The sequence below is a fragment of the Pygocentrus nattereri genome, chromosome 16 (genome assembly GCF_015220715.1).
Source record: "Pygocentrus nattereri isolate fPygNat1 chromosome 16, fPygNat1.pri, whole genome shotgun sequence".
In the NCBI taxonomy this organism is placed as follows: Eukaryota; Metazoa; Chordata; class Actinopteri; order Characiformes; family Serrasalmidae; genus Pygocentrus; species Pygocentrus nattereri.
In genome coordinates, this window is record NC_051226.1 from 33,198,358 (window position 1) to 33,259,305 (window position 60,948).

Sequence of the window (60,948 nt, forward strand, 5' to 3'; positions counted from 1 at the left end):
ATTGATGCATCACTAGTGACTGTTCTGTTGATTCTGTGATTCTGTTTGATTCAATGTAAACATGATATTTTAATGTACTTTATACTCTACATGATTTTGTAATATGTGCTTATTTCAAATTTGATTCCAGTAATACATTTAAAAAAAGTTGGGACAGATGCATGATTATCTCTGAGTTACATCATCATTCCTTTTAACAGCACTTAATAAATGTATGGGGACTGAAGATATAAACTGATCCGGGTTTGAAAGCATGTTTGTTTTTGTTTGTTTGTTTTTTTTATTTGTCCATCTTTAATTATATGAGTCTTCAGCTGTGTGATGATGTAGGCGTGAAGTTAGCACCATACGCAAACTGTCCCATTAAAATTAGTCCCTCCTTACAGAGTTGAGAATAGTCAGTGCCTTTCATGTTTAACCCAGATTTGTGGTTGGACTTGAGCCTTACTCTTTCCCTGTTACTCTTTAAACTTGACCTCAGGGCCCTGGCGCTGAACTGTGACGCCCCTCTGAACGATAAGGACGGGGCAGAGTCTCGGAATTGGCGTGCGGGAAAGCCAGTCAGAGTGATCCGGAGCTCGAAGGGCCGGCGAATCAGCAAGTATGCTCCAGAGGAGGGAAACCGCTACGACGGGATTTATAAGGTAACAGAACACACCATAGGGACGTCCCGATTGGGAGTGCGTTTCCCAAAAGCATCGTTGAACAGCTACCGTACTTAAACGAACTTAGAGGGACTATCATATTGAGCACTGTCTCGCCTGATATTAAAGGTTGGTATTAGAGCTGAGGAATAATAAGTCCTATATTAAGTCCTTTCCAGTACCGATCCTTTTTACTTCAGCTTTTTATTCACGCCACTGTCATAGAGGTGACATAAACAGACTGTCACGCATCCGGAGAACCCCCAATCAGACTCCATGGAGTCTGTGCAAGACCATGTGAGTTTGGTCTCTCGCTCACACACCTATCAGCGTTCACGGTCTCCCGAATTTTAATGTGATTCACCTGTGTATTTATGTCATGTGATAGGTTTAGTGTAGTATTTAAGCCCTGGCTTAGCTCAGGTATAGCGCAAAGTATTGTATCCATGAGATCATACCAAGCAATTGTCTTGACTGCCTTGTTTCCTCGTTCGACCTCTGCCTGGATTAACCGTTTTTTCGCTTCTTGGTCTTTTCCCCTCTGTACTGTTGCCGGTGTTGCTGGATCTGTGTATCGACTCTTGAACTCCTTTTCGACCACGTTTTTGCCTTTTTCCTGTTTTTATATTAAAACCCTCTGTTTAGGATCTGCATGCATCTGTGTTCTGCGGCCACGTCACACAGACATTATCCACAGCAGGATAGGTGTGTTTACAGAAGATTTAAATGTCTGCAGTGTGGACCTGTTTTAATGTGGAAAATAAAAAAACATTCCTGGTATTATATTGGTTAAAGCCAAATATAATAAAATTCTACAGATTTTCCAAATGTTGTGCATAATTGAGTGGTTAAGATGTAAACAGAGTGATTAAGAGTGGTTTGGTGTGAAACGGTTGAGATCTAGATGCAGACAGTGGTGGTGATGGGAACCAGGGGTCACCATGAGTACAACACAAATATAACCGTTTTTATTTACTATCCAAAACCACCAGTGAACCTACACATGTCTTCTGAGTTTATATGGAATGTTGATGGTGGAAAAATAGTGGAAAATCTGAAATAATATGTCGCCTTTGGGGACTATTTTGTCTCAGCATGTATCCCTCCACCATGAATGGACATTTAAGTTAAATTACCGTAAAACAGTGTCCGTAAAACAGTGACTTTAGGCAGTGAGTCAACAAGCAATTCATGTACAACCCTAATTCCAATGAAGTTGGGACGTTGTGTCCATAAATAAACATAAATAAAAACAGAATACGATGATTTGCAAATCCTTTTCAACCTATATTTAATTGAATACACTACAAAGAGAAGATATTTAATGTTCAAACGGATAAACTTTATTGTTTTTTTGCAAATATTCACTCATTTTGAATTTGATGCCTGCAGCACGTTACAAAGAAGTTGGGACAGGGGCGTGTTTACCACTGTGTTACATCACCTTTCCTTTAACAACTCTCAACAACACTCATTCATAATATGCCACACATTTTCAAAGGGAGACAGGTCTGGACTGCAGGCAGGCCAGTCTAGTACCCACACTCAACCACAGAGATGCTGGCTTTTGAACTTTGCACTGATAACAATCCGGACAGTCCTTTTCCTCTTTGGCCCGGAGGACACGACGTCCATGATTTCCAAAAACAGTTTGAAATGTGGACTCGTCAGACCACAGGACACTTTTCCACTTTGCCTCAGTCCATCTCACATGAGTTTGGGCCCAGAGAAGTGGGCAGCGTTTCTGGGTGGTGTTGATATGTGGCTTTAGCTTTGCATTGCAGTTTTAACTTGCACTTGTAGATGGAGCGACGAACTGCGTTCACTGACAGTGGTTTTCTGAAGTGTTCCTGAGCCCATGTGGGAATATCCGTTACAGAAAGATGTCGGTTTTTAATGCAGTGCAGCCTGAGGGATCGAAGGTCACGGGCATTCAGTGTTGGTTTTCTGCCTTGCTGCTTACTTGCAGAGATTTCTCCAGATTCTCTGAATCTTTTGATGATATTATGGACTGTAGATGATGAAATCCCTAAATTCCTTGCAATTGCACGTTGAGAAACGTTGTTCTTAAACTGTTGGACTGTTTGCTCACGCAGTTGTTCACAAAGTGGTGAACCTCGCCCCATCCTTGCTTGTGAACGACTGAGCCTTTCAGGGATGCTCCCTTTATACCCAGTCATGACACTCACCTGTTTCCAATTAACCTGTTCACCTGTGGAATGTTCCAAACAGGTGTTTTTTCAGCATTCCTCAACTTTTCCAGTCTTTTGTTACCCCTGTCCCAACTTTGTTGGAACGTGTGCAGGCATCAAATTCAAAATGAGTGAATAATTGCAAAAAACAATAAAGTTTATCCATTAGAACATTAAATATCTTGTCTTTGTAGTGTATTCAACTGAATATATGTTGAAAAGGATTTGCAAATCATCATATTCAGTTTTTATTTATGTTTTACACAACGTCCCAACTTCATCCTATCACCACCACTGTGATCAGTTCTGACTCAGTAAGTCGCATCAGATCACTCAGAGTTACCGTTTGAACCAGTTGTACAGTAAATGTGAATGCACAGCCACTATTCAGAGCCAAGAGAACGAGCAGAGCTGTTTGTGCATGAGAGAGCAACTGAAATTTGAAACTAGGACATTCAAACTGAATTCAAATTCAGTCTGAAAAAAACACTATGTATATAAATGTAAATACTAGCCTTGGTACCATCAGATACTCAAAATTAGTACACTGATCCCTATAAAAATATTTTTCTTCTAGTTTATTTCTTTACACAACGGGTCTGTGAAGTTTAGGCCGCTTCCAAAACCTCAGCAAACAATAACTGCAGTTTGCAGTCCAGGAGCAGAGACAGAGACTTACAGAGACTTCTGAACTCTCCATGACAACATTAGTGTGGACTGAATTTCGGACAGTAGCTGTTACAGAATGACAGTTCCTAACTTGATATTCTCATCGTTAACTCCAGATAAGAAAACAGTATCACACAAACATCCTAACTAGACTAAACCTCCTAAATACTGTCCTTACTTTAGGACAAACCCCAACAGGGTCCTAACTTCTGTTTAAGCGTCCAGTTTATGGTTTTTAGGCAGCTGTGTCAGGCAGCTTAGTTCACTACCAGCATAATGAGCTACATGTATTTCTACTGTAAAACGCTACTTTGACTGTAAGACATTTTTCTTTTCAAATTCTGATTTTTAAAAATCTCAGACTCTGCAGACTTGATTCTCCACCGTCCCTCTGATTACCTTCCTGTGTTAATGTTGATGATGAAATATTACAGTGATGGTGGTGAATAATGAGGAGACGGAGCTGGACGTGTGTCTGTTTATCAGGAGGAGTAACATTAGCGCTCGGCTAAAGCGTTTGGGAAATGGAGACTGAAACTGGGGAGCTGCGATGCTCTGATAAGAGGCAGGGGGTGCTCTCACAGTATTCACTACAGCTTATCACACTTTAATTTAGTTTGAACTATTTTACATCAGTAACTGCAGCTGGAACATAGATTTTAATGTTCTTTTGACTGTGTTTACGCTTCAGCTGTGTGTATATGGCCGGTTGCAAGTTAACAGACACTACAGCTGATTGTTGACTTGCGTAGCTTTCAGATTTCTAAACTGGAGACAACATGCTGTAAGATAAGATAAAATTTCTAAATTAAGTTTAGTTAAGTTTGTTTGCTCAGTGTAATCTTGTTGAGTATAGTTCACCATTTTTCCCATTGGCTTGTGGGATCCTGTATTTGCATATAGTTTTTCATATTTTACTCACCCTCTTTATGTCTTTGCCCCAGCCTTACCTTCCATCGTGTACGCATCTTTCTTATTCTCCATGTTTAACTGCCTTGCCAAATTCAACATAATTAAGTGGTTAAGATGTAAACGGAGTTGTTCAGAGCAGTTTGGTGTGAAACGCTTTGTTCTAGACAAAATTGTCTAAAAGTGGTGGTGATGGGAACCAGACGTGCACCTCTAAAAGCACCTTCACAGAAAGTTACTACATGAAATGGTTATGAATTTATAACCTGATGTCTCAGAAGCAGTTTTATGACCGTTTTGAGATGGTTTTGTCCTTAAACTCCATTCATGGTGGAGGGGTACATTATATGCAGGGTGCTGTGAGGCAAAATAGTCCCCAAAGAAAACGTATTATTTCAGATTTTCCACTATTTTCCCATCATCAACATTCTATATAAACTCAGAAGACTCGTGTAGGTTCACTGGTGGTTTTGATAGTAAATAAAATGTCTAGATTTGTGTTCCCCTGGTTCCCATCACCACCACTGTAAAGACATCTGAACCACTTCACACCAGACCATCTCTTCAGATTGATGGAGAATGTGCTGTAGATGGTTCTGTATTGAATCCTTTTGAAAAGGGTTCTATATAGCACCAAAAAAGGGATCTTGAAATGTTATGATGTCAGGCTTATAACAATAGCAGACCCTTTTTTGGTGCTGTGTAGAACCCCCTATAGAACCACCTACAGTACATTCTTCATCAGTCTGAAGAACCCTTTCATGATATAGCGAACCCTTTAATCATGCAAAGGTTTGTTTGAGTGGTCATGGTTCTATACAAACCCATTGACCTTAGTAAAGAACCCTTGAAGAACCACCTTTTTAAGAGTGTATTTTAATGAATATGTTGTGTTTTCACACCCTGTTTTAGACGTTTGCGTTTGGACACATTTTGGGTCAGTTTCATCCGCAGCTCGAATACGCTGGTCATTCACATACACAGCGTTTGTGCTGCTGAGCAGAGCAGAAAGTTACAAACATACAAACATATGTTTACCAAATGAACAAACAGTCAAATCTGTTGCTTTGCTCAATAAAATATCATTCTTAAAATTAGATGCACATTTCTTTACCCCGGACAGCATTGTGGCCTGTGATTGGCCGATTGTTCAAAGCCTGGTTGAGCAGGAAACTGTTCAGTATGACGAAAAGTATCACAACTTAGTGTGATAAACTGGAATAGTGAGCTATCTTTGTTAAATATCATACACATTATATAAGCCGCTTATCCTCCTGGGTTGCAGGGAGTGGCAGAGTCTGTCCCAGCACTGATTGGGTGGAAGGCAGGTAACACCCTGGCCGGGGCGCCAGTCCATCACAGGGCAGACAGACAGACATACACGCACACACCCAGGGGCAGGTTAGCATCTTCAATCAGTCATGTCTTTGGACTGTGGGAGGAAACCTGAAAAAGGACCCTGGTTACCCGGCCAGGGAATCGAACCCAGACTCTTCTTGCTGTCAGTCAACAGCACTACCCACTGCACCTCCATGCTCCTGCAGTGAAGCTGCATTTGGCAGCATTTACACAATGACGAATACATTTTAGTTGCTGCGATTACTAAAATAATAGTAATAATAATATAATAATTATCGCGAGTAGCAACAATAATAGCACTACTAATAAAAATCATTATCTTGCAGTTTTTTTTTATAGTTCATATCTTCTTTGTTCATATTGTGATATCTATCATTTGACATTATAAAGAAGGAGACAGTTTGCTGGTTGATGAACAAAGGGGAGCTCACGCCACATGGCTGTCTGTTTACAGGGAAAGTTCCATCCTTCGTGCAGTAGCCAGAACAAGCTGGCTTTTTTTTTTTGCATCATTTGAGCCAAATGCTACAAACAAATCGCGCTGTTTCTCTGTGGCTTTTACCAATGATTCCTGATGTGTTTTGGAAACGTTAAGGTGGCTTTGTGTTTGGGGTTTGGAGGTCTCTCCCCGTTCAAAGAGAGAGGCGCGTGGCCACCATGATGGCCTTCAAAGCAAAATTCGGTTCATTGACTTCATTGAACATCTCTGCTAAAAGCTTGAAACACTGCTTTAACCATTGTACAGAATATCTGAGATCTAAAGAGTGATGATGTGATCTATCTGAGTGGTAATTGGATACTGCAGTGTGGTGGAGCAGGCGAGGTCAGCGGGTTCAGGTGCGACGTGAGGTCGCGTTACGCTGTTGTGTTCCTTGCCTCTTCCTTTCTGGCTTTGCGGTGACTCAAAGCGAAAGCGAAAAGCAGCTGAGAAACAAAACCCTTCATGCTGTTTTCTCCGTCTCTCAGTCTCAACACACCTGCATGCAACCGTCTGAGGAAATCGGTCTTTCTGGTTTGAATAACTAAGTTGTTTTGCTATCCGGTGGTGCCCAGAGGAACATGTGCTGCCTTATTAGTCTCAATTTAGAAATACTTTTCAGTGTTAAGCTATTTAAATGGGCCAATGCCGCAGCGATATTTGCCGAGCAGAACCCTCAGATCTTTCGGAACAAGTCAGTTAGTCCTGCTGAAGGTGAAGACAGCAAAACACATACACACCTCCCTTCAGTGCTTCTTCAGAAGCTCCGCCTCCCAGCCTCATGGACGTGTATTTCTGAGGCAAACAACACTTTTTTAGGAGTTTGTGGCTGTAAAACTCTTCGTAAATGTTGTACAGATAAATACCATGATATAATGTTAGAGCACAGAACTACATTTGGCGCCTCAGCTTCTTATTTGTATTTTCCTGTTCCACCTTAAATGGGGTGGCAGTTAAGACTACATTTGGCACCTCAGCTTCTTGTTTGTATTTTCCTGTTCCACCTTAAATGGGGTGGCAGTTAAGACTACATTTGGCGCCTCAGCTTCTTGTTTGTATTTTCCTGTTCCACCTTAAATGGGGTGGCAGTTAAGACTACATTTGGCGCCTCAGCTTCTTGTTTGTATTTTCCTGTTCCACCTTAAATGGGGTGGCAGTTAAGACTACATTTGGCGCCTCAGCTTCTTGTTTGAATTTTCCTCGTTCCACCTTAAAAAGTTTAAATGACCGCAGTGTATGTTTGAGAGGTGCTTCACAGTACGGAACTCTTTGTGGAGGTATTTTTAAGGCAGGGGTTTCACCCCCCCCACCCCCCCGATTCAGCGCTCGTTGCTCACAAGCAGCTCAACACAGAGTCCAATATTTCACACACAGAGCCAACAGAGTTCTAGATAATCTGATAGCAGAATTACAGGAAAAATACAGCATTTGATTGTATTTATTAAAACTATCTGCTGGCAGTATGGCCATTAGGGGGCACTGAGGGAAGAGTCAACCTTAAGAATAAAGATTCTACCGTTTCTCCGTCCTGCAGGTGGTGAAGTACTGGCCTGAGATCGGTAAGTGTGGTTTCCTGGTGTGGCGCTACCTGCTCAGGCGTGATGACGTGGAGCCGGCGCCGTGGACACCTGAAGGAATCGAGCGCAGCAAGAAACTCGGCCTGAAGGTGCAGGTGAGGAGACACACACACACACACACACACACATATATATATATACATACACACCCACACACGCGCACACACACACACACACACACACACACACATATATATATACATACACACCCACACACGCGCACACACACACACACACACACACACACACACACACACACATATATATATATATAGTGAGTAGAAGCACAAGGGGGCTGTTTCTAATAAAGTGGCCAGTGAGTGGAAGCACAAGGTGGGTGTTTCTAATAAACTGACCAGTAAGTGGAAGCACAAGGTGGATGTTTCTAATAAAGTGGCCACTGAGTGGAAGCACAAGGTGAGTGTTTCTAATAAACTGACCAGTAAGTGGAAGCACAATGTCGGTGTTTCTAATAAAGTGGCCAGTGAGTGGAAGCACAAGGTGGGTGTTTCTAATAAACTGACCAGTGAGTGGAAGCACAAGGTGGGTGTTTCTAATAAACTGACCAGTGAGTGGAAGCACAAGGTGGGTGTTTCTAATAAACTGACCAGTAAGTGGAAGCACAAGGTGGGTGTTTCTAATAAAGTGGCCACTGAGTGGAAGCACAATGTCGGTGTTTCTAATAAAGTGGTCAGTGAGTGGAAATACAAGGTGGGTGTTCTTGGTTGAGCATTAACATCTGTAAGTCTGTTCTCTCTCTCTCTCTCTCTCTCTCTCTCTCTCTCTCTCTCTCTCTCTCTCTCTCTCTCTCTCTCAGTACCCTCCTGGCTATCTGGAAGCCATGGCAAATAAGAGTAAGAAGGAGGCAAGTGTGAAAGGGACACGAGGTGGACCGTCGCGGGGTAAGAGACACGGAGGCCGGGGGCGACCAAAAACTGGCCGGCCGGCAAAAAGAGTAAAGGAAGAGGAGGAGGAGGAGGTGGAGGTAGAGGATGAGAAAGAGGAGAAGGACGCAGTGAACAAGGACAAGGAGGTGCACAGCAATGGCGACCAAGAAACACCAAAAGACAAAGGTGTTTACATGATACATCAGGGACAGCTTGCTGTTCTTCATATTATTATACGCTCAAAATATAAAATGTTTCTCGTCTCACAGTTTTCAAGCTAGAACCACAAAACTTGGCAGGATTGTAGATCCTATACGAGATTAGGTAACTTGTGCTTTTCTAAGCGATCCGATATACAGTTTTTGTAAAATAAGCATTCAAAGACAATATTTTTTCCAGTAGGAAATGAATGGATGGAATGTTCTGGATATTCAAACGAGCAATCACAATGGACATCCTCATACAGACATTCATACACAGTACACACAGACTCACATGCCCACAGCCTAATACACAGCAATGACAGCATAAACAGTGAATTTAAGGTGGAACTGCATTTAAGGTGGAACTGCACTTGGGCACCATTGAATTTAAATTGGAACTACATTTAAGTTTGCAATGAATTTATGGTGGAACTTTAGCACTAAATTTTGGGTGGCACAGAATTTAAGGAGGAACTGTATTTTTAAGGTAGTACTAAAATTAAGATGTCCCAGAATTTAAGGTTTAACTCCATTTGAGGTGGCACTGAATTGAAGGTGACACAGAATTTAAGGTGGAACTCCATTTAAGGCAGCACTAAAATTAAGGTGAGTTTAAGGTGAAGCCACATTTAACATGGCACTAAATTTAAGGTGGCACAGAATTTAAGGAGGAACTGTATTTAAAGTAGCACTAAAATTAAGAGAGCACAGAATTTAAGGTGGAACTTCATTCAACACATTTCTAACCACCTTGGATACTGCAGCGTCCACTCAGCAACATTTTAGCGACATTTTAACAACCATCAACAGTCTTCCATTTTAACGTCTTAACGCAATTAGCTGGCGCTTTCAAGCCAACTTATAGTTCATTTATAAACTTTCCCTTTCTAGTTATAACATATAGATACTTACAAATATAGATATGAGACATTTTCTTTATAGGTACTTACTGCTACAACTGCATGTTTCATTATAAAGAGAGCAAAATTGATCCAGTTAAACTTGATTTAATAAATAAAAATCACTGTGTTCACAGTTTTTGATGGCATTTTTGTAAGTGTAGCACTATTGGCTCTTTTTTCTGTGATAAGATGTCTAGAAAATAAACATTGTGACATTGTGTATATTACAAATGTCTTGAAGTATTGCAGTATTATATTTTTATCACGTCGCCCACCTTTACTTACACATATATAATACAAATGGGACACATTATTACTGTATATAAATACTTCTGTATGCAAACGTTTGGGCACCCCTGATCAGAGAGCACACTTCTGCACATTTTAATGCACATTTTTTTCATTTAAAATATTGGAAAACTAAATTTAATGTTAAAAATGTGGCTGGTGCAAGTTCTGGCACATTTTAGATTTTTTTTCAATATGTATGAATGAAATTGTAGACTAAAATTTAGAGGATGTGTTCAAGTATTTTCCTTTAGAAAATCAGGAATATAACACACATGGGTAAAAATGGGTTCTAGGTACGTAGCTTCTCCGGTTATGTTTGTGCATTCAGTGTATTCTGAGATTTAATGATGCACTGAATCGTCTTTCACAGAGTGGTCAAATCTAAACTTTCTTAATAAATTGTGTGTGTGTGTGTGTGTGTGTGTGTGTGTGTGTGTGTGTGTGTGTGTGTGTGTTCAGTGAGTGATGAGCAAGATGAGCCCAAATCGAAGCGACTGAAGGAGGTGGAGGCGTTCGTGTTATCCGAGCAGCAGCGCTCCCTCATACAGCAGGACCAGGCCAACAAGAAACTCTGGGACGAGGCTCTGGGCTTCCTCATTGAGGGACCGGTACTAACTCACACACACACACACACACACACACACAGAAACATTTGCATGAATATTCCAGCAAAGCCAGTTTCCCCCCCCTCGCTCCAAATGTCATTATTTAGCCAAGACGATTGACGTCTCAAGTTTGCTTGTTTAATTTTACTCCGCATGCTAATGTAGCTAGCAAGTAAGTAATAGCAGCATATACCCCACCAATTAGCATGTTGCTAATCATCTCACAGTCACCTCAAACCGTGTTGGTTAGTCATCTCTAATAGACTTATGGCTTCTTACACTGTATCAGTATCTCTGTCAGTCTTTCCCTGAAGCCAGAGTTTCCTATTCGCCAGCTTCTTATTCAGTTTTGCATCAGTTACAGTAACTATAGTACTGTTTAAGCCTCTACTGCATGCATTACGCATTATAGAAAAAAACAAGGTTCAGTTCACTTTTCTTGCATAAAATGTTCTTTGATTAATTCAAAAACATTAAAAAAATCTTAATAATAATAATAATGGGTGCAGGGGTCCTTTTGGGATATGTTGCCTTGAGGCAACATTGTGCGACAATGGGAGGAAATTATATTAAAGCCGTGTTCCCTGAAGTGATGAGACCTGGCCTGTGACTGGCTAAATCCATTCCACTGTTACAGACATGTTGCTTCTAGGCAACAAACGTATTTCTGCTCATGTTAAAAATAAGGTTTATATGCGACCACTAAGACAAAATATGACCAAGTACCTACTGTTTATTGATTTTTCCCTTTATTCTTAACCCTGTTGTTGCCTTTAAATATGTATAATGTTATTGTAAAGTGAGGAAAATGAGTTTGTTGCCCTGAGGCAACATTGTGCAATAGAGGGTTAAGCTGGAACGGCAAATTCATATAAGAAGCCAGCTTCATAGAAACTGCATTCAGCTCATTTTTATATTCGTCCTGCATTCACATCATGGAAAGATTCATATTATTGAATTTTGGACAGTCACACTGCTGTGATGGAATGCGCTGCTTTTAAAATGGAACAAATCTTGGGTCAAATTTGATGAAATTAGCCAAACTATTATCCAAATACACAAACTAATTCTATAAATCAAGATTTGATATTTTAATATGTTTCATATTTAATATAAACTTTGACCCTAACCGTAAACCAACACACACTCCAATACCCAAATACCCACACTCTGTCCTTAAAAGTGATGCAGATCTGGCTGTATGAAGTCTCAGCTGTTTTAATGAAGGTGATCTCTGTGAGTCTGTGTGTCTGAGTCAGTCCATTGGTCGCTGTCCCTATTCAGAGTCATTGCTGTGATCTCAGCACTACTGTTAGTTTATAATGCTCTGTAATTTCCACGCTGCGAGCCCAGTGCCTCTATAGACCAGCTCGCACTGTGCTGATCTTACTGTTTCCTTGGTGACAGTCACGCATCACTTCCTGTTGTCCTGCAGAACTTCTTGCGTAAAGTGGAGCAGATCTTCATGTGTGTGTGCTGCCAGGAGCTCGCCTTCCAGCCCGTCACCACCGCCTGCCAGCACAATGTCTGCAAGGTGTGTGTGTGTTTGCGAGAGTATGAAGCTTTCATCATATTGTTCAGCCATACAACACACTAGAGAAGTATTGGCTCACACTGTAGCTCATTAATTTCACTGTGTAATGTGTTTTCTTGTCCGTGTAAGTTTTACCTTGGCCCTGTCATCTGCAGACCTGTTATTCAGTCCAGTTATTCAGTATCTAATATGAATGATAAAATATCTACTGTATTCAATGTGTACTATGAATTATTCAGTATTCACTATAATTTATTCATTACCCACTATAAATTATTCAGCACCTCCTATGAAATATTCAATATTTACTATGAATTATTCAGTAACTACTATGAATTATTCAGTATTTACTGTGAATTATTCAGTAACTACTACGAAATATTCAGTATCTACTATGAGTTATTCAGTAACTACTACGAAATATTCAGTATCTACTATGAGTTATTCAGTAACTTCTATGAAATATTGAGTATATACTATGAATTGTTTGGTATGTATTATGAATTATTCAGTAACTACTATGAAATATTCATTATCTACTATGAGTTATTCAGTAACTACTATGAAATATTCATTATCTACTATGAGTTATTCAGTAACTACTATGAAATATTCAGTATTTACTGTTAATTATTCAGTAACTACTACGAAATATTCAGTATCTACCATGCATTATTCAGTAACTTCTATGAAATATTGAGTATGTACTGTGAATTGTTTGGTATGTATTATGAATTATTCAGTAATTACTATGAAATATTCATTATCTACTATGAGTTATTCAGTACCTACTATGAAATATTTAGTAACTATGTAACTAAGTATTTCTATATGTGCTGTAATTTAGTTGCTGACTAGTCAGTAAGGAATGTGAATTATTTAATATACACTCACCAGCCACTTTATTAAGTACACCTGTTCAATTGCTTGTTAACACAAATAGCTAATCAGCCAATCACGTGGCCACAACTCAATGCATTGAGGCATGTAGAGGTGGTCAAGACAACTTGCTGAAGTGCAGACCGAGCATCAGAACGGGGAAGAAAGGGGATTTAAGCGACTTTGAACATGGCGTGGTTGTTGGTGGTCTCAGTATTTCAGAAACGGCTGATCTACTGGGATTTTCACACATAACCATCTCTAGGGTTCACAGAGAACGGTCCGAAAAAGAGGACATAGCCAGTGAGCGGTCAGTTGGGTGGACGAAAATGCCTTGTTGATGTGAGAGGTCAGAGGAGAATGGGCAGACTGGTTCCAGATGATAGAAAGGCAACAGGAACTCAAATAACCAACCAGAATCTCTGAGGAACGTTTCCAACACCTTGTTGAAAGTGTGCCACGAAGAATTAAGGCAGTTCTGAAGGCAAAAGGAGGTCCAACCTTTTACTAGCAAGGTGTACCTAATAAAGTGGCTGTTGAGTGTATACTATAAAGTATTTAGCAATTATGGTAAATCCAGTATTTAATTTAAATGATTAAGGATTCACTATGATATATTCAGTACTGTGACATTCAAAATATATAACTATGAATTATGTAGTAAATTCAGTATCTGATATAAGTGATTCAGTATGTACTGTGAATTATTCAGCATCTACTGTAAATAATTCAGTAACTCCTATAAACTGTTTGAATCGTGCCAAAAGTATCAAATCGAATCACAGTGAAATGTGAGATTTCATGATTCATTTCCTAAACAATCTGGAAGCAAAGATACACAGTCCTGCTGAATAACCTCGTGATGTTGTCCATGCTGTTTCTCTCCTGACGCTAGACCTGCCTGCAGAGGTCGTTCCGAGCAGAGGTGTACACATGCCCGGCCTGTCGCCACGATCTGGGCAAAGACTATGTCATGACCCTCAACAAGAACCTCCAGCAGCTCCTGGATCAGTTCTTTCCAGGCTACAGCAAGGGCCGATGAGGCAACGGAACGGATAACGGACAGAAATCTCCATCCAGCGCAGTTCAGTGGCACTTAGTTAACAGGCATTCTTATGCACACACCACACACATGAAACACTCAACACAGAAACCACTGACACACACACTCACAAAGCACACACCCTCCATCTAGACAGACCCCCACATCAACACCAGCCTGACACTTGTATCCCAGGACAATGACAGTGACCCCCAAGTACAGTGGACGTCTGCCGGCTGTGTGTGTATGTGTGTGCCCCGCCCTCGCATCATCAGGAGAACCCCACACACTGTTCACAGGAGCTGGGATCGCCTCCAGCCCTTTTAAAGCAATGGATCTGGAAAGGATGGACCTGATACTAATGCTAATGCTAATGATATGCTAACAGTTGCTAACCCTGGTAAGAATACCCAAAGCCGAATACGGAACTCTGCCATACCGCTAGGTGCTGAAGCTAGCTTAAAAAGCCTCGGATAGCCAAACGTGACTGAGCTAACAGCAAGGAATGTACACCGATGTTAGCATTTAGCATGCTAATCGCTGAAGCGTTAGCTTGCAGGATGTTGTTGCTTGGCTAGTAGGGTTTGGATAAGCTGACCCTTTAAAGGCCTGAGCTCCTCTGGCTTTACTAACCAATACCACCAATACTGTGGTGAAAGGTGAAAGGTCATTTAGGTGTAGCACGCTAATTATCCGAAACCCACTCCCCCGAGGTAGAGGAAAAAATCTGCCTCGTTTCTGGCAGCAGTGTGTCAAAAAAATGTGACTCAAGTCAACTCAACTCGAAACTGAGTTATTGTGTCAACATAACTTATTTTCTCAAATGTTGACGTACTTTCTCAAGATTGCTGCAAGTCAAAATAACTTCCGAAACTCCCAAAGTTTTGACTAATCTTCTCCAGACTGACTTATTAAGACTTTCCTCAATTATTGGACTTATTTTTCGAAACTGAGTTATTACGTCAATATAACTTCTTTTCTTTTTTTTTAACTTATTTTCTCAAGACTGACTCAAGTCAAATAATTAGCTTCTCCCAAAGTTTTGACTTATTTTCTCAAGACTGACTTGTTAAGGAAATATGACAACTTATTTTCTGAAATTGTTGACTTATTGTCTTGAAACTGAATTATTATGTCAAAATGATGACTTATTTTCTTAAATGTTTCATTTATTTTCTTGAAATGGAGTTTCTTTTTTTGACTTAAGTCAAAATCACAACTTATTTTTCTCAGCTTTGACTTACTTATTTTTAGACTAGACTTGTTAAGTCAAAATAATGACCTAGAAGTTTTGACTTCTTGAGGTTTTGAGGTATTAAGACAAGATTCCAACATACAATATTGAAAAAAACGAGTTTTACTGTTTAACAAAGTAAAATATTCATTAATTTAAGAGAATACTTTTTGTGAGAAATAAGCCGTTATATTAGCATAGCAAAAGAAAATTCTATTTCAAGAGTCCAAAATTTTGACATACTGCTGCCAGAAATGGAGAAGCAGGAAAATAACAAGTGATTTTGTTCTCCTCTCCCTGGTGAGAGTGGGCTTCAGTGGAAGCCCCCTGTTTAAATACAGAAGTCGCTGCTGATTGCAGATTTTTTCGTTTGGCACTTAAAAAAAAACACACTACACAAATTGTCTCCAAGGGTGTCCTCATTTGTTCATGTGAAGAGATTCAAATGTAACGATTAGATGATCGAAATTTCCCAATTCTGTGCAGTGACTTCAGAAAGAGAGCTGAACGTGATTTGGCTGTTAAACTCTAAAACTCATTGAAATTCAGTCCCAAACCAGTCAGGCAGGTTTATGCCTTGTTGTAGGAGGTCCTCATCCAGCTCGCTTTCACATGTGTTCGGCCATTCGGGAGGATCGTGGTACAGTTTGGGGCACATTAAGTTTAAGATTAAGTGACACGTTTTAATCCCACAAACGGGGAAATTTCACCTCCACATTTAACCCATCCGTGAAGTCAGACACCACATACACACACTAGTGAATACACACACACCAGGGGGCAGTGAGTACACTTGCCCGGAGCGGTGGGCAGCCCTATCCATGGCACCTGGGGAGCAGTTGGGGGTTAGGTGTCTTGCTCAAGGACACCTCAGTCATGGACTGTCGGCGCTGGGAATTGAACCGGCAACCTTCCGGTCACAGGGCCAGTTCCCCAACCTCCAGTCCACCACTGCCCCTTTTATTGACGTCTGTGATCTGGCCCAGCAATAATAACATCCAGCTGATGCTCTTTCTGTCACTTTCTTACCAAAGGGTTGAGAAGTGTTGAGTTACAGATGATTGTATTTCCTCCTGGCTCCTCTAGGGTGCTGTGGCGCATGACCAGAGAGTGAATGTGGCGTTTTAGGGTACGAGGCACGGCCTGTATTCAAGAAAGGTGCTCAGATGGAGAGCGTTGATGTAGGTTTTGAATTCCTGACTGGTTTGAAGAAACGGCACACCTTTGTGACCGTGTCACGTGGACGAGCAGCACCATGCCCGTCTTTTCCATCTAGTAAATCAAAGAATCAGATTTATATCTTGCCACATCTGCAGCAAATCGCTGCTGTGAGAACAAGACCTCCTATCTCCAGAATGGTAACTTTACAGGAGAAGGAAAAAACATACTTCACTTTTAATGTAAGTCAATGGAACCAGAATATTTCCAGGTAATTCTGGGCAATTCTGTTGGTCCTTTCATCACAAAATTTACACACAATGTAAAGAACAACAGGAATTTTCAAATTATGTCAAAAACTGAAAAACGTACATATGGAAAAAATGGAGATATAATGCAGTGAGGTGGTTGATTGCCATAATCAATACTTTCAGCACGTTTCCCTTTACTTAAAGCCGATTTTTCAAAATTTTAACACAGTTTTTGCAAGAAAAGGTAAATAGTCATTCAGAGTTGGCTTGTGCTCAGTAACAGTTCATCTGCAGTAACGGAATTACACACATTGCCAGTAAAGAGTCTTATAGGTTTAAAGCCTTAACAGGTTTAAAAACATGTTCGTTTATTGATGTACTTCATGCAAACCATTGCAAAACACTGAGGCTCCCACATGTGAACATAACTGAACTTTTACATGTTGGGTGAATTGATATCCTACATAAATGCCTCATTTACTGTCCCTAACACAGTTGAGGCTGTTGTAGAAATGTAGCTGTTGAGCTGAGCTGGTTGAACATGCTTGTATAAAAAGTCACCTGGAGTCCTCAAACCCCAACATCAGGTTTCAGACAGACAACGCAGGATAACACTCAGTCTCAGCTCTCATACAGTCTGGCTAAGCTAAGCAGCTACAAACACCTTACAATTGATATGCAACATTTGCAAATTCTGTTCTTTATTTCTAGCTACACTTTTATGGTCACATTAAAGACTTGCTACAACCTCAACTTGTCCGTCTGCTTCGGAGTTAGGGACGGTCTCAAAATTATGAAGTGTTGGCACAAACACTTCAAATGAAGAAGTATTGCTTTTATTATCAGCATTATTATCAGTAGTATCTCTACTAGCTTATGCTTCTGAACACATCATCACTAATGTACTTACAGAGATAATAGTAACCGCAACACTTCTTCTGCAGGTAATTTTGAGGCAGTTCCTAACTCCGAAGAGCAAACACTGTAATAGGATGCAAGTGGGAGCCACATTGTTGCCTAATAAGAGGTAAAGCAAGTCAGAAAACATCTTTTTCCTCTTGATTGTACAAGTAACTGGATTCTGTTGCAAGCACAGGCTAATTTAGAGCGTTTCAGTGTAAATGGTTGATTGCAGAGACTCAGATGTCTTCACAGTGGTAGTGATAGGAACCAGGGGTCACCATGGCTTTAACACAGATAGCCATTTTATTTACTGTCCAGAACCACCAGTGAACCTACACGAATCTTCTGAGTTTATATGGAATGTTGATGACGGAAAATAGCGGAAAATCGGAAATAATACGTTTTCTTTGGGGACTATATCTCTCCACTATGAATGGAGTTCAAGTTCTCTAAACTGTCATAAATCGGTGTCTCAGTCATCAGCCAGTGAATTCATATCCATTTCATGTAATAACTTTCTGTGAAGCAACTTTTAGAGGTGGACGTCTGGTTCCTATCACCACCATTGTGAACAATTCTGACTCAGAGGAGTTCTCTGAAAGAACCGAGTCAAAGTCAGTTGGCAGATACTTGCTTTGCGTTCTTTTGCGAAGTTCAGGGAAACGTGTTGAAGTTACTGACCATGGAAAATGACCGCGCTCCGCAGAGGCAGGTTGAAAAATAGCGTCCTTTAATGGCATCCTGCTAGGACCTTGATGTCATCATCGCGGTGCTGTTGAGGCTACGAAACTGATCCTAGATCAGCATTCCTACTCTGAGAACCTTCTTGAATAGCTGCCGTGGTCACATGGTCCAGTGTGGGGTCAGAAAGGGCAAACTCTCTTATTCTACTTCACCTGTTTGCTTATGTGTCATCTGCCCAGTTGAACTCAGTCCAGTGAATTGAGGGAGAGAGCATGTGGATTACTGCCTGTTTGTGCCCCTTGTTAGTTCGTTTTTTGTTTTTTGTTTTTTTTGTGTGTGGTGATGTCCCATATCTTTTTAAGATTTAATATTCTTTTTTTTTATGCAAAATGTTCAAAATCGTTATATTCTCTCTACAGCAAACTGTGATGTGCTGCAATTGCATTTTCCTCACAAAGTAGATCCGTTTTTTTGTTTGTTTGTTTTGTTTTTACAAATTTTTTGGCAGAAGACAGGTTTTTTTTTTTTTTTTTTATTTTTTTTTTATTCCCATGCCAGTGGGCAATTCTAATAGATTCCTCTTTTTCTGTGAGCTTGGCTTCATTCCTCTCTCTCCCTCTCTCTGTCATTCGTTTGCTCCGGTTCTGCAGTCACGTGAACGTGTCGCTTTTCGCCTCCTACCTGTTGTTCTCCGTTTTATTGCACTTACCGACAAAATTATAAAAAAAAAAAAAATTTTGAAATGAGAAGAAAAAAATAATGTCTGATTTCCAACGATGCTGAGTATGCCATTTTTCTATCCTTTAGTTACTATTCTATTTTAATCATTAGCTCTTTTGATGTGGCGAACATTACCTGCTGCACAGCCCCGCCTCAGCAGTAACATGGCTTCATATCGTGATCTGAAATTTTATACATGGTATTATACTTGATATGTACCTATTAAATATTTTGATTCCAAATTCTTGTGTTTTTTTCCTGTTTTCATTAAGGATTACAGAAGTTCAGTTCCAGTTCATCCCAAAGATGTTCAGTAGGGTTGAGGTCAGGGCTCTGTGCAGGCCACTGGAGTCCCTCCACACCAAACTGGTCATTCTATGTATTTATGGAGCTGCTTTGAGCTCAGGGGCTCAGTCAAGCTGGAACAGGAAAGACTCTTTCCCAAACTACTGACACAAAGCTGGAAGCAGATAACTGTGTAAAATGTCTTTGTGCTATAACATCAACCTCACCTTTCACTGGAACTAATGGGCCTGAAAAACAGCCCCAGCTCATTATCCCTCCTCCACCAAACTTTACTGTTGGCACTATGTGTTCCAATAGGTAACGTTCTCTTGTCATCCACCAAACCCAGATTCATCATCAGACTGACAGTGAAGCTGATTCATCACTCCAGAGAACATTTTTCCACTGCTTCAGAGTCTAGTGTCAGCACTTTACGCCACTCCAGCGACGCTTGGCATGGAGCATAGTGATCTCTGGCTTATGTGCAACTGCTCGGCCATGAAAACTCACTTTCATGAAGCTCAAAACACACAGTTCTTGTGCTGATGTTGCTTGCAGAGACGGTTAGGAACTCTCTAGTGAGTGATTCTTATGTGCTTCAACACTCAGCGGCCCTGCTCTGTGAGTTTATGTATGGCTGAGCTGTTGTTTCACAATTTCACAATTATAGCACTTACAGTTGTCTAGGGCAGACCTAGCAGGCCACATTTAAAGTCACTGAGCTCCTCAGTACGACCCATTCTACTGGTAGTATGTGTCTATGTGCTTAATTTTATACACCTGTTAGCAATGGGTGTGGCTAAAGCACCTGAACTCAATAATTAGGAAGGGTTTCCTTATACTTTTGGCGTATTTGAAGGTCAGAAGAACTTTGGAGGCTGAACGTCACATTTGTTAGCCTCTACATCACGGATGAAAACATAAAAAGGATACAAAATCGTGAATTTTATCAAACCTGAGGCTGGGGGATGCTCTAAAATACTGCGTAACGTATATAATATTATGTTAAATACTAGTTTCCAGCCGGAATGTCCTTTAACATTCAGGAATTGTCCCCAATCATGCTATCACAGCATAGCAGTTGGAAACCTCTTGGGACCAGATTACGGTGGACGATGTTCTACCACATCTGTGACTTTCCTGTCGAAAGTAGGCTGACTACATGACTGGATACATAACTGGCCTCTGTGGTCCTGGATTGACCCTCTTCGACTGGATTATAACGGCATGCAGTCGTAGCAGTGAAGCCATAACTGGTCCAAGATCAGAGGCATAGTAAGACTAAGGGAATTAATGGTACACACACATCAGAGCAAGCACCAGCACCGTGCCATGGCTTGGTTACCATGGAAACAGTGGCTGCTGCGGAAAGCGGGGGGGGGGGTACGTTGTTGGGAACATGGCAGCTACGGGGTGGGGGGGGGGGTTTGTGCCAATATAAATCCGAAGGAGGAAGTCACTGCAGGTGCTGCTGTAATGCGAACAACTGCTGTTGTTTACACTCATTACCAAATTGTACCGCACTCGGTGGGCCACAGGGCTCCAAGCGCCTTTGGGGACGTACTGTACGGAACCCTTGTTTTTGTCTAATTGTTTCAAAATGTTTTTTAAGTGTATTGTAGGCTCAGGAGCCCCCTGGTGGTGGCAGCTAGAACTTCACTGCTTTCTGCCCTCTTTCATAACTGGCCTACTAAAAGGGTTTATACATTTATACGAGGGGTTTATACATGTTGACCTTCTCAGAGCAAGAGCAGGACCAGTTTTCCTCGTAAAGGCAGCACTTCAGATCAGCACTTCTGTGTCGAAGTGAGGAAGCAAGGTCATTGGGAGTGATCACGGAGAGCTTTTCTGTTTGCAACGTGTTCTTTCAGGATTTTTTCATAGAGGCAGACTTTACCTAGATATCTTAGAGACACTGGGCCTCATTCACCAATATCTTCTTATGTTTGTTCTTAAATGTGTTCTTGAGAAAGAACCTAAGAAAAAGTCTACGTCAGATTCTTGAAGCCCTGAATTGTTCTCACCTTTGTGCTCTTGAGTGTGTGTAGATTCTGTTCTTACCTAAAAACAAATAAAACACTGGTGAACGTCAGAATCTTCCTCAAAATTGCATGAATTTTAGTAAGAAATATCTTCTTAAGAACGGTTGGCGAATTAGGCCAGAAGATATTAGATATTATAGCATTGGCACAGTATAGTAAAGTTCTTCTAGGGGTTGTTTATTAATGCCCAGAAGAGTCCGGTCATATGTCGTTCTTGCCCGTACGCACCCACTTTAACCAGCTCATACCTTCATCTGCCCTATGGTCCTTGTCTGCACTCGCCCACGTTTAGCCTTTCGTCACTGTCCAAAGAAAAACGGTTATCTCCAAAAAGGAGATACCTTTACAAGAGAGGACAGCTTCTACACTTCCTACACTTTCAATGTAATTTGGAAATTTCACACACTGTTAAAAGCAGCTTCCATATTTAAATTTACGTGCACTCAAGAATCCAATCATAATCAGATTTCTGCAGTTATCCGTTCAAATGGTCATGTGAACACCATATTCCGATCTAGAAATCTGATAAAGAGGCTGGATTTTAGCTCGGTAATCAGATTTCTCAGTGCATTTGAACTCTTACTCTGATTTCTTTTGTATTTCTCAGTCTGAGCATGTGCGAAAACATACTGCGGTACCGGAAATAAGCGAAACACTTCTGGAATGACACTGAATCTGACTACATGCTGGATGAAATGAAGGATTTAAATATTCTTCATTGTCTAGATGATGTTTGTTCATGTTCAGCCGCAGTATAAAGTTTGAGTTCCACATAACGTTTATGTCACGTCATCATCTTTGAGTTTCTTGGCTGGTTGTAAAGCAGAAATCTGATTACTGGCTGATTTACTGGCTCATGAAGACCTTGAGTTTCTCCATTATCTGATTACACAAGTGCATTTAAACGCATTGATGAAAAATCTTTCATTTCGTCCAGCAGCGACACTTTACGGTACCGCAGTCTGAAGACTGAAAAATCCGAAAGAAATCAGAGTAAGAGTTACATGCACTGAGAAATCTGATTACTGAGCTAAAATCCAGCCTCTTTATCTAATTTTCTTATTTCTATTTATTCTGTTTCTTATTTATCTAATTTATCTAATTTCAGATTTCTAGACTCTAAGAAATCAGACGCTGTTGTTTACATGACCCTTTGACTGCAGGAATCCGATTATGATCGGATTATTGAGGGCATGTAAACACACTCAATGTGTAAAAAATGAATGAGGCCTCTGTTGTTGGATTGCTCAGAGCGGCTTGGATCCATGAGCCAAATAACCCATTATTAACCTGTTTAAGAGTAAATATAAAACATGTCTACTGTATTTATTATGTTCCTGTTGAAGTGTTTACTCGTCTCACAAAAACTAAACACAAATCTTTACGTTTTCAGATTTGTTGGCTTAAGTTCTTTACACAGCAAATAAATGCAGCAGCATAGTTCAGAAATCACTTCATTGAACTACACACTTAAAAAATGACGGTTCTTCAAGGGTTCTTAAGTGGGGAAAAAATGGCTCCATATAGAACCATGAACACTCAAAAGAACCATTTGCATGAGTAAAGGGTTTCTTGCATGGTGAAATGGTTTTTCAGACTGGTGGAGAATGTGCCGTGGACGGTTCTATATGGAACCTTTTTAAAAAGGGTTCTTGGAATTGTTGGCACGACATCATAACAATAGATCACGTAGGATCATTTCAGAAAGGTTCTAAATAGAACCATATACAGCACACTATCAGTCTGAGGACCCCTTTCATGATGCAGAGAACCATTTAACGATGCAAAGGTTCTATATAGAACCTTTTTGTTTGCTAAAGAATCCTTGAAGAAGTGTAGAAGAGCAGATTAAACAACATAAACAGTCGCTATTGTTCCACCTTAAAGGGTTAATATTTCCTGACCTGCTGAATCTGCTCCGATGAGAAGCTTTATTTTTAGTCTGTTTATATTAAATTCACCTCAGTCTTTTGAAATCTGAGGCTCAGTTTCTGCAGCTCTTGCTGAAAAAGTTAAAATTTCCATCAAAAGCTGTTAGATTGAGCTCTCTGGCTGCAGTCTGGACTAAATGTGGGTCAGTAAACAAAGCTGCAGGTCTAGTCAGACAAGAAAGCTTTTTAAACGTTAGCTAACTTCGTGGGCCACTTTAAACTGTATTTTATAGCACTGTCGCCACCTTCAGGCGAAAGGAAGAACTGCAGTGTATTGGCTGGTGGCCACTAATAACACACTAAAAACACTTAAACCAAATACAAGCTTTTTGGCCCTGGGGCTAGACTTTGGACACCCCTGGCATAAGGTAACCAATATCTCAGATATCTGTGGTGTAGCATTTTCATGATTTCAGTAAAAGCTCTCCTTTAAACATGCAGTGACCAATACTTTGCTGACCAAGTAAAAGCTGTAAATATCTGAGCATTTTCTCTGCGATCTCATTCTTCCTGAAAAGAAGCATCAAAAAAGCAAGAGTGGGAATTTCTGTAGGGCAAAGTCAATGCTAGCTGTGCTAACGTGAGCTGGAATATAGGGCTTGGAAATCAATGTCATACTGCATTATGGGATTGTTCCACCATATTAGCAGGGTTTGTTTTTGCTTATATGCTACGTCACATAAACTGAAAAGTGAATCAAATGAAGAATTTTGGAAACTCAGCTCATTTTGTAAAAAGCAGCATTTGATGAAAGGAACACCGTGCCAACTCTTAAGCGTGGAGGTGGATCTGTTACGCTTTAGGGTTGTATACACTGTACAGGTAGATGGAAGAGTAAAGTCCACTAAATATTATATCAGATGTGACAGTCAAGAAACAGAAGCTGAGAAGAAGCTTCTATAACAGGGAGAGCCACTTTCCATGGCCACGCCCCGTAGGCTCCTCACAGCTGTTCCCCCGCTGCCAAGCAAAGGGTCAGCCGTCCCAGCGATCAACACAGTCTGGACAAAGTCCCTGGGTCGTGTCCAGGCCTTCACAAGTGCTATGGTTGTGTCCTTGGCACTGCGGCTCCTCGGGTGCCTCCGCCGGTGCTGTCAACACCTTGTGTTCTGGCCCTGTGGGAGTCTCTGGTTGTCCAAATCCATGGTACGGTTCAGACCTTGATTTTTTGGGGGGTGATGAAAAAACAGGGAAACAATTTCTCACCAACACTTTGGAACGTTAAAGAACAGCATTGAGTTTTGTTACATTAGTGACCTAAGGAGAGCTCAAGAGGCAGCGGTGGTTCAGGTGGGGTTTAAGTGGGGTTCAGGGCTGGAACTGCAAGACTGCAAGCATTTGTATCACGGGTTTGGTCTCGGAAGCATTACTGCCGGGGCAGCAGGGGACCCCCAAAGCTCCTCACGGACACGCAGAGCCTGTGATGTATGCCACAGGTATTTCATTTGAACTGTGGGCATATTAGAATTTTAGCCAGCACTGCTAGCCTAACTAGCTGGTTCGTGGGACCAGTTAATGGCATCGAATCCAATTCAAAATTCGTGAGCGAGGAAAACTGCTCTTGCGCGCTCAGTAAACTACTCTTGGAGGTGAGGGAAATTAGGCTGATGCTTGGCTGTACTTTCTGCTCACGCAAGAGTTTCATTCATTTTTGACAGCTGTGGGCGGGTCCCGACATACGATACCTTGGTACTACTGATTTCTGGAACCGTGTTATGATTGGCTGGCTGTCAGTGGTCATCAGAGCCTTTGCTGCCTATAAAAAGATGGGAACAGGACTTTTACTCTAGAAGATGACCTTCAAAGGTCTGCCAGTACAACGGCCAAAACGCTGCCTGTAATTACTGAATTTATTTTATGTGAATGCACGCAAGGGTGGTTTCCCTGCGTGAGCAGTTCACTATTACGGGCAGTTCACTAATTTTCTGCTCACGCGAAAGTAGTTTTCCATACGCAACAGTGGTTTTGAGGCCCTAGACTAGTTGGTAAAGATGCTGTTACGGTACTTCATGGTATTAAACCCTGCAAAAAGTAGAACTGATGTGGCTTAATGTTTACGCCAAAAGGGCAGTAAATCAAAAGTCTTTAAGATAAACAGACAAATGCTAATCATGTTACCTTGGCTAACATTGCTAACCTTGCTAAAAACAGCTTTTAGCTAAAACAACGTGTTTATGAACGTTAGCTGATACAAAACATGATAAACTCACTAAATTCCACTCACACAACTCGGTTGTACGATTCTGTACGATTTGCCTATAAAATCAGCTTAAGCTTGATGCACTCTTTAAAAAGATGGTTCTTCAAGGGTTCTTTAGTGAAGGCAAAACCCTTTTTTTCTTTACAGAACCACTTCATGCTTAATTTGCTCAGATTGATGGAGAATGTGTTGTATGTGGTTGTATGTAGAAACGTTTTGAAACCTTTTATGATGTCAAGCTTATAACAATAGCAGAACCTTTGTTGGTGTTATATAGAGCCATTTCCAACACAGTCCTTTGAGTGTTCATGGTTCTATATAGAACCATTACTTTACTAAAGAATCCTTTAAGAGCCACAATTTTAAGTGTGTTTAGTGTTCATGGATCTCTATAGCCTGAAAAAGGGTTTTTCTGTTGCACAAGCTTGACATAACAATAGCAGAACCCTTTTTTAGTGCTATACAGAATCATTTACAAAAAAGGTTCTATATGTTCTGTGTCTGTTTTAGGAGTGTAGTTGTAGGAAAAATTTTATTTTCATGCCCTTCATAAAATCAGCCATGCACCATGCACAAGGGGCCAGTGAGTGGAAGCACAAGGTCGATGTTTCTAATAAAGTGGCCAGTTAGTGAAGCACAAGGTGGGTGTTTCTAATAAAGTGGCCAGTTAGTGGAAGCTCAAGGTGGGTGTTTCTAATAAAGTGGCCAGTTAGTGGAAGCACAAAGTGGGTGTTTCTAATATAGTGGCCAGTTAGTGGAAGCACAAAGTGGGTGTTTCTAATAAAGTGGCCAGTGAGTGGAAGCACAAGGTAGATCCATCCATCCATTCATTTTCTAAGCCGCTTCTCCCTCAGGGTCGCGGGGGGTGCTGGAGCCTATCCCAGCGGTCATCGGGCGGAAGGCAGGATACACCCTGTTTCTAATAAAGTGGCCAGTGAGTGGAAGCACAAGGTAGATGTTTCTAATAAAGTGGCACAAAGTGGGTGGGTGTTTGTAAGAAAGTCAATAACTGAAAGAAGTGGACAGTTAGGGGAAGTGAGTGAACACACTGGGGAAGCTTGGGGATAAAAATGTACATTTAGTGTAAGAGAGAAAACACCAGGTTATCGCTGTAAAGCTGGGCTGTAATAACGTAAGTGCTGCAGTGAACGAGGAATTGATTTCTCTCTCACTCAGAGTCGGGTTCAAGTCTGAAACTGTGAGCTGACTGAAAATAGCTTGGAAGGAGTGACATGTGGGCAGATCAAAGGTGTTAAGAGTGTAAAGAAAATTTTGCTATGACCCTGCTTTTCTTTCTCCCTGAACACCTGCACAGAATATGATGCAGAAACTGGAGCACTGCGCCCTCTAGTGGTAAACACCTCACACTGGTAAGTTCACTATTTTTACAGGAAACTGAGTTACTCTCACAGAGAGGCAACATTTCTTCTACACGACCACAAGGTGGGTGTTTCTAATAAAGTGGCCAGTGAGAGGAAGTACTTACTTTAACAGAGAAGCCAACTTTCTCTTTCTTTTTTTTTTAAGTTGATAGATGACCACAATGTACATGTTTCTAATAAAGTGGCCTGGAAGCACAAGGTATGTGTTTCTATTAAAGTGGCCAGTGAGTGGAAACCCACTTGAGTGTTTCTAATAAAGTGGCCAGTGAGTTGAACTACAAGGTAGAAGTTTCTAATGAAGTTGTACTGAAGTGAGTGATTAGTGTATTTCTCAATATTACTCTTGTCTTTTTTAATGGACCCTATGGTGAGAGGAGTGCCCATCACTATGCAACGTGGTGTAGTGCAGTAAGAAGTAATGCTTCACAGAGGCCTGTGCCTGTATTATGTTATGTATGATGAATCATACAGGCACTGCTTCATTAAATAATCCGTATTCACCTGGAATCCAGAAAGATCCATCTGCAGCTGCTACATAAAACGGAAACCTAGTAACACACACATAAGCAACAGCAGCCAGACTGACAGACAGTGTTGGGTTGCCAGGCCCAGTTTTAACACCCTGCTGGAAGACGCTCTTTAAAACCTTAAAAACACCAACAAAAAAGTTTCGCATTGTTGGAACTTGATGTAAGGGTTAATTTGAAAAATAAAATGAGTTAAGCTTAAATATACTAATTCAAAGCTTGTCATTAGCACAGTGTATTATATTCAATTCCAATGAAGTTGGGACGTTATGTAAAACATAAATAAAGACAGAATACGATGATTTGCAAATCCTTTTCAACCTATATTCTATATAAACCTATATTATAATAAACTTTATTGTTTTTTGCAAATATTCACTCATTTTGAATTTGATGCCTGCAACACATTCCAAAGAAGTTGGGACAGGGGCGTGTTTACCACTGTGTTACATCACCTTTCCTTTTAACAACACTCAGTAAGCGTTTGGGAACTGAGGGCACTAATTGTTGAAGCTTTGTAGGTGGAATTCTTTCCCATTCTTACTTGATGTACAACTTCAGTTGCTCAACAGTCCGGGGTCTCCGTTGTCGTATTTTGCGCTTCATAATGCGCCACACATTTTCAATGGGAGACAGGTCTGGACTGCAGGCAGGCCAGTCTAGTACCCGCACTCTTTTACTACGAAGCCACGCTGTTGTAACATGTGCAGAATGTGGCTTGGCATTGTCTTGCTGAAATAAGCAGGACATCCCTGAAAAAGACGCTGCTTGGATGGCTGCAGATGTTGCTCCAAAACCTGTATGTACCTTTCAGCATTAATGGTGCCTTCGCAGATGTGCAAGTTACCCATGCCATGGGCACTAACACACCCCCACACCATCAGAGATGCTGGCTTTTGAACTTTGCACTGATAACAATCCGGACAGTCCTTTTCCTTTTTGGCCTGGAGGACACGACGTCCATGATTTCCAAAAGCAATGTGAAATGTGGACTCGTCAGACCACAGGACACTTTTCCACTTTGCGTCAGTCCATCTCAGATGAGCTCGGGCCCAGAGAAGCCGGCAGCATTTCTGGGTGTTGTTGATATCTGGCTTTCGCTTTGCATGGCAGAGTTTTAACTCGCACTTATAGATGGAGCGACGAACTGTGTCCACTGACAGTGGTTTTCTGAAGTGTTCCTGAGCCCATGTGGTAATATCTGTTACAGAATGATGTCAGTTTTTAATGCAGTGCCGCCTGAGGGATCGAAGGTCACGGGCATTCAATGTTGGTTTTCTGCCTTGCCGCTTACTTGCAGAGATTTCTCCAGATTCTCTGAATCTTTTGATGATATTATGGACTGTAGATGATGAAATCCCTAAATTCCTTGCAGTTGCACGTTGAGAAACGTTCTTCTTAAACTGTTGGACTGTTTGCTCACGCAGTTGTTCACAAAGTGGTGAACCTCGCCCCGTCCTTGCTTGTGAAAGACTGAGCCTTTCAGGGATGCTCCCTTTATACCCAGTCATGACATTCACCTGTTTCCAATAACCTGTTCACCTGTGGAATGTTCCAAACAGGTGTTTTTTGAGCATTCCTCAACTTTCCCAGTCTTTTGTTGCCCCTGTCCCAACTTCTTTGGAACGTGTTGCAGGCATCAAATTCAAAATGAGTGAATATTTGCAAAAAACAATAAAGTTTATCCATTTGAACATTAAATATCTTGTCTTTGTAGTGTATTCAATTAAATATAGGTTGAAAAGGATTTGCAAATCCTCATATTCTGTTTTTATTTGTTTTACACAACGTCCCAACTTCATTGGAATTGGGGTTGTACATTTGAATTAATGCTATGCATCACTCACATTCTCCACAGTTCCAGACAGCCTCTGGAAGCAATACCAACACAACATCTGTGCATCACAAGCTACTTGAAATGAGTCTCCATTGCTGAGCAGCTGCCCACAAGCCTAAGATCACTATGCTCAATGCCATGTGTCAGCTGGAGTGGTGTAAAGCACCATCAGTGGACTCTGGATCAGTGGAACCATGTTCTCTGTCAGTTCTATCAGTCTGATGGATGAATCTGGGTGTAGTGGATGGTGGGTGAACGTTACCTTGCAGAATATATAGTGCTAACAGTAAACTTTGGTGGAGGAGGGATAATGAGCTGGGTCTGTTTTTCAGGCCCCTTAATTCAAGTGAACAGTGATGTTGATGCTACAGCACAAAGACATTTTACATAATTACTTGCTTCCAGCTTTGTGTCAGCAGTTTGAGGAAGAGCCTTTCCTGTTCCAGCATGTGCACAAAGCAGCTCCATAACGACATGGTTTGACCAGTTTGCTGTGGAGGAACTCCAGTGGCCAGCACAGAGCCCTGACCTCAACCCTACTGAAAACCTTTGTGATGAACTAGAACGTCAACTGTCAGCCAGACCCTCTCGTCCAACATCAGTGTCTTACCTCACAGATGCTCTTTAGATTGAATGGGCACATATTTCCACAGACACCCTCCAAAATCCCGTGGAAAGCTTCCCAGGAGTGTGGAAGTTATAGCCACAAAGGGGGGCAGCTCCATATTAATGCCTATGGGTTTAGAACGGGACTCATATACTGTAGGTAAGATGGCCATGTGTCCACATACTTTTGGCAATGTAATTTACGTATATCAAAAGTTTTCTTAGCTTCTTATAGATATTGTCAATATATCCACAGAAGATGCCATCTCCTCTGTGGTCCACACTGCCCTCACCCACCTGGAGTTTAAGGATTCTTACGTCCGTATGCTCTTTGTGGATTTCACATCTGCCTTTAACACCATGATTCCCCAGACCCTGGCTTACAAACTCCATACACTTGGACTGAGCACCTCTCTCTGTAATTGGGTCCTGGACTTCCTGACTAACAGGCCGCAGTCTGTGAGGATCCACAACATCTCCTCCTCCACCATTATCCTCAGCACCGGCTCCCCTCAGGGCTGTGTGCTGAGCCCCCTCCTGTTTACACTGCTCACAGATGACTGCTCCGTCGTCAATCCAGGCTGTTATATTGTAAAGTTTGCGGACGATACGGCAGCGGCTGGATGCATCACAAACAGTGAAGAGTCTGGCTATAGGCAGGAGGTGGAACACCTGGAGAGTTGGTGCAGTGAGAACAATCTCTGCATCAATGTGAAGAGAACAAAGGAGATGATTGTGGATTTCAGAAGAGGCAACACCATCCCTCCCCTCCCCCTACACGTCGGAGCATCTGCAGTGGAAGTGGTCTCCAGCTATAGGTACTTCTGCGTACACCTGAGTAACAATCTTACCTGGAGTAATAACACTTCCAGCCTGATCAGGAAGGCACATCAGCGCCTCTACTTCCTCAGACGGTTGAGGCATGCTGGACTTGGGGGCTCAGTCCTCACCTCATGTTACAGATGTGTGGTGGAGAGCGTTCTGTGCTCCAGCATCACCGTGTGTCACGGAAGCTGCTCTGCGGCAGAAAGGAAAGCTCTGCAGAGGGCGGTGAAGGCTGCACAGAGGACTGTTGGAGTCAGCCTTCCCACCACCATGGACATTTACACCTCCAGATGCAGGAAAAGGGCCAGTGTCATCATGAAGGACCCCACTCAATCCAGCGCACACACTTTTTGTCCCGCTCCCCTCAGGTAGGAGGTTGCGGAGCATTAAAAGTAAAACAACCAGACTGAGAAACGGCTTCTTCTTCCTGAGGCAGTAAGACTCTTAAACTCCAGTTAGACAATCACTGCAATGGCACTTCATGTCTCTGCTGCTGTACTGAATCAGTGCCTCCACTATATCACCCCTACACATGTCACTTTATACATCACCAGTATTGAGATGTACACCATCTACCTCGTGCTCATGCTGCTGTTATTTGCACCTTATAATTATGGTTTATTGTTACTTTTGGGAGTTAACTGGGACCTTCAGTGCACTATTTCGTTCCACCTCATGTACCACATGTGATGCGAATGACAATGAATCCTCCTCTCCTCTCCTCTCCTCTCCTCGTAAATGTAGTTATTCACACGCGTTGTGCTGTAACCGTTGGACCTGGCAACCTCGCCGCTCTGCCGCGCAGGCGCAGTGCAGCCTGAGCCGTGAAGTTAAAGCTCCGCTGTCTGGTTGCTAAGCTAACTAAGCTAAGCTAAGCTAAGGCAAGAAACACAATATTCCAGAGCGGCGCTGCCACTAAAATGCCTTGCGTGACAAGAGCAGGTTATCCCCCCCTTTTAACGTTTCGTTTTCTCCCCTCGGTGTGACGCTTTTACTGCACAGTAAACTTTTTTTCCGTGGCGCGAATGTTGGAGCTGAAGCTCGGCAGCTCGCTAGCTCGTTAGCCCGTTAACTAGTCAATTAAACAGACTTTCAGTTTCCAGTCATTCAGTGAACTTCGTTCTCCTCGGTTTGTGGGAAAACCGCCCGATAACATATGTTTATGGTGTATATCTAGAGGCTTCTGGTCAGTAAGGAATGGGGGCACTTTGCTGCGGGCCCTGCAGTTGTGGATGGACACAATGGGCTCCGGGTGAGTAGCGGCGAGCAGCAGCAGCAGCGCCCTGCCGGGTCAGAGCCCCTCAGCCCGGGGAGAGACAGAGCACAGAGACGCTGCACAGGTAAGCTTGTCGGCAGCTCGTGTAAGGTGGGCTGACATGCCTGGACTGTAGAGAGACCACAGATGTCAGTTATAATGTTTATCAGGAGTGTATCTAAACATACATAAACAAATCAGCCATAACAATAAAACCACCTCCTTGACCATTTTATCAGCTCCACTGTAGTTCTACAGTTACAGACTGCAGTCCACCTGTTTCTCTGATACTTTGTTAGCCTGTTCTTCAGTGGTCAGGACCCCCCACAGAGCAGGAATTATTTGGGTGGTGGGCCATTCTCAGTTGTTGCTGGAGTTTTTAAACCCTGTGTCCACTCCACTCTATTAGACAGTCCTACCTTGTCGGTCCACCTTGTAGATGGAAAGTCAGAGACGACAGCTCATCTGCTGCTGCACAGTTTGTGTTGATCATCCTCTAGTCCTTCATCAGTGGTCACAGGAGGTTGTCCACAGGACGCTGTTGGCTGGATGTTTTCGGTTCTCACTCCAGCAGCAACGCTGAGGTGTTTAAAGACTCCCACCAGCACTGCCGTGTCTGATCCACTCGCACCAGTGCAACACACACTAACGCACCAGCACCACGTTAGTGCGACTGCAGTGCTGAGAATGACCCACCACCCAAATGGTATCTAATAAATATGTAACGGAGTAATTGTAGTTGTGATGTAGTCATAATAATTATGGCGTGGGCAATAAGACAGTATTTATCGCTATGATAAGTTGCATCATAAAATGCTTTTCTGAGAATAAGTATGTAATAATAAAACTGCAAGTTTCATCACACAGAGAGCTTTATTAGCCTTGTTTATTAGAGTTAAAGTGCATGTAAAATGTTTTTGACCATAACTTTTAAATGTGACACTGTTGCTTTTTTGTAGGACTGTCAAGTGACAGTAGCCTGTTGCTTGCTTTTAGTGACATCTAGTGGTGAACTTGCAGGTTGCAAGCAGCTAAAATTCCCCTCCCTCACCCCTCCCTTTCCAAGCATGTAGTCGAACCGTCAGGTTTTCTGCCTTCGTTTGTCCTGATTTTGTTTATTCTTCTTCATGTTTTCTCTTCTTTTACTGTGAAGGTTCACCCTCGGTCGCTTTTCTCGTGCTAAATAATGCGTCTAAATTTGGGTTCTCAATGTTCTCACAACACAAAATCGTCAGCCAGCACTGGCAGCAAGCACAAATTTTTCTTCTTTCTATGTCATTTAGCCAGAGCTACAGCACCACCAAATTCAAGCTACTGCTTCAGCATAAAAACAAACAGCTCCCTCTAGAGGCAGTGTTTGGTTTTTCCATTCAGGGTAGAAACTACTGTAGAAACATGGTAAAAACATGATGGCCTCTGTTGGAGGAGAAGCCGGCTTCCTATGAAGATGTGAAGGGCTCATTCTAAGTTAATACAAACATAACTATTTAGAGTCATAAGTGATTATTCCCTAATGAAAAAATGGTTTTGTTTTCTATAGTCCATTCCTGCTAATAGACCCCCTAAATTTTACACACCGCGTCTTTAATGTGTTTATGACCTAATTTATTAATTTTAAATCAACGATAAATCTTTAATAAGGTTAGTCTTATTGCAAAATGGTACTCTTTTGTCTGTTTCAACTCATTGAGCAGCCGAAAATGAAATATCGTGATGTGGGGCATTATGGGATTGTCCTGAATATGATTTTTTTGCAATAACGCCCACCCCTAAATCATATTGGTATATTGGATTTGGCTTCTGTTATCTAAGACATCACCAACACAGTTTTCTTTATTTTAGGAGCGACGATGGCTTCATCTGGCTTCAGATGACGTTTTGACTCTGCACTGATGAGCGGGACTGATCTAGAGGAACATGAAGGTGTGTCCCGACACAAGCGAGAATGACCCAAGCTGCCCTCCGGAAGCACTGAATCACACCGCACAGGGCCGCAAAGACATGGCAGGCATCAGTGACGACTACAAGCATTTGTTTTTCCACAGTCACCTCCAGAACGAGCTGCCTTCTTTTTGTAGGAGTGCGTCGCAGTCTGGATCGAAATGTCGAGGAACTGAATGTATGCAGGTTTCAGATGGGCTGTGCAACGGTTCTTCTGAGAATGTGGTTTCAAACTGTGGCATGATGGAAATCGAGGACAGCCGGTCTTCGCCCTATGCCTGTTCGTTCAACACGGTCGATGATGACGACGGCGACGATGATGATGACGAAGACCTTACGCCGGAGGTGCAGCAGGCCTACAGGATCTTTCACAGTTTCCTCACGGACAAACACAAAGTTCTAACTGCGCCGTTCTGGTGTCCGATTGGCCCTGGAGAGCGAGGAGGGAATGCTGTGAGCTTCAATAGGATAGACGGCAAATTTGTCAACCGGGAGTATGAAAGTATTACTGAGTTTGTGGCCGATTTTCGGCTCATGCTGGAGAACTGCTACAGGTTCCATGGCGTCGATCACTGGATCTCCAAACAGGCTCAAAAACTGGAGATCATTCTGGAGCAGAAGCTGACGCTACTGTCAAGGTAAGCGGTAGCATAAAGATGATGGATAATTAGATGATGGATGTACACAGAGTTGTTCAGAGTGGTTTGGTGCTCCGTTCTAGAGAAACCTAGAGTAAAAATTGTTCACAGTGGTGATGGGAACCAGACGTCCACTTACATTTTACTACATAGAATGGTTAGGAATTCACTGCCTGATGACTGAGACACTGTTTTACGATAGTTTTGAGAACTTAAACTCCATTCATGGAGGAGAGATACATAATATGCAGGGTGTTCTAAGGCAAAATAGTCCCCAAGTTAAACTTATTATTTCATATTTTCCACTATTTTCCTGTCATAAACATTCCATATAAAACTCAGAAGACACATGTAGGTTCTCTGGTGGTTTTGGATGGTAAATAAAATGGCTATATTTGTGTTATAGTCATGGTGATGCCTGGTTCCTATCACCACCACTGTAAAGACATTTAAGCTGTCAAGTTTATCTTACACTCTCTTTATATCTCAGCCATTGAATTATGCAGAAATTGTGAAATAATATCAGCTGATATTTTTAAGATCCACGATTTCATCATTATTTCCAAAATATGCTCGTTTTTTTCTAAGCTTGTGTTTTAAACAGAGGATTTCCTTTAACTTTAAATATAATAATGTAAGGGGTGTGCTGGATTTATAACACAAGGCAAAACGAGAGGATCATTTATGAAACAGAATGTGGCCCAATAATAATTTTATCCCAATTATCTTGTTTTCATAATTGTTGGAAGCCAAAATTGGAATTAGAAATAGAATTCGATTAATCGTTCAGCCCTAAGACAAGTGTAAATATCAGAGTAAGATAAGATCCTTGACAGCAGCATGAGTACTTGTTGTCTGTTCATTCGTTCACACTCAACAGGACCCTGAGAGAAAAGACGACCTTGGCAGTGACCTCTGGGGGGCGCTTCGGCACTGAAGACGAGAAAGGTCCAGCTGGCACCTCGACAAGGCGGCGGTCTGTGCCACGGAACCTGGCAGCCATTACAGTGGGTGGCTGCGAGTCCATCATGGTGCAGGCCCTCCGACTGGAGGAACAGCAGAGAGCTAAAGAGGAGAAAAGGTATCTGTGATGTAGAAAGACCAACCGCAGAACCTTGATCAGTGTTTGGTTTTCATTCCTAAATGACTCAGGCAGCAACTAATGACTATTTATCATGGAGAACCAAGCACTTATTTTATTGAGTAAAAAATTGGTGTAGTTTGAAAGATGGTTCTTCAGGGGTTCTTTAGTAAAGAAAATGGTTCTGTATAGAACCATGAACACTTAAAGAACCCTTTGCATGAATAAAGTTGAAATGGTTCTTCAGATTGTGCTGTAGATGATTCTATATAGAATATTTTTGAAAAACCAACGTACTAGAGGTAATTAAATGATGTGGAGAGTTTCAGCTTTAATTTGAACAGACCAGTTGTAGGATTTACAACCACACATTTCACACACAGATCCCCATTCTAAGGGGCTTAAAAGTAATTGGACAAACTAATGTAGTCATAAATAATTTTTTTAAATATTTGGTTCCAAGTCAAAGACTGCCTGAAGTCTGGAATCCATAAACACCGCCAGGTGCTTGGATTCTTCCAAAGAAACAATTCAACCTGCTGCTGTTATTAGAAGTTGCGTCATCAGGAAATACAAAGGAATCGGTTCCATTGGCAGCCATACATGCTCAAGTCATAATGCTACCTCTACCGTGCTCGAGAGATGACATGGTAATCTGCTTATATGTAAAATAATGAGGGAATGACTCTCAACTTGCTGTGGAACCTGAGCTGTCAGTTGGCAAAACAGTCCCCAGTTTTTATTTTTTACATCCATATAGGGCTATGTGTGAAAATCCCCTATTCGTCTATTTGGATGTGGGGGAAAAAAAACAACCTCAAATTAAAGCTGAATGTCTGCAGGTGAGCTCATAAGTATTTAATTTCACCACCAATATGCTCTTCTTTGTTGTCAACTTTGTTAACTTTATAAATATTTTTGGTCTTGAATGCATATCAGTCTCAAAAACAGCCTGTTCAATTTTAAAGCAGTAAGAGAAGTCATGTAAAAATTACTTACGCCATTTGGACATTATAGAGCTTTTTAAATGAAACAGTAGAAGCCATATCGCCCCCTACACTTCCTGTAGTGTATTACAGTCTGTCAGAGTGACTGTGTGGATCATATGAACATTATAGAGCTTTTTAAATGAAACAGTAGAAGCCGTATCTCCCCCTACACTTCCTGTAGTGTATTACAGTCTGTCAGAGTGACTGTGTGGATCATATGAATATTATAGAGCCACTTTGTAAATGAAACAACAAAAGCCCTGCCTAAGATCTGCTGCCTTATTATGCTCATATTCACAAACATTGCCTTTGTCATTTAGGCAGCGAGAGCTTGAGAAGAAAGAGGCAGAGGAAGCGTCAGCCAAAGAGGTGGAGGAGTGGGAACAGTGCCTCCTCTCCCTGGCAGAGCCGTGGCCTATCAGCACAATGTGGGAGCTTCCTGCCATTGGTCATTTTCTGTGCCTAGCCCAGACAACTCTTAACCTTCCTGAAATAGTTTTCTTCGAGCTGGAGCGCTGTCTGCTCATGCCCCGCTGTAGCTCTTTCCTGGCAAAGGTCATGACCTCCCTGTTGTGCCAGCCCCATCGCAGGGCGACACTCCATAGGCGTCCCTCCCTGCCCTACCGCCGCTGGGAGGCGGAGCTCAGGCAAAAGGTCCTGGGCTGGTACAAGGAGGTGGGCCAGGCTGAAGACCAGGTAGCCCGTGCAGAACAGCTAGGACTTTGCCACCAATTTTTCTGGACTTTGGGCGAGACAAGTCCTTTGGACAGTACGGCCTTTCACCTCCTGCCCTTCAACCAGCGTGTTTGGTTGCTCAAAGGTCTTTGCGATAACGTATACGAAACACAGAAAGATGTACAGAACGCTGTCCTTGGGCAGCCCATTCACGAGTGCCGAGAGTCCATCCTGGGCTACGATAGCCAAGAGAACGCCTACATACACTTCCCACATTTCTGTGGTGCGGATTTGCGGATTTATCGGCAGAGTCCATGTGCGGCGCTGAGCTTCCCATTACCACCGTTCCATGTTAAGAAACTAGAGTGCGAAGTGGACACCAGGGGCGCCAGTGGCATCTCTGCTGTGATGCCGAATTACCTAGAACATATCGGGGTTAAAGAGGAGAACGAGGACTCCACCAGTGGGGATCTTGAATTGTGGATCAATGAAGATGATTCACTTCGAGACATGGATGTTAGCTCGGTAGAAAGTGAGCCAGATCAAAAAGGCCCCAAAAGATTTCTGTTCCCACATAAAGAGGAACTGCCAAGTCCTGAAAGCATCAAGGGAGAACCTTTGAAGGTTAAGTTAAAAGAACAAAAAGACAAAAATGAGGTGGCAGAAGAAGTTTCTGACTGTGAACCTTGCCTCACAGTGGGGGAAAACTGCTACAAAGGGAAGCTTCCGGCCAACTTTCCGAGCACAGACACTTTACAGCCTTCCTTGCAGTTCATCGAGAATGCCACACAAAAAAATGGACCCCCTCGTCGGGACAAGGGTCCTTGTCCAAAGTGTTCTATGGACTCTGACGGTAAACGCGAACATCGTTCATGCTTTTGCTTCAAAGCTGAGGCCGACAGAACCGGCTCTGTGTTTTCTCGACAAGCGAGCCGCTCAGGGGCTGAGACAGGAAGGATGCGCTCCAAAAAGAAAAAAAGAAAGAAAAAGAAAGAGAAGTCAATTGGGGTCAAGGCAGGGACAGGCAAACTGGGGCTGAAAACGTTTCGTCATGCCAGAGCAGCCAGAGGCACCCTGCACAAAGCTGCCATTGCCACCATGAAAAGGAACGATAAAAGGAAAAAACGGAAGTTAGGTGAGAAAAGATTGCTATATTTTTTTACTTTGTTGGTTCTGTTTTAACTTATAATCTTTATAATGAAAAGGCCTAAAAGGGTTCTTTGGAGTGACAAGGATGGACAAGATTAGAAATGAGCAGATCAGAGGGACAGTGAAGGTGGAGCAGTTTGGAGATAAAGCCAGAGAGGCCAGGTTGAGATGGTTTGGACATGTGTTGAGAAGGAATAGTGGATATATTGGGCAAAGAATGTTGGAGATGGAGCTGCCGGGTAGAAGGAGAAGAGGTAGACCTCAGAGAAGGTTTATGGATGTAGTGAAGGTGGACATGGAGATGGTTGGTGTAAAAGTAGAGGAGGCAGTGGATAGGGCAAGATGGAGGCAGATGATCCGCTGTGGCAACCCCTAAAGGGAGCAGCCGAAAGAAGAAGAAGAGGGATAAAAGAACCTCTTTGGCCTCTCTAAACCTTTTAAAGCCTCTCTACATTGGGAATGGGTGATGTGACAAATATATAACATGATGATACTTCATGATACACAATGTTCATCACAATATTTAGTTATTTTGAGATTGAATGAGTTGAAAGACAAAAAATAGTAAAGAAAATATCCAATCTAAAGCTAATTACAGTGCTTTTGAATACACATTTTTATTCAACGTTTTACACACTGCACATGCTCATGTCTCCCTAGACTTAACTCTGGAATCTGATGTGTTTAGTCTCCATGACGACTTCAGTCCCGACTGAATTTCGGATAGTACCTATCCCAGATTAACAGTTCCTAAATTCATAATCTCATCATTAACTTCAGATAAGAAAACAGTATCACACAAACATCCTAACTAGACTAAACCTCCTAAATACTGTCCTGACTTTAGGATGAACCCCAACAGTGTCCTAAGTCAAGTCAAGTTTATTTGTATAGCGCTTTTTACAACAATGTTGTCACAAAGCAGCTTTACAGAAGTTTGAAAACACACAGTTACAGTATATATCCCCCAGTGAGCAAGCCAGAGACGACGGTGGCAAGGAAAAACTCCCTCGGTCTGGAGGAAGAAACCTTGGGAGGAACCAAGACTCACAAGGGGAGACCCATCCTCCTCTGGTCAAACAGTATTTACAATTTAATAAACTAAATACCAAATAAAAGCTAAGAGGATCTCTGTTTGAAGACTGGATGGTAAAGCTTTAGAAACTGCACTGGTAGAGCCGGTCTCTGACTGAGGCGGTCTCTGACTGAGGCGGTCTCTGAATGAGGCGGTCTCTGACTGAGACAGTTTCTGACTGAGTCTTTATGAAAAGTGGGAGTGAGCTGAAACGGTCCCATCCTATCTCATTGCTGGTACAGCTGGATGGCACAGTGATATAACTGAGGGTGTTGCAGTTGGCACAAATGAACAGGAGAGCGGGTTGGTGATGGTGAGGAGGAGGCCCTCATGGTCAGTCTTCAGCAGGATGGGAGGGCAGTCATTATCTCAAGAAGAGTAAAGAGACAAAATTAGTTCTGCTCAGGAATATGACTGTAATAAAAATGATTTCCGCCAGAGTGTGGCTGGTGATTCTGGCAGATCTAACTATAACAGCATAAACTAAAAGGAGAGAACCAGAAGGTAACATAGATATGAGAGTACCCTGAGACACTGGGATGCCCCCACTCCACCGTCAACAAACGATCGCGTGATCGCGTGAAGTGGTGGGTGAACAGCACCAACTTCTCAGTTTACCATAAGCCTCTATGCCCATGAATTTCTACTTAAGTGTCTGTTTCTATAGTTTTTAGGCAGCTGAGTCAAGCAGTTTGGTTCACTACCAGCATAATGAGGCTACATGCATTTCTACTGTAAAACGCTACTTTTACTGTGAGACATTTTTTCTTTTCTAACTCTGCTTTTCAGAAATCTCAGACTCTGCAGACTCTATTCTCTGCTGTTCCTCTGATTACCTTCCTGTGTTAATGTTGATGATGAAATATTACAGTGATGGTGGTGACTAATGAGGAGACAGAGCTGAATGTGTGTCTGTTTATGAGAAGGAATAACATTAGCATCCTCGGCTAAAGCATTTGGGAAATGGAGACTGCAACTGGGGAGCGGCGATGCTGTGATAAACAGCAGGGGGTGCTCTCACAGTATTCACAACTTGCAGTTTATCACACTTTAGTTTGACCAGCAGCTGTAACCTACATTTTTAACATTATTTCGATTGTGTTTATGTTTCAGTGGTGTGTGTGTGTGTGTATGTATGGCCTAGGACACAGACATGACAGCTGATTAATCCAGTAGGTTAAGATTTCCTAACTGGAGATAAGATGCTGTAAGATTTCTAAATTAAGATTTGCATCTGTGATACGAACATATGATGAAAATAATGTTACTGAATTATTGAAAGTAATAAATACATTATGATGAAGCTTATTTTGGCCACTCATGCAGTTGCAACAAAATGCACAGCTTTTTGAAGGGCAAGATCTTTGTTTAGGGGCAGATTTGAGCAGCTTAATTGAGATTTATTGTTTTAATTCTGCATGTAATGTTTTCACACTTAGGCCTTACTTAGGGACTTTTCAGCCATGCTGGCGTACATCCATTATCCAACAACAGGCTTGTCAATTGAAATGTTCAGTCGCTCGTTTCTGCCATCACTAGTGTTCCCGTTACACGATCATGCCTGGCCCTGCAAGACTAACGAATGTTGTAAATGCATAGATATTCCCAGTGAGCGGTCTGACTAGGGCGTGGCAGTTTGGGACGTATATTGTTACCATGATAAATTATGACCCTGTTCACACCTGATCACTCCATGTGTCTTAAGGGTCAGGGGCCGTATTACAGAAAATTCTTATCTATTTGTCTTAAGATCTGACGGGTCAAGATAAGCTTTTTTCACAAATTCGTATTACAGAAGCAAACCTTTTCTTAATTTAGGAAACCTATCTTGCTGCATCTCTTCTTATCTCAAGTTAGGAAATCTTAACTTACTCAATTGAAGTTGACAATCAACGGTTGTGTCTGTTACCTAGCAACCCTAGGTACACAGCTGAATCTAGTAAACACATAATCAAATTAGTTAACCAGACAGCTATTGTTACAGGTATAGAGAAAGTCAAATAAATCTAAAGCGCTATAAACAAAGTTAAGAATATTGTGTCAGCACTTTGTGTTGTTCATCAGTCACCGTTCCACAGTTTGTTTCATTTCCCAAACGCTTTAGCCGAGCATGCTAACGTTGTTCCTCCTAATAAACAGACAAATGTTCAGCTCTGTCTCCTCGTTATTCATCATCATCACTGTAATATTTCATCATAAACATTAACACACGAAAATAATAAGAGGGGGTGGTGGAGTTCATGTCTGCAGCGTCTGAGGCTTTAAAACGCTGTTAGAAAAAAACCTCACGAGTCAAAGTACTGTTTTCAGGGTAGATAAATGCTACTAATAGTGATCTGTGCTGCGTGTCACTGCACAAAACAATAGAAACCGAAGGTTAAAACAGAAGTTTAGACGCTCTAAGACATTTATCTTAAAGTTAAGAAAATATTTAGAATATTTTGGAAACTTAGGATGTTTCTGTAATAGTTTCCTTATTTGGAAATAAGATTATAGACTTGAGAACTGTTGTTCTGTAATGGCTTCTGTCCTAACTTCAGTCTTAACTTTGTTGCCATGACAATACAGCAGATTACCAGTACAGTCAAACCCCCTCCCAGGACAACTGAATCTCAAACCAGTATAATCAAACTCCCTCCCAGTATAACTGAAACTCCTACCAGTACAGCCAAACCCCCTCCCAGTACAATTGAAACTCCTCCTAGTATGAACAAAATCCCTCCACGTACAACCAAAACCCCTTACAGTACAACCAACCACCCCCCTCCCCCCATACAACAACCCAGCACTCAAACCCCTCCCAGTACGACAGAAACTCCTCCCAATAAAACAGAATCCCTCCAGGTGCAACAAAACGTCCTCCAGTACATTTGAAACTCCCCCCAGTACAGCTGAAACTCCTCCTAGTATGAACAAAATCCCTCCACGTACAACCAAAACCCCTTACAGTACAACCAACCACCCCCCTCCCCCCAGTACAACAACCCAGCACTCAAACCCCTCCCAGTACGACAGAAACTCCTCCCAATAAAACAGAATCCCTCCAGGTGCAACAAAACGTCCTCCAGTACATTTGAAACTCCCCCCAGTACAGCCAAAACCCCTCCCAGTACTGCTGAAACCCCTCCCAGTACAGCCAAAACTGCTCAACGAAAGTAGCACAGGAAAAGGTTGCAGAGATAAATGATTGGTAACTCGTCATCATGTAACAAGCGGGCATTTGAAATATATCCGATCTCAGTCTGACTAACTGGAGACACATTTGACTGAGTGTAAAAACATGAGGCCAAAATCTTATCAGTGTACACAGAAAGTGACCAGCGTAAACCATTGTGAACTGGCTTTTTGTCAATACAGTATGCTTTTCTGAACATATCATGTAAATCATCAGTAGACACTGACAAGCTGCCTGTTTCGTTATGAAAAGAGGAAAATGAGTCCTGTTGAGCACGTCGTGTTCACAGTTTTTGAATGTGTTTTTAAAATGTAGCACTACTGCCTCTGTTATCTCTGTTCCAATAAATCAAATGTCTGAAAAGTAAATGCTGTGACATAGTGTGTATTGTGAAAAATTCATGAAATTTCACAATGCTATATTTTTGCCATATCGCCCAGCTCTAGGTCTGGCAAATCTGTCATATCACAGGCACTTCTGCATTATGTTTTGGCTGCAGTGCCCATGGCAAGGGATTAACCTACATAGTGACTTATTGCATAGCATTGATTGTGTCAGATTACGCAGTGGCATTTTGATGCAGCCTATTTCAGTGGTTCAGCAGAGGATGTCAAACACTGTTCTCAAATATCAGTCACAGTCTGAAATTCTGTGTGTCTGTAGGACGAAAGTTTGACTCCAAAAAAGCTGGGGAAAAAGAGACCGAGCCTCCACAGCTCCCATTGGAGCCAACGTTTAAGGTAAGAGTTAAGTATGTACTAACGAACACAGTCTGCCATTAACACAAGATAACGTAATTCTATATTAGTGCCGAATTGGGGAAATTCTCAGTGCTACAGCAGCAAAGGGATAAATAACAAGAAGAGGATTAACAAACAAGGCAGTTAACCTTGTTTATTACTCGAAAAGGTTACGATTTGTTACTTATTACTATATAGACAATATATATAATATTAAATATAAAAATTATAAACTGAATTCTTCACAAAATGAACAACATAAAAATAAAGACAAGAAAATCTTCACACTATAATGATATTTTACACATATTGCATGTGGGATATTGCATTATGGGTCTCTTGATTACTCTGTGTTTAAGATCTGAAATTTTAATGCCAAATATCCAATCTTTCACAAGTCCCTCTCTCTACTATTCTTCCTTTCTTTCCTTGCTTTTCTCCATAATCTATCTCTCTTTTTACCCCATTGTAGTTGGTCTGCACCAGCTTAGATGAGCTGAGGGATCTCATCAGCAAAACGGAGGATGAGCTGGACGAGTTGGAGAGCTCCAAAAAGAGATGTGTTAGTAAGAGAGGGAAAATATAAACGCACACACATGCACCCACGGTGACTGGATTGTCATATTTACATGAATACAGTGTCTAATACTATAGATTAATGCTTTGGAAATATGGACTACAACTCATTTTCTGTCCATTTTTTAATGCCACTCAGGTTGGTACCTTTTTGGCATAGTTATGCATTACATTAATAATAGAAATTAAGTATAGTCCTGTGCAAAGTCAAAGACCACACTCCCGTTTATGTAGGTCCATGCGAGTTTACTTGAATTTGGTTAGGTTCAGCAACAACTTAGGGTGTACTCGCTCTACTCCCGGTTGCTTTGTACCATGCCTGAGCATGACTGCCCCCCCTGACTTCGCCCCACCTGGCCTGCACACACATTGTGCTTTTGTTTGAAGAAAACCACTTTCACAAAGCACAAGACATTAAAGGCAACCAGGCAAAGTGTGAGTACACCCTAAGTTGCTGCTGAACCGAACCAAATTCAAGCAAATTCACACGTTCCCCCATTACTAGGAGACGAAGACAAACAAACATGTGGTGACTGCTGCTGTTTTCTCTGCTATTTGCACTGATGCAGTAAAGATGCAGCAGGTAATCATGTTTATGAGAGTGTAAGGGGTGTAAAGACACAATCAGTCTGGAAAATTTGAGAGTTTTAGAAGTACATAAACTCAATTGTGCCTTAAACTCAGCTTTGCTGCACAAGTGAGTGACCTTCTGCCATTTTTACCTGCTGGGATTTCTTCTTTTGGGCTCCTATTTTTTTTTTGGTTGTTGGAGGAGTCTGTCCAGACTGAGTCGCTGAGCAGTTTACACTACCAGATTACGCTTAGAGATGGGTCAAAAAATTAATCGTTTCGTAAACTCTTACTGGTCTGAAACATGGTCTGATTCTGAAGCAGGACTGGCAAAAAATGTATGTCCTATTTAAATATATATTGTGAGAAAATGTAATTCCTAACAACCACCTGGAAGACCTGGTGGACACCAACCCCGCCCACGTCAGATAAACAGCACTTAAGGCTTTTCATGTTTGGAAATCAAGGTGCTTCAGATCTGAAAACATCCACAGGTGTTTCTGTCCGGTGTTCCGCTGTGAGAAGACGACTCCACACAAGACAAGCTGAGAAAAGGAGACGGACAAAAAAGGAAATGGACACTATAATTGGACGTCTAAAATGTGTTTTTCTGAACTGATGAATTTGAACATTGTGGGGTTACATGAGCTCATGAAAAGAAGAAAGTACATCCAACTTTTAAGCCTGAACTTAAAAGTTGAACACTATCCTGGCAGATTGCTTTGAAGAACTGACAGCAAGTCTCTTGAAACAATGAAAGCTGTACCAAAAGCAAAGAGTGGGCATACTATACACTGAAAAAATGAATATTATATTTAGCTGTTCAGGTTTTAATTTTTGGTTAAATATATGCCTTCTCCTTTTTCCTTTTTTGCCATTTTGACAGGAAATAAGAAAGGGTGGTCTTTGACATTTGCACAGTACTGTATGTCCTCAACATCACAAAATTTTACATTTTCAACCTAGTGTGGCACAACTATAAATACATAAACACTGTTGGCACCTCATTAAAGTGATGTTGGATGGTACATTTCAGGGAAGATGGTACTTAAAGAGAGAATCGGTGAAAGAGCTTCACATTACTCTTATAAGACTGCTGAATGAGCTGTTACCATGGGAACCCAAATTGCTCAAGGCTTTCCAAAGGAACAGGTAAGCATCCTTTACTACATCACATAGATAAATATTTATTTTTCCGCTGGTTTCATGTTTGCTGTCCTGTGAGTCTTACGATAAAATGAGGGGATTTAAATTGTTTCCAAGACTAATACTGATGTAATGTGTAACTGAGTAATTTGAAACATATGTTTTGTTCTCAGTTTAATTGTTAAATTCAACTTTGATTTTCTTCTCCCGTCAGAGGCAGGCTGAAAAAGGAGAGTGATGATTTTAAAAAGCATCCTGAATATGAAAACTTTGTCAGAGAGGAGTGCATGGCAGTTGAAGGAGATGGAGGTGCATGTAAAAAAGGCTCTTCTGCAGAGACTAGCAGAGAAGATGAAGATGAAGACAGAATCGAAAGAACTTTGAAGGGAGACTCTGGGGTGACAGGTGCAAACTTTTAAAAATGCTTTTCTAATCATTGGTGGTTGAAAGAAATCTTAGATCGTTTCTCTTTGGTTTCATTCAAACAGCAGGAAAAAGTGGCCCAAATTCTGATTTTGTCACCAAATCGATTTTTTTTGTTTGGCTGTTCACATCGTTTAAATGTGACCTGCATGCGACACTTAGTCTGAACAGATCACACTCCCAAACTGACTTCTGTGTGCAAAAGGACAGTGCTTCATGTTGATTCATGTGGGTCATCCAGAGGTAAACAACCATGACTATGAATGAATGGCAGCTGCTCGTAAAGGTTTCAGTTCATCTTCCAGCATCACAGGAGCGATTATGAAGTTCCAATGGCTGACAGCTCAGCTCATCACAGACGTGTTCGTGCTCACATTTAAAAAAGGCGTGTTATTCAGCTGCACTCACTTTTTTGGTTTGTGTCCTCGGATTCTTTAAACTTTGCTTTCAGACTTTTTAACTGTTCTTTGATGCTGCAGCCTTACTGTCTTACTGCCACATTCAAACACGCAGCAGCTGTGATAAATTGCTTCTAATTCTTTGCACAGAAACATCAGCCTAAATGTTCAATGTCTGAGCAGCGCTAAATGATGACGATTGTCAAGTGGGATTAACGTAAAAGGCACATGAATTCCGATCTGGCTGTTCAGACTGAGTCGCATTTCAATGGAATTGGAATTAAAAATGTCAGATTCAGTGCGTTTTTTGCTGTTCAGACTGCCACACAAATGACACATAAGGAAAAATAATGGATTTGGGCCACTTTTATCTGCTGTGCAAACATAGCCTTTGTTTCTAAAATTCTTTGACATTTATGTTTTTTCTTAAATATGTTTTCTGGCATTTGCTGCTTAATTGAAAAATTCTAGAATTTGTATGCAAGATTAGCCTAATTATCGCCCATAAAACTGTGATTTGTTTTTTGCAGAATGTGAAAATCAGCATGGGACTGAGTCATTAGGATGCCTAATTCGTGGACAAGAAATTTTTACATCTTTGAGTGAGTCTGGACCTTTGACTCAAGGATTAAAGCATCGCCAAAATTGTGACCTAGATGAGGGTTTCAGTCCTAGCAAAAGAGGGAAGTTTGTTGATGATTATGTGATTTCTGAACCTCAATTTGAGGTTGCATGCCATAATTCAAGCAGAGCAAACCCTCTAACCACAGAAAGAGCACCAGCGATCACTGCACCTGTGGGTACTTTTCAGAGGCACTGTAAGCCAATCCAGGCATTACTGGCCAAGAGTGTTGGAAACAAAGTGACCTTAATGAGTCATCCACAGGCTACTGCAATGGCTCAGGCTCTGGGACTGCCAAATAAGATAGAAACTTTAGCTGTATCGCCAACCAAACCCACAACAAGCTGTCCGTTGACGCCACTGACGGCACCAGTCACCACACAGACACAGATGCCCATTACGTCATCTGCACCAGTGCAGGTTGTATGTAACGTGTCGGACGGTTTGAGTTTGGTTAGAAAAGATTGCACCCCACTCAAGTTTTCCATGCAGCCAGTTATGGACCAGAAAACAGAGGAGAAGTTAATGCAGCAGATTATTATTCTTCCTTCAAATTTGCTCATTCAAAACGAGGAAACAAGAACTCAGCAGCCATCCATCACTTCTACAACGGTTTTATCCAATACTATTGGGTTCACTGTGCCTGAAAACAAGATTCCTGTCCAGCAAGTGGCTCCGTTAAAAGATACTAGCATTGTGAAAACACCTTCACCTTCTGTTTCACCCAGCTTGCTGAAGTTAACATCCTGCCGAGCTTCGCCAAGCCCTAAAAAGACTACTGAACCTCATTCAATGCTAAATAGATCCCCTACCCCTATTTTATCATCTGCGCATCCCAACAAATGTGATGGTAAGCAGGAGTTGAAGACCATGTGCATCCGAGACTCACAGTCCATCCTTGTCACAACGAGAGGAGGAAATACAGGAGTGGTGAAGGTTCAGACGTCAGAACAGAGTGGAGCAGGTTCTTTACCATCCAGCCCTGTTTTCACCATGCCTCCCCAGTTTCAAGCTTTCCTCGTCTCGAAGACGTCCGCAATGGCAACATCCACTGCTCAAGCACAAATTGCAACTACCACTGCCAAATTATTGCCTATTATCTCTTCTCCGAATGACAAGGGTAACTCCTTGAAATCTTCACCACAGTCACCTTTAAAACGTGTTGGTGCAGTGAATCCATCTCTGCTGGTGGAAAGTACTTGTGGTGCAGTAACTTTCAGCACTGGCTCACCTATTCCTGTAACATCTGTTCTTGACAGTCACGCAAAAACCGCTCAGACATTAATCAGCGTTAACTCTCTACTTACAGCACCTTCCCAAAGCAATGTTTCTTCAACTGTGAAGTCTGTCCAAGGCATCCCTCATACTACTACCTTTAACAGTACACTCCAATCTCCTCTGAAGAGGTGTCAAGCAAGGAGTCTTGGGCCAGAGCAGTCCACTTTCCCAAAAGTTTTCCTGGTCACACCCACAACAAATAACCCTGCATCAACAGCGAATGTCACTACTGCTCCTGCTCCATCTACTGTTTCCGGGTCAAGGGTCTTGTTTATGAGTCAGTCTTCCTCTGCCTGCTCTACTGTTACCATTCCTAAAGGACCTATAACATCTGTGTCCAGCACTGCCGCAGCTACTTCATTACCAGTTGAAGGTATGAAGGTTAGACCGAACTTTGTCCATGCCACTGGTAGCACAACTACTGGTACTCTAACTAAAGTCCAGGGTATCAATATTTCAGGGTTAACAGCTAGGATTGTGGACGAGAAAACAGTCACAAGCAATAGTCTAGTGCCACTCACTGATGCTGCCACAAAAGTTGCATCTGTGACAGTCTCTAGTGTACTTGCAACTTCTTCCAGTGGGCTCATTTTTGTCCAAAAAAGCAACCCTGCTGCAACTACCTGTCCATCAATGAGTATCAAAGGTCCTGTAAAAGCTACTGGAGCCACAGATGGCAAAACTGTCACATTTTCAACTTATGGCAGTGGGCATATGGCTTCCTCTGCACTCCTTTCAGCAGTAGATCAAAAGAATATGTCATCCACAGTCTCAATATCAAACATTCTGAATACTAAATCTGAACAAGTAATTGGCAGCTTAGCTCCAAACTTGGCCAGTCTTTCATCAGGAAGCCTCATTAACAAAGACAGTACTTTGCCAGGAGGTCTGATGAATGACAAGCCGTGGGTTACTACATCCCTTACTACAGCTTCCTCTCCTATCAAACTTCCGACATCGGTGCCAAGGGTCTCTCATCCTCTAACTCTGACTACCACAGCAGCAACACACACATCAGGCACCACTTCTCCAGCACCTCAACCAGGTTTGACTTCTGTGGTCAGAGCTCCTATAAATCCCATCAGTAGTAACACTGCAGTACAAGAAAAAGTTGTGATCAATACCAATGCACCACTTGCCCCTGGAACCCAACTGCTTATCAACAACATGAAATTTGTGGTACCTGCTCAAGGCCTTGGACCTGGTAGTCATGTTCTTTTCATCTCCAGCCCTGCCATGCGCCCTGCAGGTCCATTGGGGACAAGTCCTTTGCCTCTTGTCCCAAGGGGGGCAGGTACTTCAAATCTTCTTTCCCCTACACCAGTTGTTCAAGGTCCAAGAATGGTAGCACCAGTGATGCAGTCTCATCATACGCCTGTTAGGCTGCCAGTATGCACCACATCTGTCCCTTTTCATCAACCCTTAACCACAGCCAGACCCCCACTGTCCTCTACTGATTCTACTGCCTTTGCACAAATAACTCAGCTAGGGATGGTCATGTCACCTGGACAACAAAGCTTGACAAATATTGTGAGGCTTCCTTCCTCCTCAGCCCCTGAAGGTAAAGGACACTCTGTTGTGCCATCACATCGTGAACCCAACTGCCGAAAAAAAGAAGTTGTTGCAGTTGCTGCGCAATCACAGAGAAGTTCACAGAACATGGCAACACCAGCTCTTGTACAAACGGGACTTGTAAGTGCACCATCAAAACCCCAGCTAACGTCAGTCCTATCACCAGTGATTTCCCGGACACCCCCAATGCTTACCATGCCACCCATGAGTAGCACAATATCAAGGATGCATACCCTTCCTGTGGCAACTGTTCCACCAATTGGGGGTACCATCAGTAGTTGTCAGGCCACTCCCATTGCAACAATACCTCCATCTGTTAACACAGTTATAATGGCAGGTAGAGGTGTGCAACCTGGAAATATGAGAATGCCAGTTGTCATAACAAACACATCACAGGTTCAAGGCAAGGCTCCAGTGCAGGTCCCAGGTGCGCACACCATCCACACCCCCAGTAAACTGTTATTGAGTCCTGATGGCGCCATTTTGAATGTAGTTAGATGCCCAGCCCTTCAAAATGTACCAGTGATGGCAAATACAATGACCGCTCAAGTGGTGGTTCCCACCTGTAGTGGTGTGACTGGACCTGATATGAACACACTTGATTCTCAGAGGATGTTAACAGTTAATCCGGAGAGACCTAATCACTGACATTTGTCTCAGATGACTAAAATGGACATCCTTTTTACCTTGGTGATCAAAAAGGACCTTTAAGGACCTTTTGAAGTTGGTTGCTGAAAGGGGTGGGATGGATGCCTTTCTTTTTTGCCCCTGAATTAGAATGTTTCATTTTTCTCAGTAAGCACTATTTTGTATACTGGGTGTCTTTACATCACCTATAGCAGGAATACATCAAATTTGATTTAAATAATAATTGAAATGGCCAGTTATGTATATAGTAAACTATTTTATGGGCTTTTCATACTCAATTAGTATGCAAAAACTAAATTTCAGAAAAAGAATTTGAATCTTTTGTAGCAATCTTCCATTGACAGAGTTGTTACGCAATGCATATTTCACTCTTTAGAGTACTCTACATGCAGTTTTAGCACATGTCTACCAAGTCTGTTCAGGTCATTCTCACCTCTTACATATGGTAGTGGATTTGAGCTTGGTTAGGTTGATCAGTTTTAGCAATTGAGTTTTTTGAGACATTGAAACTAACATAATACCAATTACAGTACTACCATATGATGTTATAATTCAGAAGTCCTTTGACTACAGTTTACATGTTGAGAGTTAGAATTATTTATTAAATTGCCTATCTTGGATTTTTCAAAAATATTCTAGTATTTTGGACCACTTATATTGGACAAGAAGGAAATAAATGCAGTTCTTTGTTCTTTACCAGAGAAAATTGTATTCTTTGTTTCTTTAAATTCAGTTTCCCAAAAAGCAAAGCTTTGTTCTTCATATGGAAAGGCAAGTTAGTTCATATTGGTGTTATGAAGTCACTCCTGTACCCATGGAAGAGCTTTAATTTGAAGCCATCTTAGATACAATAATATAATAGGTCAGGTCAGCAACCCAAATGTTAAGGAGAGCCGTTTTGTCCTTTCAACAAATATCAAACCATCCTGGGAGCCACAATGTTTTATGTCCATTTTACCATTTCGGCTGTAAATATTTCTCAGTATGTTAATATACTAGTATAGGATAATACATAGAGACAAACAGACTTGCTTTGCTCAGCTATAGCCACTTTTCTCATATCTCTGGCAGGAAACGTTTCCCTGAAAGTAAAATAACTTTTTATAAAATCTCACACAATCTTTTTTTTTTTCCTACGAGGTTGAAGTCAGCTCCTCATTCGCTAGCTTCTTGTTCAAATTTTGCGTTCCACCTTAAATGGTGCCTGAGGTGCCAGAATGTAACTGCTGCACAATTTAAGGTGGAACAGGAGAATTCGGTGGAACAAGAAGCTGACAGTTTCTTGGCATAGGATTAAAAGTTTCACGGTACCACCTGGATTGATTATGTATGCAAAAGTCCATTTGTCTCTAAATTCTCAGTGTTCATCTTAAGTCTTTCTTTTTGCCTTTTCGTTAGCTGCTAGCTAGGCAAAATCGTTGTCTGTGTTGCTATGGTGACCAGCAGTCTGCATGCCAGCCTTTAGGGTTAAAGGGTGAATTAGCAGTTATACATTAACTCTAGAGTTTAAGATCATTTATAGTTTAAACTGTGTTGAACGATCAGCAGAGCTGATCAACAAGACAGTAAAAGAGCCACATGTGCCTCTTGTTGCTGACGCCTGTAACAGATTGTCTCATCGCATTTAAGCTGCATCCATTAATGTTCTGTTTAAAAGCCAGAGACAATGCACAGTGCATAAATTACTCAACATTACTCTTCTCCATAGACAATGGCCTTTATTTAATTGTGTAAAAACGCAGATTTGACCACCCTGAATGACACATTGTGTGATTGTACAGATGCACCAAAAATGAAACTGATTAATAACAAAGCTGAACTTTGCTTGCTTAAATTTGACCATACGCAACTTTGATGAATAAGGGCAACTGTAGTGCAGTAAAATGGTGTTGCATCCCAAACAAACAGCAAATGCGGCAGACTTGACAAACTGCAACTGTACTAGCAGTTTTAAAAATTGTACAAACCACTTATTGTAAAGTGGATTGGAAGACTGTACATTGTCTTGTAGTGTCTGAAAACAAACAGCATTCAATAAGCATTCAATTGTTGAGCCAAAAGTGAAAAAATCACCAATGATATACTGTACACTGGGAGGATGCACAGTCTACTAATAACAATTCAGTCTAAATTGCCAGTGACTACATATTGCAAGTGTAATTATCAATTTATACAAAGTGAATGTAACAGAATGACAGTAGAGACTCATAGGAAGATCCCTAGGAATCTAACAGATAAGGTAAAGCTGTACATCCTCCACAAGAATAACACTTAACCGGTAAAATGTGACTGACAAGCATAACGTAAAAGTCTTGTTGTACCTTTGAAGCACCTTAGAGTATATTCCAGAAGGCACAACAGTAGACTGATGTATATATTAAGCCAAGCAACAGTAAATTCGTCGTGGATCAAGTCCCACATTTCTTCAGCTTTTTGTTATTGAAATGATCGTTAAAATCAAAGAAGACCCATAATTTAACCCAGTGAAGTTCTTCAGGGTGAGTAAGGTGGCGGTAATGGTCCAGAAGCAATCTTCTCATAGGCCGGTGGGGCATTGGGTACCTGCAAAACAAAAGAAAAGGCCAGATTTGAAAGGTTTGGGGGCCAGTTTTGAGGTCGCACCCTAATCATGATCTCTATAGTACTCTATAGTTCTAAAAGTATATAGACGTCCTTCGTTGGTCAATTCAGCTACTTTAAGGTTGCTTATACATGTGTTCAGATGCAGTCTATAGAAAGATGTTGACCAAAAGAATGGGAGCCACACATGAACCAGAGTTCACTGTGGGGGGGGTGTATGGGGCAGTTCCAGCTACCTGTATTTTGATCTGTATTTTGCTAACTGCTGTACTATAATTAACTATGATGAAGGCCGACAGATAAAATTAGCTACTAAGTAGTTTTGTAACCATGTCGGACAATCATACTGTGGCCTACCATAGTAAATGAAGCTTTGGTATTGGAACTATAATCTGGTCAAGTTCTACACAGCAGGGCTGTGATCAGCCCAGACAAAACATAGCAAAATGTTTATTACAGTGGAAAAAAAGGTGGTGCATTGAACTTGTACATTGTTATGGTACAGATCAATAAATGTTGTGACTATGGCAGTTGAGAAGGCCTTTCCTGACGCCCTTTTCAAAGAATTTTCAGCACCTGATGAAATGGGTTTTTTACTTTAATACATCTTCTAACATCTTCGATAGTTGTGTACACCAAGCTGCAGCAGCCAAATTTATAGAGGACTTTATTAAAATCCTTTGTGTTCTGACTTTAATATGGTGGGGTTAAATATTAATGTCGCTGCTGGCTGAGTAACACCACCTGCATTAACGTTCAGTTTCTCATTCCTTTTTTTGGCTTTAATTTCAGTCACTCGTGCTGGTTCAGCTCCTGGACTGATTTACTGTTGCTCACCCTTCTTACTTTGGAGCATTAGCACTTTAGACCAAAATAATCCACAAATTGAAGACCAGAGCCAAAACTTCAGTTCCTACACTGATAAATGCTACATGAGCTAAAAAGTTCCCTCATATTTCTAAGTAATTAATACTTAAATAGTATTTGAGGTTTACGTTTGTACTTCTATGTACTTCAAAATGATGGTTCCTCAAAGGTTCTTTGCATTGGGAAAGTGTTCTTGAGACGTGGTGCAGATGGTATATTCTGCATAGAACCTTTTTTGAAAGGGATTGTATATTGCACCAAAAAGGGTTCGTTTGTTATTACAAGCATGGCATTGTAACGATAGAAGAACCTTTTTTGGTGTTGTATAGAACCATTTACAGCACATTCTCCATCAATCTGAAGAACCTTTTCACAATGCCAAGGACATTTTAATGTTCAAGAGCTTTTTTGAGTGTTCATGGTTTTATATAGAACCATTTTATTTACTAAAGAGCCTTTGAAGAACCACCATGTTCAAGAGTGTACTGAAGTTGTTTTTTGGGAAGGAACTTCTACTGCAATCATTATTACAGTAACAGTACTTTCACTGGAGGATGGCTTTACACTATGGGTGATGCCTTAGAACTGTGGTCACCAACCCTCTTCCTAGAGATCTGGCGTTTAGCTCCAACTTGCATCTAACGTGCTGCCCCACCCTTCACCAATTCATCTGATCCAGCTAATCAAATTCCTGTGAAGCTGGGACAGGTAGTTTGAACTTAAGTCCCCAGGTAGGTAGATCTCCAGGACCGAGTTGGTGAGCATTGCTATAGAAGAACCATTTTGGTTCCCTTAAGAACTTTCAGTGGTTGATTTTGTAGAGGACTATTTTTATAAATGAGATGCGTGCATATGAAGAACCTTTTTAAAGTTTAAAGAGCTTCTATATAACGTCAAGATTCTAGAATTATCCCTGAAATTGGTAAAGAACCTTAACTTTACCATATTATGTGTAGGTGGCATGACTGGTAGACTAATGGTAAGTGAGGTAAGCCAGCACTTGGAAGGTCATAGGTTCGAATCCCTGGAGTAACTGAATATTCTTCGTGGTACCCAAGGTTCCTAACCTCCCACTGACCCAAGTAATGCTGGTCCTAAACTACTCAAAAAACATGGTTCTTTAGTAAAGGCAATGATTCTATATAGAACCCCTGGTGAAATGGTTCTTCAGATTGAAGGAGAACCTGTTGTATATAGTTCTAGAGAATGGTTATTTTATACAGGTTTGATATTGTAACAATTGTGGAACCCTTTTTGATTCTATGTACAATTATTTGCAACACATTCTCCACAATCTGAAAAGCATTTCAGCGATAACCATGTAAGCATGTAAATACTTCTCTGAGCGTTCATGGTTCTACATAGAACAATTGCCTATCTCAAGAACCCTTTGAGGTCCACCTTTTGTAAGGCATAGTAAGACACCAAAATACAAAAGGTTTTGTGTACAAGGTTCTTAACGCTCATATAGATAGCAGTATCTCTTACGGTATCGATTTCCCAGACTAGTCCTAGACTACGTTTTCCTTTTATAGGAGGGTCTAGATTCAGAATGCTGTGTAGTCCAGGACTAGACTTAATCCCAGTTTGGGAGACTGACCTACAGTGTCAGAAACCACATAAGCCTTTCGTTTCGTGTTATCTACATTAGTGTTGTAGCTCCTGTGCTAAAACTAAAGCACCAAACATGCCTTGGTTGATCAGCCACATTTGGATGAGGGTGGGAAACTTGGTAAATCTGGTTCTTCAGCTGAGCTGTTCTTTTGAAGAGCAGTTCCTCACGTTGAGATAAAGGAATCACAGGAGGTTCTCATGAGCTGTTAGGACTTTGAACTCTCCCTTCCTTCACAAATTCCAGCTGGTAATCCTTACTGCATGCCTCATGATGCAATTCTGAAGCCCTGAGGCCTTTCGACTCGCTGCTGCGTCCAGTCACACGGCCTGTTTATACCCTTTGGCATTCTGGGTAACAATGGTCTGACTGCCCTGTGATTCTCCAGCAGAAGATCTACTCTGTGATGGCAGTTTGGGCTCTCTGCTTTTTAACTCTACTGTGCAGATGTCTGGGATGATATGTAAAGCCATTTATGTGGTCAGTAAGTGTTTATTGGTTCACTGACATTAAAATAAATGCAAATTAACAGGCAGTTGTGATCAACAGCCATTTGGCAAGGCTCGCCTTAAGGAAGTCCAGCATCCAATAAGCCACAGTAAGCGGCTATTCCCCTGGGTATTTGTTTGATGTACATATTCAAAACTTTACTGAGATCATGAAATTCCTGTTATGTTTGACTGTATTCATGTTTATTTGTGTTTATTCTGAAGTTGTATAGTGTCGATACTGGAAAAAACCCACTGTCGGGCCAAAATAAATAGAAAATAGAAAATTTCTTGGCTGCCTAAAACTTTTGTTTTGGCTGCTAAAGGCTGTAAAATATTGCTAGTTTTGGAAGGACACTTTTGTCTGAAGTACAAAATTCTTTCTTCTTACCGCTGGTTGGAGGTTGCTGAATTCAGTAAGGGCCATTTTGTTTTCGGCTGCAGCTCCTGCTTCGCTGTACTGCCCAGATCTCATGATGTCCCTCCAGGACTGGCTACTGCCCCGGGCGTTCTGCGTCAACAGACACAATGAGATGTTCAGCCATGTGCTCCTCAGCCAGAATCGCCCCACTTTGGGAATGTTCGTTTGGTATGGAGTAAAAAAGTAAAAAAAAAAACCTCACACTGTTCCTAAAAGGTGAAGAAATCTATCTTTTTCATGATTTACATTCTAGATCTAGAAAACCCTGATAAAATATCTTGCATACATAGGCTAAAAACCTTAAGCCATTACTTAAATGTGATTACATGGCATGCAAAATGGTATGATAGCATAAACCTTAATATTGATATTGATGGTAGCTTTTCACAGGTTATGAAGTAAAGCCTCTTTTTCTACAGTAGAGTAACAACCTTTCCAACACCCTGATCTGTTGCCAGGTCATGTGAACAGCGGTAAATTCCATTCATGCTCCAGACTCTGCTAATCTCAAATACTAACCATTTCTGCTAAGACAGAGAACCTGAAAACTGGCCTCAGAGAGAGAAATCTGTCCTGAGAGAGTTTAAAATGGTTGTTAAATAGACCATTTGACATCTTCGTACCCATCATAAGATACTGATATCTACAAAAATGGACAAAATTCAGGCTAAGATGACAGCCGCTACTGTTTTTAGCCATGCTAATGTATTAGCACATGTTATACAGGGTCAGAAACCACACAAGCAAGTCTAACTGAAATTGCTAAAGAGCTCAACATGATTTGAGGCTAATGATATGCTGTTAGCACTGTGCTAATTGGTGCTGTAAAGCTTCCATTTCTTGTTAGCTACACTAAGAAAGATGGTTTTTCAAGGGCTCTTTAGTAAAGGGAATGCTTTTATTTAGAACCATGAGTTCTGTATAGAAATGGTAAAAAGGTGAAAGCGTTCTTTAGACTGAAGGGGAATGTATGTAGAACCAAAAAGGGTTCTGCTATTGTTAGCACGATGTCAAGCTAGAGGATAACCATTTTGGTGCTATATAGAGACCATCTACAACATTCTCCATCAGTCTGAAGATCCATCACACCAAGGGCCATTTAAGCGTGAAAGGGTTCTATACAGAAGTCAGGGTTCAATATAGAACTAAAGAAATGGTGAAATGGTTCTTCAGATTGATGGGGAATGTGTTGTATATGGCTCTATGAAGGGGTCTGTCAAACTTGTAACAATGGACGAAGCCTTTTTGGTGCTATTTAAAAGCATATACAACACATTCCTCATCAATCTGAAGAACCATTTCTCCATTCAGGCACAAAATGGTTCTATGTAGAGCTCCCAGTCCTAAATGGAACCATTCCCTTTACTAAGGAACCCTTGAAGAGAGATTTTTAAGAGTGTATTCACCCGAATAATTTTGTATCCGCTCCGTCGGCGATAGTACCAGCAGCCCAGGATGAGCAGAGCTGTGAGGATGATTGCCAGTAAGGCAATGCCAGCAGCCCTGGAAAACACAAGAACTTCAGAGAACTTAACCTTGTTTGTGCCATTTACATTTTGTGTGTTATGTACCGCCAATGTTTGTCCTGTTTTTTTTTTTTTTATTTATTTAATGAAGTATACACATAGATGCTAGAGCTGCACTGGTGTCAGAAGTTGGGTTGTAGTTCTGTTGTTGGCATCATGCCCATATTAGGAACCCTGAGTCTAAAGCTAGGAAAAATTAATGCCTTTTTGGAATATCACTGCTATCGCTTCCTGTGGTTAAACAAGAAGGTTCCAACCCTGCTGAAAAAACAGAAATGTATACTGGTCTGGTTCTGGTTTAGCTGATCACCCTTGTATAGTCATGCTAGCTGACCAGAATACCAGCATCAACGTCCTGGATTTGCTGGTGAAAATCCATTCTAGCCTATGCTGGTTTTTCTAACAGGGAAAGCTGATGGATATTATGGACTTTTTTCCTCTGGATGTCATCAGATCTTCTGTATTGCAAGGAGCCAAAATACGAATATTGCTACATCCAAGCTAACACTACTAGGCATTGAACTGGTATCGTAAGGCTGGCAATCTCATCAAAATACCCCACAAAAGCCAGCAAGCCTTGTCAAATTGGGTAGTTAAGTTGCTTCAGCAGCTTTAGACTGTAGTTTAGGGGGTTTTAGAGTTCAAGTTTAATAATATACTTATTTTCGTCTTACGTCATTGCAGTGTGCTGGATTATTTGGATTATTATCCAAATTATTATTTGGATTTTAACTGTTGAACAACCTTGTATTTCAGTAAAACTCTGAGGGGAAAACGTAAATATAGAACATTTTTGTTTACCACATGACTTAAGACATTGCATTTTTCATTGATTTTGATCACCAACTACTGAAAGACACACGACTTGAGATGCTAAACCGGATGAAATGCTAGGTATCATCATTATATTGACGTATTGAGACTGTGATACTCCTTGTAGTATACTCTAAACATATCACTGTTCTGGGGAAAAAAAACCTCATATCTCCAAAATGGCAACTTTACAGGAGAAGGAAAAACATACTTTTACTTTTAATGTAAGTCAATGGAACCAGACGTCTTTCTTGGTCATTTTGAGATGTTATTTTTAGTCCATTCATCATGAAATTTACACACAGTGTAAAGAACAACAGGTATTTTCATATTATGTCAAAAACTGAAAAACGATTATGGCTTTTATTTTGACCAAGATCATTTTCTTTTTTTAGGTTTACATGAATTCCTCAGTTAGAAGCTCGTTTGCATATTGCTGATATATTGCTCAGTCCTACTCCAGGCCCAGCTGAGCTGAGCGTGACAGAGCAGAGAAAACACAAAACAGTGTAGTACGTAGATTAAGTGAAGGCTTATTGTTCGAAATAATCCATATAAATTTCAACATACTCCTCTGCCCTGATGTAGGAGCCACGGCCTCTGCTTGCAAAATGAACGTTGAAGTCACCCCGAGGCATCGTTCCTGAGGGACAACGCACAGACATATGAAAATTGCAACGTTGGACGTGAGCATCGTAGAGCAAATTGTGGTCGTATTTTATACTTTGAAATTTAGAGATATTGAACATCAGCAGAATAATTTGGCATTTTATATTTCAAAAGTACAAAAACTGCAATAATAAAGCACCTTAGAACAATTTGTGCCTTTATTTTATATAAAAAAAAAAATGAAAATGGCATTTTATAAATAAAAATAATTTATCATTTTATATTATAAAAGAACAAAAATTCCTATGAAAATTTTAATTGTTCAAAATAGAACAATTTATTTGATTTCATATGTCAAAAGAACGCTTCAATATTAAATGGTAGCTACTTAGAACAATTTGTTGGTCTCGTTTCATTCATTAAAAGAACGAAAACTGCAATAATAGATGTTCCATCTTCGAAAAATGAGTTTAGAAAATTAGTCTTAAATTATCGCTGTGTCCAAAATCCATTAGACATCCATTCGTGGCTACAGTAGGTGTAGTATAGGTGTGGTTTTGGATGCAGACTCTATTTTAAAAGTCCAAATCCTGCTATAATAAAGGGTGTCATCTTAATGCAATTCTTTGTTGTAGATTATATGAACGTAAAGAACATTAATAACGGAATTGCCATAATTTATGCCAATTGAATCAATTTAATAGAGATAATCCATAGTAACACATAGCACTAACAAGGTTTGCAGTGTATTATGAATAGATTAATAGATGAATTAACTAATTTAACTCTGCCTGAAGAAAAGCATCTGAATGAAATCAAATCAGTGTTATTACATGCCTAAAAACACAATAAAGCCAATCAAATCTTACCCGAATTGGATAATTCGATTATAGAGATGAAGTGGCTCTCAGGCTGGGCCGGAGTGAGTCCAGTCCTCTCTCTCTCTCGCTCCCTCTTGCTCTTTGTCTCTCTCTCTCTCTCCTCCTCCTCCTTAAACCCCTCGTGGCTGCTGTGAGCTTGAGATTCGCGAGGAAAAGAATTCTCATGACCGTCACGGGTTCTACTTTCAAACTAAGCCGTGATTGAACTGAAGTAATAAGCGTGAAAACACCCCCAACCCACACACACCGCTCACAACCCCTCACTGTCTGCTGACCGCCAGGTGCAAGCCGCTGCTTTAGGAGGCCAGAGCCACGAGGGGTGCTCACTGATGGGTGTTAATAATTAATAAAATGAAATGAACTAATCGATCACTTAAAGTAAAGCTGTATTGGAAACACTGTGGTGCTCCTGTAGCTGGCGTTGAGCTGACCACATCAGGATGA

At 41.3% G+C, this 60,948-nt stretch overlaps 3 protein-coding genes across 4 annotated transcripts in view; 2 read left to right on the forward strand and 1 right to left on the reverse strand.

The window, feature by feature from the left end:
* The window catches only part of LOC108410755 (E3 ubiquitin-protein ligase UHRF2), a 112,969-nt gene extending 96,779 nt beyond the window's left edge, over positions 1–16,190 (forward strand). Inside the window, exons 11-16 of the mRNA XM_017681998.2 lie at positions 482–644; positions 7,786–7,923; positions 8,646–8,901; positions 10,571–10,719; positions 12,152–12,250; positions 14,025–16,190. Coding sequence (XP_017537487.1) covers positions 482–644; positions 7,786–7,923; positions 8,646–8,901; positions 10,571–10,719; positions 12,152–12,250; positions 14,025–14,171 — 952 coding nt within the window. The 3' untranslated portion in view covers positions 14,172–16,190. The remainder of the gene's footprint in view (positions 1–481; positions 645–7,785; positions 7,924–8,645; positions 8,902–10,570; positions 10,720–12,151; positions 12,251–14,024) is intronic.
* Positions 16,191–31,571: 15,381 nt separating this feature from the next.
* Positions 31,572–51,403, forward strand: LOC108410753 (uncharacterized protein KIAA2026). 2 transcript variants are annotated; one of them, XM_017681995.2, is made up of 10 exons: positions 31,581–31,698; positions 31,934–32,096; positions 33,854–34,590; positions 35,471–35,671; positions 36,981–38,470; positions 43,398–43,474; positions 43,947–44,036; positions 45,657–45,772; positions 45,981–46,171; positions 47,118–51,403. In XM_017681995.2, the coding sequence occupies exons 3-10, from the start codon at positions 33,929–33,931 to the stop codon at positions 50,705–50,707; spliced, it is 6,417 nt and encodes a 2,138-aa protein (XP_017537484.1). In that variant the 5' UTR covers positions 31,581–31,698; positions 31,934–32,096; positions 33,854–33,928; the 3' UTR covers positions 50,708–51,403. The 2 variants fall into 2 exon arrangements, with proteins under 2 accessions (XP_017537485.1, XP_017537484.1); XM_017681996.2 differs by lacking the exon at positions 47,118–51,403 and having other exon boundaries at positions 31,572–32,096; positions 43,947–44,040; positions 45,981–46,119.
* Positions 51,404–52,403: 1,000 nt separating this feature from the next.
* On the reverse strand, positions 52,404–60,686 carry mlana (melan-A). Its single transcript, XM_017681991.2, has 5 exons — positions 60,493–60,686; positions 59,585–59,657; positions 58,082–58,178; positions 56,646–56,765; positions 52,404–53,269 (listed from the first exon to the last, which is right to left on the reverse strand). Exons 2-5 carry the CDS (start codon positions 59,650–59,652, stop codon positions 53,201–53,203), a joined length of 354 nt encoding a protein of 117 aa, XP_017537480.1. The 5' UTR covers positions 59,653–59,657; positions 60,493–60,686; the 3' UTR covers positions 52,404–53,200.
* Positions 60,687–60,948: the final 262 nt, after the last annotated feature.

Bases quoted from the DNA above. Each gene is read 5' to 3' on its own strand.
- LOC108410753 (XM_017681995.2), top strand. From the start codon at position 33,929: ATGAAGGTGTGTCCCGACACAAGCGAGAATGACCCAAGCTGCCCTCCG. The intron at 45,773-45,980 runs GTAAGCATCCTT...TTCTCCCGTCAG, and splicing joins AAGGCTTTCCAAAGGAACAG to AGGCAGGCTGAAAAAGGAGA. The intron at 46,172-47,117 runs GTGCAAACTTTT...TGTTTTTTGCAG, and splicing joins GGGAGACTCTGGGGTGACAG to AATGTGAAAATCAGCATGGG.
- mlana (XM_017681991.2), bottom strand. From the start codon at position 59,652: ATGCCTCGGGGTGACTTCAACGTTCATTTTGCAAGCAGAGGCCGTGGC. The intron at 58,179-59,584 runs GTATGTTGAAAT...TGTGTTTTCCAG, and splicing joins TCCTACATCAGGGCAGAGGA to GGCTGCTGGCATTGCCTTAC. The intron at 56,766-58,081 runs GTGAATACACTC...CTGTTGACGCAG, and splicing joins GCGGATACAAAATTATTCGG to AACGCCCGGGGCAGTAGCCA.